Source organism: Lemur catta, chromosome 7 (genome assembly GCF_020740605.2).
Source record: "Lemur catta isolate mLemCat1 chromosome 7, mLemCat1.pri, whole genome shotgun sequence".
Lineage (NCBI taxonomy): Eukaryota > Metazoa > Chordata > Mammalia > Primates > Lemuridae > Lemur > Lemur catta.
Window position 1 is genome coordinate 64,737,771 of NC_059134.1, and position 72,089 is coordinate 64,809,859.

At 41.3% G+C, this 72,089-nt stretch overlaps 2 protein-coding genes across 3 annotated transcripts; both read right to left on the minus strand.

Moving 5' to 3' along the window:
- Positions 1-8,101: 8,101 nt before the first annotated feature.
- TMEM9B (TMEM9 domain family member B) lies at positions 8,102-25,596 on the minus strand. Of its 2 annotated transcripts, none has more exons than XM_045557479.1 (5): positions 25,497-25,596; positions 22,698-22,789; positions 15,894-16,002; positions 13,949-14,083; positions 8,102-9,266 (listed from the first exon to the last, which is right to left on the minus strand). In XM_045557479.1, exons 3-5 carry the CDS (start codon positions 15,975-15,977, stop codon positions 9,111-9,113), a joined length of 375 nt encoding a protein of 124 aa, XP_045413435.1. In that variant the 5' UTR covers positions 15,978-16,002; positions 22,698-22,789; positions 25,497-25,596; the 3' UTR covers positions 8,102-9,110. The 2 variants fall into 2 exon arrangements, with proteins under 2 accessions (XP_045413435.1, XP_045413434.1); XM_045557478.1 differs by lacking the exon at positions 25,497-25,596 and adding an exon at positions 24,822-25,437.
- A 10,336-nt stretch (positions 25,597-35,932) lies between these two features.
- Positions 35,933-58,790, minus strand: NRIP3 (nuclear receptor interacting protein 3). Its single transcript, XM_045557480.1, has 7 exons — positions 58,587-58,790; positions 43,288-43,449; positions 42,718-42,800; positions 40,471-40,610; positions 39,430-39,482; positions 39,222-39,316; positions 35,933-38,920 (listed from the first exon to the last, which is right to left on the minus strand). The coding sequence occupies exons 1-7, from the start codon at positions 58,758-58,760 to the stop codon at positions 38,905-38,907; spliced, it is 723 nt and encodes a 240-aa protein (XP_045413436.1). The 5' UTR covers positions 58,761-58,790; the 3' UTR covers positions 35,933-38,904.
- Between the last annotated feature and the right edge of the window lie 13,299 nt (positions 58,791-72,089).

Genomic DNA, 72,089 nt, shown 5'->3' on the forward strand with positions numbered 1-72,089 from the left:
ATGACTTTTCTGCTATGATGACTAGTTTCTGAGTTCACATGGAAAAAACTAGATGGTGTTCTAATATTCTGGGTGAAGTAAGAGAGAGGACTTTTTGATGGTACACAGAAATAGCACTACATAACATTTTTTTTTTTTTGAGACAGAGTCTCATTCTGTTGCCCGGGCTAGAGTGCCGTGGCATCAGCCTAGCTCACAGCAACCTCAAACTCCTGGGCTCAAGCAATCTTCCTGCCTCAGCCTCCTGAGTAGCTGGGACTACAGGCATGTGCCACCATGCCCGGCTAATTTCTCTCTCCCTCTCTCTCTCTCTCTATATATATATATTTAGCTGTCCATATAATTTCTTTCTATTTTTAGTAGAGACGGGGTCTTGCTCTTGCTCAGGCTGGTCTCAAACTCCTGAGCTCAAACAATCCACCCGCCTCACCCTCCCAGAGTGCTAGGATTATAGGCCTGAGCCACTGCGCCCAGCCAGCACTACATAACATTGAATCACCTTGTGGGAAAGTCATGTCATTCCCCTTCAATCTCTTTCAATCCTTGTGATTACAAAGATACAGGCTTAGTCTGGTGAGAATGTATCTTCCATACCACTAGAATGCTGTCTAATCCCCCCCAGAATGAAGCCTTCAATGAGCAATAGTATCTAGCTAGAATTTTTTAAAAAAATTTTTACTAACTTCTATTTATTGTGAACTATACTGATTTTGCATTTGCAGTAGTGATATAAAGTTCTTCTTAAAAATAAATCTACTTGTGTAAAAAATGTGAATTAAAGAAAAATAGTTAAGTAAATAATAGTACAGGTGGAATGCTGACCTAATGACGAACATGAAGGTGTATGCAAATAACTGAAGTTTGGGAAACACTGAAATTCAACAATATTCAAATACATGTTGGAGAAATCACAAACTAGTTAATGAACATGCAAACTCACAGGCACAGCCTTCTTAAATAATACTTGTTATGCTAGAGGCAAAACCAAAAATAAAAATAAGAAAGGAATCATTTTTCTTAAATATTCACTGTGAGATTCCTTCAAGTGAGAAATTTCCTTAACACATTTAAAAAGTCAGTTTACAAAATTTTACTTATATAGAACTGTAAATAAATTGAGTAAAGTACATCTATATTTAGATATTTAGTTTTTTTTTTTTTTTTTGAGACAGAGTCTCACTCTATTGCCCAGGCTAGAGTGCCATGGCGTCAGCCTAGCTCACAGCAACCTCCAACTCCTGGGCTCAAGCAATCCTCCTGCCTCAGCCTTCTGAGTAGCTGGGACTACAGGCATGCACCACTATGCCCGGCTAATTTTTTCTATATATTTTTAGTTGTCCAGCTAATTTCTATTTAGTAAAGATGGGGTCTCGCTCTTGCTCAGGCTGATCTTGAACTCTGAGCTCAAACGACTGGCCCACCTCAGCCTCCCAGAGTGCTAGGATTAGAGGCGTGAGCCACAATGCCTGGCTTATATTTAGTTTTTGTTGTTTTTTGTTTTTTTTTTACATAGAACACAAGGACAAAGTATTATAACCTAGGAGGTTCCACACCAACACCTATTCCTTCTTTGTGAATAGGTCTACATCCATCTCATTTTTAAAATCATCATTACTTTTTTCCTTTGACTGTAATAATAGATTTTACAGGGGCATTGCAGTTTAATCCATTAACTGGGAGGCAGGGAGGTGCTATAGTATGTCCTTAGGCAAGTTATTTTTTTTTTTTTTTTTTTGAGATGGGGTCTTGCTCTCTTGCCCAAGCTAGAGTACAGTAGTGTCATCATAGCTCACTGCAACCTCAAACTCCTAGGTTCAAGGGATCCTCCTGCCTTAGCCTCCCGAGTAGCTGGGACCACTACAACCACAATGCCTGGTTAATTTTTCTATTTTTAGTAGAGACAGGTCTCACTCTTGCTCAGGCTGGTCTTGAACTCCTGAGCTCAAGGGATCCTTCCACCTCAACATCCCATAATGCTAAGATTACAGGCGTGAGCCACCGTGCCCAGCCTATATGTCCTTAAGGCAAGTTTCTTAACCTCTCTGAGCTTTAGGTTTTTCCTATGTTCAGTTGAGATATTAGCTACTCTGCAGGGTGGTTTTGAGGATTCAGTGAAAAAAAAAAAACACATAATCAACCCTCCACATCTGTGAATTCTGCATCTGTGGATTCAACCAACCATAGATTGAAAATGTTTAAAAAAATAAAATATGGTTGCATCTATACTGAACATGTATAGACTTTTTTCTTGTCATTATTCCCTCAACAATATAGTATAACAACTATTTACACAGAGTTTACATTGTATTAGGGTATTATATATAATCTAGAGATGATTTAAAGTACATAGGAGGAGGTACATGGGTTATATGCAAATATTACATCATTTTATGTAAGGGACTTAAGCATCTGTGGATTTTGGTATCCAAGGAGGGTTCTAGAACCAATTCCCCACAGATACTGAGGGACAACTGTACCTATAATGCACCAGGCACAAACTCTTTCCTTTTTTCAAAGATGAGTACTTGTGTAGCATCCCTTTCTAAACTGTACCTTATAGAAAACCTAGTTTATATTTTCCTTAACACTGGAGAATCAAAACATTGATCTATCCAAAGCACATGTGTTGGGAGATGAAGAACATACCTAAAATGAAAAAGGAAAAGCAACTTCAAATCTAATTGTGAGCCTCCATAAAAGAAGAAAATATGGCTTTCTGTTAATTTCTCAGGGGGTTGATTTTTCAACATCTTTAGGAATAAGGGGTTGTTCTCTCTGCTTGGCGTATTTAAAGAAAAAGAGGCAAAACAAACATACACACGCACACAAAACCCGCCAAACAGTCTTAATGTTTATGGGCAAGATTAGATATAATATGGGCACGTTTCTCTACCTGAGTACAGCAAAAACTCGGCAGGGTGCAGCCTCTAAGACCAAAATTCCAGTGTGTTCCAAATCTTGTGAAAAATCTATCTAGAATGGCTTCTGACAAGGCAAGGGACTATGGAAGCGGGAAGGGCAGCAGGGGAAGGGCGCTGGGGGAGGGATGGGAAGGGTTATACCGAGTCTTGGTGAAACCGGCTGAAAAAGGAGCCAATGCCAGGAAAAGTGCTTCTTAGAAGTGGGGGTGGTGGTGAGATAAGTGGGACAGGTCCAATTAAAAATCAAAACAGAGGAACAGGAAATGAAAGATTCCAAATTACTGACCAAATGACCTAAAATAACTAACATAAAACAAAAATCTCTGGAAGATTAAAAACTAGCCAAGATTCTGTCAAAAAGAAAAAGTTGCTGAGAGAAACGAGTTAGGAAATTCCCAAGCCAGGAATTCTAGAGGGTAAGTGATAAAGAACATGTACGGCAGAAGCTGCAAAATGATGGCAAATGGGTTATGGAGCCTGTATTACTACATTTTTGACAACAGCAGAGCCTTATTTTTGCCTATAGCTAACAAGCCAGAATTGATTATTAAGAACTCTAATAGATTACCAAAAAATAAAGCAGATGTCATCAAAGCCAATTGCATAATACTTTTGCATATGGTTTTACCTTGAAAGCTAATTCAAATACTATTTTAAATCTTGACCCAGATGAAATCCGAATGATTTTTACATACCACAGTTAATTAATTAAAACTTTCTAGGTTTTCACAATATTTTGTGTAATTCTTGGAAAAAGAGATAGTGTCTCCGGAGACGCATTGATGAGTAGCTTTTGCTGTTGAGCATTTCCAATAAGTTCGCCAATCAATGTAGTAGCATTTAAATATGATCACCTTTTTTTTCAAAGAAGAATATGTAACCATAAAACAATGGAGTAAGAGAGTGAAAAAATGTGGCAATGAAAAGAATCAAGGGAGGAAACGTAGTGGAGTCTGGATGTGTTTGTAGGAATTGAGTACAAGTTTTTAAAAGAAAGCAACACAGATCATTAGTGCTGGGGCTCCAGAGTTCCAGATAGAGGCACAGCTAACACACACACACTATCTGGGGAAAATCTCAGGTTTCTGTCTTAGAGCTCTTCTGGGAAATAAATGATGAGGTCTTAATGATAAAATCCTAAGAGATTCTGGATGCTCTGCTGAGCATAAAAGCTTCAAGTTTTAGAGATACAAAAAAAAAAAAAAAAAGAAATCTAGCATATAGAAAACAAACAGCTACAAGTGCACATATAACTGAATTATGGAACGTTAGAGCAGGGAGGAAGCTTAGAGATCCTCTTCTCCAATCCCTCATAGGTTGTGGTAGGTTGCTAAGGTTGCAAAGCTAGTAGCAGAACAGGGGCCAGAACCTAGGTGTCCTGACTTCTAAACCAGGACTCTTTCCACTCCTCTAGATGATTTAATCACCAGCAAAATCTGGATCTTTCATTATATGGGCAGTAACTGACAGTTTAAGATAATGGAATAATCAGCTGCCAAAATTCATCATTTATCAACCATGCCCAGGGATTTTCTTAAAAGCCAAGTTTTTATTCTCCCCTACAGGCCACTCTTGAGAATAGTCTCTTACCTGAGTTTTGTCGTTAAGATTCTGTATTTTGTTTGGGCTGAGTCAGACTGAACCTGATTTATAGATGATTGTTTAGTTACAGTATGCAAAGTAGCTTACAGTTAAACAGAACTGCTTAGTTCTGGTTTGGCTGTTTTTTCTACCTAATATGTAGATATGACAACACGTAATCCTAAATAGAAAGGTTTGCTTACAAAACTAGGTACTTGTAACAAATTCTTTTCTTTAAAGAATGCTTCCCACGATTCATCTGGGTTATATGCTATTATATCAAAATTATTTATGGGAAATATCTGTACATAATCATTTCATAATGTGCAAATATTGGTCAATATTCTTTTATTAATAGAGATTAAGGCCAGAACTAGGATGGTCCATATGAACTTATATCTTTTTTTTTAATACCTATTCTATTTTTTTCCTCTTAAATAGACTTTATTTTTTAAAGTTTTTGATTCACAACAAAATGGAACAGAAAGTACAGAGTTCCTGTATACTCCCTGTCCCCAGACATATACAGTATTAACACCCCACAACCATAGTGGCACCTATGTTAGAACTGATGAACCCACATTGACATCATTATCACCCAAAGTCCATTGTTTCCATTAGGGTTCACTCTTGGTATTATACATTTACATTTTGTGGGTTTTAACAAATATATGACATGTATCCACCATTGTAGTATCACACAGAATAGTTTCACTGCCCTAAACATCCTCTGTGGTCTGGCTATTCAACCCTCTCTCCTCCCTAACCCCTAGCAACCACTGTTCCTTTTACTGTCTCCATGGTTTTGGCTTTTCTAGAATGTCACATAGTTGGAATTATACCATATGTAGCCTTTTCATATTGGCTTCTTTCACTTAGTAATATGCATTTGAGGTTCTTCCATGTCTTTTCATGGCTTGAAAGCTCTTTTTTTTTTTTTTTTTAGTGCCGAATGACATTCCATTGTCTAAATATACCAAAATTTATTTATCCCTTCATCTACTGAAGGACATCTTGCTTGTTTCCAAGTTCTGGCAATTATGAATAAAGCTGCTATAAACATCCATGTGCAGGTTTTTGTGTGGACATAAGATTTGTTTAGGTAATTATTAATACTAAAGAGTGTGATTGCTGGATCATATATTTAGTTTTGCAAGAAACTGCCAAACTCTCTTCCAAAGTTGCTGTATCATTTTGCATTCCCATCAGCAATAAATGAAAGTTCCTGTTGCTTCATATCCTCCAGAGCATTTGTTATTATGTTCTGATTTTGGCCATGCTAATAGGGTAGTAGTATCTCCTTGTTTTAATTTGCATTTCCCTGACTACATGATGTGGAGCATCTTTTCATATGCTTATTTGACATCTGTGTGTCTTCTTTAGAGAGGTGTCTGTTAAGGACTTCTGCCCATTTTTTAAATCAAATTTTTTGTTTTTTTATTGAGTTTTAAGTGTTCTTTGTGTATTCTGGATAATAGTCTTTTATCAGATATGTGTTTTGCAAATATTTTCTCCTGATCTGTGGCTTGTCTCTTCATGCTCTTGACAGCATCTTTCATAGAAGTTTTAAATTTGAATAAAGTCTATCTTATCAATTATTTCTTTCAAGGACTGTTGACTTTGGTGTTCTAGCTAGAAAGTCATCACCATCTAGATTTCCTTTTCTAGAAGTTTTATAGTTTTGCATTTTACATGTAGTCTTATGATCCATTTTCAGTTAATTTTTGAGAAGAGTGTAAGGTCTGTGTCTAGATTCATTTTTTTTGCATGTGGATGTCCAGTTGGTCTAGCACCATTTGTTGAAAAGACTATCTTTTCTCCATTGTATTGCTTTTGCTCCTTTGTCAAAGATCAGATGACTATATTTATGTAGGTCTATATCTGGGCTCTATTGTGTTCTGTTGATCTATTTGTCTATTTTGTTGTTGGTGGTGGTCTTGGTTACTATAGCTTCATAGGAAGTCTCAAAGTTGGGTAGTGTCGGTTTTTTGACTTTGTTGTTCTCCTTTAATATTGTGTTAGCTGGGTCTGGGTCTTTTGCCTTTCTGTATAAACTTTAGAATTAAGTTTGTTAATATCTACAAAATAACCTTCTGGGATTTTGATTGGGATTGCACTGAGTCTGCAGATGAATTTGGAAAGAACTAACACCTTGATAATATTGAGCCTTCCTATCCACAAACATGGAATACCTCTTATTTAGTTCTTTGATTTTTTTAAACCAGAGTTTTGAAGTTTTTCTTTATATAAATCTTATACATATTTTGTTAGATTTATACCTAAGTATTTCATTTTGGGGTGCTAATGTAAATGGTATTGTTTTTAATTTCTAATTCCAGTGCTGGTATATAGGAAACTGACTGATTTTTGTGTATTCAACTTGTATCCTGCAACCTTGCTATAATCACTTATTATTATAGTTCCAGTGTTGTTGATTTTTTGGGGTTTTCTACAGACAACCATGTCATCTGTAAACAAAGACAGTTTTATTTCTTCCTTCCCAATCTGTATACCTTTTATTTCCTTTTCTTGTCTGAGTGCATTAGCTAGGACTTCCAGTACACTGTTGAAATCTAGTGGTGAGAGAAGATATCCTTGCCTTGTTCCTGATCTTAGTGGGTAAGCTTCTAGTTTCTCATCATTAAGTATGATGTTAGCCGTAGATTTTTTGTAGATGTTCTTTATCAAGTTGAGGAAGTTCCATTCTACTCCTAGTTTGCTGAGGTTTTTTTTTTTTTTTATCATGAATAGGGTTGAATTTTGTCAAATGCTTTTTCTGTATCTATTGTTATGTGATTTTTCTTCTTTACATGTGATGGATTTCATATATATATATATATTTTTATATATATATTAAAATATATATATATATTTTTGAGACAGTCATGCTCTTTCACCCTGGCTAGAGTACAGTGGCGTCGTTGTAGCTCACTGTAGCCTCAAACTCCTGGGCTCAAGTGATCCTCCTGCCTCAACCTCTCAAGTAGCTGGGACACAGGTACACACCATGATGCCTGGCTAATTTTTCTATTTTTAGTAGAGGTGGGGTCTTGCTCTTGCTCGGGCTGGTCTGGAACTCCTGAGCTCAAGTGATCCTCCCGCTTCAGCTTCCTGGAGTGCCAGGATTACAGGTGTGAGCCACCTTCCCCAGCCAATGGATTATATTATTTTTGAATGTTAAACCAGCCTTGTTGGGATAGATCCTACTTGGTCATGGTTGAACCTAAATCTTTTAATATTAACAATAAAATCAATAATTTTAGATTAGATTTGTGAGTGCTAACCAAACCCCCTACTCCCCAAAAACCCAACAACAACTCCTAAAACTTCGCTCTTATGAATTTAATATAATTTAATTCTAATATAATTTTTGCCAAGAATTTCTTCGAACAAGCACTCCTTCAGGAATTTTAAATCTCTCAATTTAACAAAATATTTGTCTCTCTGCACATGCAAACACAGATAATTTAGTACCAATGTTTTATGATTAGATTGGTATAAAAGAGTAGTTTCACAAGAGGGTACAAAATGTATCTTCAAGCTCATCATACAGCAAAAGTGAGAGGAGAAAAAGGCTAGGAAACATAGATACACTGATAGATGTTTCAAAAATTATTTTTATTATTACATTCCAAAGAAGACATAGGAAGAAAAAAGCCAGTTATCCAATAACTGTTATACCTTTCAGAGAGAGGCACCCGGAACCCTAGTCCCAGTTCAAAGCTGCACACACAAGAGTTCAAACAGCTGCCTCTCAACATGACCGACCGGAAATGCTGACAAATATGTGTACAATATCAATCTAGGGAGGCTTGGGTTTAAAAGAAAATTTCCTTATTGCCAGTGTCCAAGTCCATAGGATTTGTCCTTGAAGATACTAGAAGAAGATGAGAAAGACCACACACACCAAGACTATGTTTAGTCATTAGAGTAAACTAGCAAATGGCCAGTTTGTTCTAGGATGCATTGCATCAGACATCACAGTACATGAAGAAAATCTGCATTTTGTTAGGAGCCATCAGGCATTTCAGATCCAGTTTACCATGAAGTGCAGCCACGGGCCAACCGGATACCTAGATAATACAGTCAGTGCAAAAGTCAAATGGGTAGTCAGCACTTTGATGAGGCTGGCTATATTGCAGAAGATAAACAAAACTTGAAAATAGAGTAAGGTCTATTCACAAATGTTTGTTTAGTAAAGTGACTTGAAAAAAGTTGTTAAGCACTTCCCAGGAATCCCTCCCCTCTCCCACCAAAAAACAAAACACCTGAAAATTATCTTGAAAATCAAGTTAAAACTGTGGTGAAAAAGAGAGCGCTTGTTCCAGGTAAAGGACTTCAAGATAATTTACAGGCAGATTTATTTTTATTAGTAAAAGTCACAAATAGGAAAAGGTTTACTGGTTGACTTTGAGATGTGTGGTTTTAAAAATGTCTCTTATTAATATGTTAACAAGAAAAAAAACACCAAGCATGTTTTTGCTTCCAGTTTTGAATCTTCCAGTTTGAAATCAACAGGGTATTAAAATAAAACCCAGGAAAACTCAAGTCAGTTTTTTCCAGTTGTCTGCCTTGTTTCTTTCTAGTCACCTTGAATTTGATTCCCAATTAGCTGAGGACAACATGTCGGTCAAAGACAGATTTTCGCTGCTCTTGAACTTGAAGCTTCCAGCGCTGTTGGGCATATTCTACCTTGTTTAGTACATTGGCTCGACTGCGGGAGCGGGCCAGCACATCATGGGCATTTGCAAAAGGCTGGTGATCCTAAAAGTCCAGGAATGGAGAACATCATAGATGGCATGGTTAGCATAAAACACACACACAAAATAGCATTTAGTCTACGACAGAGACAGGAGCAGGTGGACTTTTCAAACAGAGCATCTATTTGGCTAAGCACTCCCGGGCACTGAACTAGAAGTAGGATGAACTCAACGATCAGAAGTAGGATGAACTCAACGATCAGAAGTAGGTGGTTCAGGAAATAGCAATGAAGGGGTATTTCCATGGGTCACCATTTCCAAAGACCATTTCCCTTAAGAAGCAGAGACCAAGCCAAAGACAGTGGTTATTTGTGTTAAACAGAAGTCTTCCCTGACTAGTAGGGAAAAGAAAATCTATTTTCATGTTATTATCTCCAGGTTTTAGATATGGAAAGCAGGGCCTTTCCTTCCATTATTCAACACTATATAGCTAATCTGTGGCAGAGGAAAGATCTGTCTTTTAATTTCCTGACTCCATTATATTAGAATTATTTATTTGCCAGCTTGGAGCCACATTCACTCTGGAAGATGAGTTGACAAGGTCTTATCTTGGTTTGTTTTCATCTTTCCCTATACCCTCAACATATACACAAAATGGGCTAGTTTCCAAAAGCTTTCTCATTTCTCCCCTTTCCCAGTCTGTAAAGAGACACAGCTAAAGTGCTATAATTACCCTCTATTACCAAGGACAGTAAGGAATTATTTACTTCAGCATTTCTAGTGGACAAAGACTTGAATCTTTCATTTCTGAATACCCAGAGGCCTCCATGCAAGTTGCTGCATTAGGAAAGAGGCTATTGAAGGGTTACCCAGGTATCTGTGTAGGAAACCAGCCTACCCTGGTTAAAGTAAACCAATGCAACTGGATGTTTGTAGTCATTACACAGGAAACCACCACGCTAATCTATCTATGAATGAGATATAAACACAGCTGCCTAAATGACAAAAAGCATTCAGTAGTAATTTATTGCTTTTGTTTGCCTTTTCCTTGATCTCTTTTTCCTGAAACCCAGGTTAGCAAAATTTCCAAATGTTCCAACATAAGATCCAAGTCACAAGTCTTACCTTTTAAACTAAGCTTTGCCTCTAGGAAAGAAAATTGTTTTGCTGTGCATGTTTGAAAAAGCTCTACTATATAATCCAGGGCAAGAATCTGCATGTACACGGAAATCTACATATAACCACATAACTCTATACACAACTATAACAATATAGTGTTATAAAACCTGCTCTTTTTCTATAGCAAAACATTTGCACAATGTTTACATTTGAAAGATATCAAAGAGTTTTCTATAAAGAATCTTTCCTTGCCTTCTTTACCAAGATTCCTTCAACTTTTCACTTAATTTAGGTAATGGCTTATAATTTATTATTATTTTTTTTAAGGGACAGGGTCTTGCTATGTTGCTCAGACTGGAGTGCAGTGGCTATCCACAGGCACGATCACTGTGCACTATAGCCCTGAATTCCTGGGCTCAAGCATTTCTCCTGCCTCAGCCTCCCAAGTAGCTAGGACTACCAGGCTACTTTAAAATTTTTAACCTTACAAATGAAAATGATAAAGACAATTCCATGAAGTTCAAAATGTTTCAAAGATGTAAGGAAGAAGGTAAGCAAAGAGGAAGGCTAAAGTTGTAGGACTGATTTCCCACAAGGAAATAAACTGACCCAAGGTCATTTAACAAATTAGCACCCACACAAAAACTTAGCTCAACTAACCGTGACTTAGTGTTGTATCTTCTCAAAACACAGATTTTGGTCAGGAAGATTAAAATGACACTACAGGAATATGGTGCTTCAATGAAATTGTATATAAAATATCTCCTGAGTCAAGGATCAGAGGGGAAAAAATATCACCATTGGTTTGTTTTGACATAAACAATAATGGGAAGTAGGGCGTACTTTATCAGCAGAGCACCTCTCAGTTTCATGGTCCTGTTATCTACTCTCCAAGGTGGGAGAGAAAAATCTTCTTAAGGGACGAATTCAAAAGACTAAACAAACCAGTTAATCCTTTGGGTCTGTTCTCCACCTATCAGAACAAGATTGAACTAGCTGCACATGGTCATGGATGCTGAGAGAATGCAAATAGAGATTTATCCTTTTTATATGTTTGTTCTTTTTACACCTGATAAAATTACAATAAATACAAAACATGTTTTAATGTAATGCTTTGATAATAATGATAATGTGTCATGGATATACGATACAGTAAATATTATGACTTCTTGCAGTGAGCTTCTTAACTATTTGTATTAACTTATTTGCTTTAAAAGGCTCTACATGGAGCAAAAAACGGAAAAAATGAAAACTGAGAATTTAACAAAAGCATTTTTTAAAGTACATAAATAGTAAATAACCCACATCTTGGATAAGCAACAACTGCAGGAATTTAAATTTAACTTCTTTGTCTACAGAGTTGTTACCATAAATTTACAGCTGTGGTCAGAAAAAACACTCTCTACCCATAATCTGTTTAACAGATATCCAAGAGTCAGAAGAGTCAGCCAGGCCTCTCAGAGACAATATTCTCAAATGGTCAACATATAGGCAGAAACAATCACTGGTTGGCAAAAAGGTTAATGAACATGTGACCTCATCAATCAAATGCCTGCCCTACATGTTTTTGTCTACACATTTGTGCATCCATTTCTTTCATGTTCTGTGTGTATTATATTGTCTATTTCTAAAATCAGGAACAGATATTAATGCTGTAAAGCAGTGGTCCCCAACCTTTTGGGCACCAGGGACTGGTTTCATGGAAGATAATTTTTCCACAGACCACGGGTGGGCTGGGGTGGGGTGTGGTGATGGGGAGCTCAGGTGGTGATGCATGGACCATTTCCTAACAGGCCACACACTGGTACTGGGCCATGGCCTGGGAGTTGAGGACCACAGCTGTGAAGGATGTAGTTTAAGTCAAACTTTCAACCTATGTGACTATAATGAAAATGGTTTACGTGGCCTTTGATACATAACATTCTCATATGTCAGTATTTCTCAAGTGGGGGTGATTTTGCTCCCCCAGGGACATTTGGCAATGTTTACGGACATTTCTGATTGCCATAATTGGGATGGAGGGGTGCTACTGGCATCCAGTGGACAGAAGTCAGGGATGCTATGAAATATCTTAAAATGAATAGTACAGCCACCACCCCCCCATAACAAAGCATAATTTGACCCAAAATGTCTATCGTGTCAAGATTGAGAAACTCTGAATATGTGAATGAAAACGAACATGAAAACAGTATTTGAGACTCTAATGCTCCTGGTATACAACTTCCTGTCCTTCCAGCTCTCTCACCCATGAGCCCTACTATGTCTGCTTTTTGACTGCACCAGAACTCTAGTCTTAACTTTCTCCCACCCTATCAATCCCCTCCTGGAATTCTTTAAAATATGTGTTTCTAAAAATAAATAAATAAAATAAAATATGTGTTTCTTACATGATTAAAAATGGGGTAAACATTAGTCATTTCTTTTACATATCTGTTTGTGTTTTATTTATCTCTTTATTCTTAGTACCCAGCATAGTACCTGGTATAGAAAAGCTAACTCATTATATGTTGTTTGAGTTAATAAAAGCGGCAAGGGAAAAAGAGGCAGAGGTGTTCTTATGAAAGTTCTTCACTAAAAAAATTCAGTCTTGACCAAATGAGTGTTTGTCATTGATATTCATGAGACAACAGTGTGTTGACCAAAAAGCAGCCTGTTTGTTATACCTCAAGCCATCTAGTCAGAATGATCCCTTTTCCCATCTTTTACTAACAGGTCCACAAGCTATTCCAGAGTAAAAGGACTTCTGAGTGTGACTGGCAAGGGCTCACTCCAGGTTTAGCTTTTGGAATTGATTCTTGAAACTATGTGCATTTCATCCACTTTAAGGAACATAGTCTAATAAAATAATCCAAAAGAAAAATTTCTAAAAAAATAATTATATATAATAATGAAAAAGTAGAAAATTTAGAAACAGTCCCAAATAGGATAACGGTTAAACAATATAATTCTCTAAGCTATACTGAATAACAAGTTTGTGGACTATGTCAATTTCTGGACATTTTTTAATGAAGTAGTGTTAAAAACAAAAAGGAGACCATGAAATAATTTATACACTAATTACACCCATTGTATATACAAATATAAATGTATTTTAAAGATAGGAAGAGAATCTAGAGTGATAGTTTCATTTTCTTCTAGAGTTAAAGATGACAGATTTTTTTTTTTAAGCAGTAGAAAAAAGGAAATAGAAAACATTAGCAAGTTATCAAGTTGTATTTCATTAAGAAAAGAATATCATGGTCTTCATGCTTCCCTTCACTGAAACCACTCTGCCTTCTAAAATATTTGGTGACACTGACAGGAACAGTGTTTTAGGCAGGAGCTTGAGCAGAAACTATCTCAGTTTAAACATGGAAAGTCAATGAAAACTGTGCCCTTGGTACTGAGGGCAAGGCCTTGCATAGCACACTTACCAAAGATCATCAGTTTAAAACACCACATTTATGGTCTTATAATATAGAGCGATTTCCTCATAAAGAAATATACTAAAATTAGAACTGTCTTTAGCTTCGCTAGTTGAGGATCTGCTCCAGCAAGCGAACATATATATGCAACTATTTTTCACCTGCACTTTACATCAGATGATGACAAAGACTGGCCATGCACAGGTAGGGCAGGCGAACTTACCCCAACATCGTCATCACTCTGTATCAACTGTGAGTGTCCAAAGAGGCGCCTCTTCAGTATGGGCTCAACCAGAGTAAGATACACCATGTATAGAAGTAGAAGGCCCAAAATAGAGAGATAAATTATAATGGTAACCTAAAGGAAATTGAAAATAAGTTACATCTCTCAGTATCAATCTGTGGTGTTTTGGGGAAAAAAAAAGAAAAGAAAAGAAGTTACATCTCAAGAAATAAGAATTTTGTATGTTGACAGTAAAGCAGACTGATTATTTGCTAAGCCCATAGGATTTCTATACAAACCAGATACTAATATAAGAAACTCTTCACCAAAGTATTAAAGAAAAAGAGAAAAGGAAGCATTTTGTCTTTAGGATCCATTTTGAGAGTCTTCAAAACTCCATCTTCACCTACTGCTAATCACTTGTCACTAATGCTAGCACAGATTTCTTTTTTCAGCAGAACATAGTGTCCTAGATTCAGCAGCACTGCTGCCAAAACAACTTAAAGGAACCCAACAGAAAATGTAATTCAGGTGAATTTCAACAGAATACTCTTTTAGATCAATTTAGATATACAAAAATACTTTCTAAGCCAGTGATTTTCTTGGGATCTTAATTTGTGAGCTGACAAAAAGTACAGTATGACATATCTACTAGAATGGCCATAAAATAAGTAGACAATACCAAGTGTTGGCAAAGGTATGGAGAGACTGAGCCCTTATATACACTGCTGATGGGAATGTAAAATGTTATAACCACTCTGGAAAACAATCTGACAGTCTCTTAAAAAGTTAAACATAAACTTACCACTCTAAGAAATTTACCCAAGAGAAAGGAAAACATAACCACACAAAGACATGTACACAGATATTCATGATAGTATTATTCATAATAGTAAAAATTTGGAAATAATCCAAGTGTCTATCAATTGATGAATGGATATTCACAGAATGGGATGCTTCTCAGCAATAAAAAGGAATGCATTACTGATACATGCTACAACTTGGATAAATATTATACTAAGTGAAAGAAGCCAGTCACTGAAGACCACATTGTCATACCACATATATAATCCTATTTATATGAAACCTCTAGACATGTAGAGACAGAAAGCAGAATAATGATTGTCAGGGGCTAAGGGTGGGAATGGGGATAGCTGTAAATGGGCATGAGGGATCTTTTTGGGGTGATGGGAATGTTCTAAAACTGGATTTTAAAAAGTTTTAAATTTGCTAAAATTTATAAAATTATACACTTATAATGAGTGACTTTTAGGGAATATAAATTATACATCAAAAAATCTGTTAGAAAAATAGTACAGTGAGGATTTCTCTACAGTATAGCACCCTGCTGGAGCAGGAGCTCTCCCACAGGGTCAATTACAACAGAAATCTTTGTGATTATTATAACTGACCACCATAGATTCCCCACTAGGCCTTTTTGGGGGGAAGAAATGGAAAGTGCCACATGAAAAAAATTTGGGAGAACCATTATCCAAGAACCAATAGTTCAATAATAAAGAACTGAACTCATTAGAGATCTAAATGATGATAAGAGTTACCAGCACTCCACTACCTACAGGAAATAAAGATGGGAAATCTTAAAATCCAGAAGTGATGTTTCTAGAATAGTTACTATACATATTTTTTCAAGGTGCTGGGAGGGCAGGGAGAAGAGGGCTTCATCATGCTGGTCTCTCACTAGCCTTTGGCATGCATGGCCCACTGGGAAGCTGGGACATCTTTCTGGAATATGCCAATTACACATAGGGCATTGTCATGCCATTTCACATATCTAATGTATCCTAATTAATCCACAAAACATTTTAGTGGGGCATGCAGAGAGCAGGCCCATTTTTCCTTTTGGGGTGGGGATCTAAATTTTTGTTTTGTCTAGAGACCATGCAAAAGCAGAAAAGAGATAGACACACACATATATATTTTTTACCTTGATTGTGACAGAGCTTCTTTCCTCATATTTGCATTCACAGCGTAGACAATATGCTTCTACGTCAGGCCCCCGCACAGGCATGGGATCCACAACATGAAGGCAATCGCTAAAAATACAAAGATAAAAATACTGCTTAAGCCTGGCTGGGTGTTCTACTTGCAAGAATCAAAACTTGAATATTCCGTCTTGACTTTGTAAACTGTGGCTACTTGAAATGATGTTTTATCTGGGGTTGATGGATGAATGGCAGATTTTTGCAATGTCTCAAGGCAATAGGATGTGTATTATTAAACTGTAGATATTCTTAGTATAGTAAATTTATGTTGATAATTTTATTTTGTATAATTTTTACTTTTTTGTTAATATTTTTTCCTTCCACTTTATTGGTTTGCCTTCTGAGCTACCCCTCTTTACCATCCCTTCTCCCCCAGTGTTTCAGTAAATTTAATTTAGGGTGCCTAGAAATTGCAAGTATGTATCCTTTTTAGATTTGTATCTTATTATAATTTACACAAACAACTGGGTTTGTGAACTGCATTACTCCTGGTATCTTTAAACTATTGTGGGTGTTTTAATAAATTTTATATTTATTTTTTGCACTCAAAAAAAAAAAAACTTTCCTGAAATCCAGATTAATCACTGAACTTACCCAATTAAAGAATATAAGGAACAAATAATCAATAAGGCAAAGTGAAATAATTCCCTCTCTCAGTATTAACATTTCAGTAAGTTTTTTTTTTTTTTTTCCAGAAACAGAGTCTCGCTTTGTTGCCCGGGTTAGAGTGCCATGGTGTCAGCCTAGCTCACAGCAACCTCAAACTCCTGGGCTTAAGCAATCCTTCCGCCTCAGCCTCCCAAGTAGCTGGGACTACAGGCATGTGCCACCATGCCCGGATAATTTTTTTCTATATATTTTTAGTTGTCCAGCTAATTTCTTTCTATTTTTTTTAGTAGAGATGGGGTCTCGCTCTTGCTCAGGCTGGTCTTGAACTCCTGACCTTGAGCGATCCTCCCATCTCAGCCTCCCAGCGTTCTAGGATTACAGGCATGAGCCACCACGCTCAGCCCATTTCAATAAGATTTAACCATCTAAGAAGCCATAAAGATATGTACAGAGTAGTTGTCTATTTTCAAAGTTGAAATACTGTTAACAGTTATAAAAATACACCCGAAAAATCCCAAAGGGGATAGAAAACTGCTTAACAAATCAAGTCATACTTACTGTTCGGTTACCAAGCAAAACTACTTTAAATGGTTTAAAGTGAGATGGGGCATTGTTCACATATAAGATTGTCCCAGGCTGGGTGCAGTGGCTCACACCTGTAATCCCAGCACTTCAAGAGATCAAGGCAGGAGAATTGGTTGAGGCCAGGAGTTTGAGACCCCTACGGGCAACATAGCAAGACCTATCTCTACCAAAAAAAAAAAAAAATTAGCCATGTGATGGCACCCACCCATAGTCCTATCTACTTATGAGGCTGAGGCAGGAAGATTGTTTGAGCCCAGGAGTTCAAGGTTACAGTGAGCTATGGTTGGGCGACTACACTCCAGCCTGGGCAAATAGAGCAAGACTCTGTCTCTTGAAAAAAAAAAAAGCTATAAAAAATATTTTTTTCCTAGAAATCTATCAATTCTAAGAAATAACTAAATTATTGCTCTCCTCAGCTGTTAAGAGTCTACTACTCTGATTGCCTTCAGCAAAAGTAGGCAAAAGCTTCCCTGCCCTCCTGCCAGCTGCGTGGCAATTCTCTTCCCTGTAGGCATGTCTTCCTTAGGCATTTCTGGCTGCCTCAAGCATTCTACTATAGCATCCTATCTTATTTCACTCATTCTTCTTGGGGCCACCCAATACTCTAGAGTGATTCCTTCTCTTTACCTATCAAAATGTACTTTTTCGTGTTCTGTTGCCTCTGAACTGTGACATTAGAAAGAAAACTCAAAATGGTATTAATATAAATTATAAAAGTTCAGTTAGTCATCCTTAACAGGTAATTTCATTTTAACAAAGGTAGTAATGAAAAATTAAATCTCCACTGACAGAATTTCAAAGGAGGGTAAGGTCCTGCAACTTATACCACAAAAGTGTGAGACCTGCTCTAAACAAATAAATAGAAGGCCAAGCATGTATCTAACTGGATTCAGGCATAAAATGGGCAAAGGAAACTAAATCCCAAAACAGGGGCTATCTACCTCAGAATCAAAGAGGTCATCCACCCCAACACTTACAGAAGTCACCTGCACAAGGTCACAGAGTAAATTAGTAGCTGAAAAAGGACCAGAATCCAGGACTCCTGCCTCCTAGGTCACCCCGCCGTCTCTCTCTGAACCTCAGGAAAATGAGACTTATCTCCTTTTCAGCTTCCTATTTCAGCTTCGGAAGCCTCAGCAACAATACCTAAGAATTACTTGGGAATCTAAATGCTGAGTAAGTATTGAGTGTTTCTTTTGAAGGACAAACAAAAAGGAACAGAGTGCTGTGCAAAAGTCATGTAGGGCTAAGAGGAAGCAGGAAGTTTGGTTCTGGCTGACTAGTTATCAACGAAGCTAGACCTATACAGAGCTCAACCACTTTAGGAACTAGACAACACTTCCCCCTACTGGCAAAAGGAAGACATTATTAACTTTAAACTACATCCCCAACACAAATCAGAGTACTCTAACTTTTCTTAAGTTTTACGTCAGCTAGCATAAGTCAATGAAGAATGAAAGGTAACAACTGGACAAAATGAAAGGCCTAGAAAACAGAAGGTAAAAATATATCTAGGGCCTCCCAGATATTGGAAGCCTCATAAAGCTGTAATAACTTGGTTGATCATAATTTGCTTGCCCTTCTAAAGCCAGTTAAAATTTTTCAGTGCCAACTGGGAACTTACCCCCAGTAAAAAGCTAAGCTGCAGGAAGGAAGCAAGGGAGAATGGGAGAAAAGGAAGAAAAATCCTAAACAAGCCTTGTTTGAAACTGCTTATTTTGTTTCAGCATATTATGGGGTATAAAAGTTTAGGTTATGTATATTGCCCTTGCCCCGCCCAAATCAGAGCTTCAAGTGTGTACATCCCCTAGATGGTGCACATCGCACTCATTATATATGTATACACCCATCCCCTCCTCACCCCCACATCTGCCTGACACCCGATTGATGTTATTCCTAAATGTGCTCCTAGGTGATGATCAGTGAAACCAATTTGATGGTGAGTACATGTGGTGCTTATTTTTCCATTCTTGGGATACTTCACTTAGTAGACTGGATTCCAGCTCTATCCAGGAAAGTACAAGAGGTGCTATATCACTATTGTTTCTTATAGCTGAATAGTACTCCACGGTATACATATACCACATTTTATTAATCCACTCATGTATTGATGGGCACTTGGGTTGTTTCCACATCTTTGCAATTGTGAATTGTGCTGCTATAAACATTCGAGTGCAGATGTCTTTTTTTATAGAATGTCTTTTGTTCTTTTGGGTAGATGCCCAATAATGGGATTGGTCAACCAAATGGTAGGTCTACTTGTATCTGTTTAAGGAATCCCCATATTGCTTTCCACAGAGGTTGCACTAGTTTGCAGTCCCACCAGCAGCGTAGGAGTGTTCCTGTCTCTCTGCATCCATGCCAACATTTATTGTTTTGGGACTTTTTCATAAAGGCCATTCTCACTGGAGATAAGTGATATCTCATTGTGGTTTTGATTTACATTTCCCTGAGGATTAGAGATGTTGAGCATTTTTTCCTATGTTTGTTGGCCATACTTCTGTCTTCTTTTGAAAAATTTCTATTCATGTCCTTTGCCCACTTTTTGATAGGGTTGTTTGATTTTTTCTTGCTGATTTTCTTTCGTTCTAAATTAGGATTCTATTTATCAGCCCTTTATCGGATGTGTAGTATGTAAAAATTTTTTCCCATTCTGTAGGTTGTTTGTTTGCTCTCATGACAGTTTCTTTGGCTGTGCAGAAGCTTTTTAATTTAATGAGGTCCCATTTATTTATTTTTGTTGTTGCTGTGATTGCCTTTGGGGTCTTCTTCATAAATTCTTTGCCTAGGCCAATGTCTATAAGAGTTTTTCCCATATTTTCTTCTAGAATTCTAATAATTTCACACCTTAGGTTTAAGTCTCTTATCCACTGTGATTTGATTTTTGTGAGAGGTGAAAGGTGCGGGTCTTGTTTCAGTCTTCTACATGTGGCTATCCAGTTTTCCCAGCACCATTTACTGAATAAGGAATCTTTTCCCCAGTGTATGTTTTTGTCTGCTTTGTCAAAGATTAAATGGCTATATGAGGATGGTTTTGTATCTGGATTCTCAGTTCTGTTTTACTGGTCTGTGTCTTTGTTCTTGTGCCAATACCAAGCAGATTTAATAACCACAGCCTTGTAATATAGTTTGAAGTCTGGTAAATTAGTACCTCCCATTTTGTTCTTATTGCCTAAAATTGCTTTTGCTAAATGGGGTCTTCTCTGGTTCCATACAAAGCGTAAAATTATTTTTACTATAACTGTGAAAAATGATGTTGGTAATTTAATAGGGATTGCATTGGATCTGTAGATCACTTTGGGTAGTATAGACATTTTAACAATGTTGATTCTTCTGACCCAAGAACATGGTATGGTTTTCCACCTGTTTATGTGCTCTGCTATCTCTTTCCTCAGTGTTTCATAGTTCTCCCTGTAGAGGTCTTTTACCTCCTTAAATATATTCTTAGGTACTTTATTTTCTTTGTTGCTATTGTGTAGGGTACTGAGTCTTTGATTCGGTTCTCAGTTTGACTGTTATTGGCATATATGAATGTCTCTGATTTGTGTGTATTGATTTTGTATCCTGAGACTTTACTGAATTCATTTATCAATTCCAGGAGTCTCTTGGCTGAATCCTTGGGGTTTTCTAGATACAATATCATATCATCAGCAAAGAGTGAGAGTTTGATCTCTTCTGTCCCCATTTGGACACCCTTGATTCTGCTCTTTGCCTGATTGCTCTCACAAGGACTTCCAGCACTATGTTGAATAGCAGTGGGGACAGTGGGCAACCTTGTCTGGTTCCAGTTCTAAGTGGGAATTCAACTGGTTATTTTCAAAGCTTCCTATTTTGACCAATAACCAGGGATGAACAACATAGGGTTCTAAGCCTTGAAATAACAAAAAGTTAGTGAAAACATTAGCACTAAACACTTGAATAGTGAGTTCAATTGCCACTCAAATGATATGCATTTCATTCTACTACTACTAATAATAAATTGATTGTAAGTGTTCAATATATTTGGAAAATATATAGAAGTAACTTAAAATGGCTGGGCACAGTGGTATATGTCTGTAATCCCAGTTACTAGGGAGGCTGAGGCAGGAGGATTGCTTGAGCCCAGACTAGCCTGGACAACATAGTGAGATCCCACCTCAACAACAAAAAGATTCATTTGCACTTTCTTGCATCATATAAAGTAACTTCCTGATATAAAACCTATAAGAATATAGCCAAATCACTTAGTAATAAGAAACTATTTAAAGTAGAACATGGAATTTTACAAGAAGTTCTCAAGAACACACTTACCAAATATTAGGCTGAACCTAAATGCATATCACAGGAAGAACAGACAATGGCATCAGAGAAACTGAACACACTCAAAGGTTGCCTTTTCTTTTTCAAGTCAGGTTGGAATATCTTTAACTAAACGAATTTAATCTTGCTTTCAAACCCTTTGCTGGCTATTTAGCTATGAAATCAGGTACATGTGAAAGTTCCTAGCTATTTTTTCTTGGATTCCTATCCCATCAGTCTTCCACTGTGATTACAAACCATAAAACATCATAATTCCATGAGAAGGAGCACATTAGTCCCACTATAACACAACTGCTTCTCACCTATTTCATGACACACGTAGAAAAAGCTATCATTTCCAAGGTCTGCTGGGATAAACAGAGAAAGCTGCAGGTGGCTAGTCAGTCAGGATCCCATTCATCACAAGGCCTGCTTGACTGCCCCAGGGCTGAAGGGATCACCAACTTGGCATGCTTATAACTTATTCATGCACATCAAATGAGACTTTTAAACATAGCCTCCCATACTTGGCAATGTTATCACCAAAATTTGCAAGTTGTAAAAATTATAACCCAGATAAAGGCAGCTTGCTTACCTTCCACTGAAAAGCCGAAGGGAAAAAGATCCCTCACCAAAACTTAAGGGGGCACAGGAAAGTAGCCATGGGTAGGTTAGGTGCCACACACCTGTCCCATCCCCCCATGAAACCTTGTCCCCCTGGGCTGAGTGTTTTGGCTATATTCCTTTAGGCTTATATCATGCACTCAAGGACTTACTCTTACTTTTTCAAATGGAAATACAATTTGACACTTTTGCTTAAAAAGAAGTACATAAAAAGAAAATTAGGCCGGGCGCGGTGGCTCACGCCTGTAATCCTAGCTCTGGGAGGCCGAGGCGGGTGGATCGCTCGAGGTCAGGAGTTCGAGACCAGCCTGAGCAAGAGTGAGACCCCGTCTCTACTAAAAATAGAAAGAAATTATCTGGCCAACTAAAAATATATATATACAAAAAAATTAGCCGGGCATGGTGGCTCATGCCTGTAGTCCCAGCTACTAGGGAGGCTGAGGCAGTAGGATCGCTTAAGCCCAGGAGTCTGAGGTTGCTGTGAGCTAGGCTGATGCCACGGCACTCACTCTAGCCCGGGCAACAAAGTGACACTCTGTCTCAAAAAAAAAAAAAGAAAAGAAAATTATACATTGGATGAACATTCTGGACTAAGAGTGACAACCACAGAAAGAACTATGATAGGAAATTCAATAATCCAGAATACTTACCAATCTTTCTGGGATATGTTCTTATTATAAATATGCCCAGAATTTTCCTTATAGGGAGGACAGATACATTTACATCGGACATCCTCGAAATTCTGTAACCAAAAGGGAAACTTAGTATGGCTTGTTGACAGTTTATCATCAATATTTTTAAAAACTGCATCATACACATTTTGCTAAGCATCCCCTGCCAATTATCCTAAAACCATTCATTTAAAACTTTAACTTTGAGAGATACAAGTTTTTAAAAGCGATAAGTTCTTTATGGTAATGCTAATGAATCAGCATATATTATACAAAATTATTTTAAAATAATGCCTAATCCATGATCTGCGACTTATTAACCATATTTATGGGTTACCTGACAATCAAATTATGCTAATATTATCACTATATACCTGTCAATAGGAAGACACATAGTAAACAGATAGTTGTGCCTATAAATAAGAATGCTGATTATGATTAAAGAAGGATGGGGAAGAATCAAACTAAAAAATATTCACAAAAAAAGTCACGATTGTTCTACCTACCATCCTTTCACCCTTTGGTAGAATTTATTGACATGGATAAAAGGGGTTGGGCCACAGTCCTGCAGAAGGGATGAAGTTTTAGAGGCACCCAGCTACAACTAGAAAGTAAGTACATACGAAAGTGCCTTGATTCTAACAGATCAGTTTGGTCTATCCTTCCCAGGAAACTTTGCTTCTAATTTCCTGATTGACAGAAAGGACAGCTACCAGCAAAACAAGTTTCAAGAGGCGGAGGAAGAGGTGATTAAGTATCTGTTTGGATAGAGAAAACAGGAGATGCTTCCTCAGCAAAGGGGAATCTATTTGAGAAGGCAGTGGTTCATTAGTCTCCAGAGGACCATGCCCACTGCTCCTATGTACAGTGATACATCTGGCAGAGCTGTTAACAATTCATAAACTATTCAGCAACCACTTAGTGAGCATTTGCTCTGTGCCAGACCTCGTGCTCAATTAGGTGAATTCAGATAAGACATGGTTCCTGTCTATAATCAGGACACACCCTAGTAAGGAGACTGACACATAAATACATGATCAAAATACACTACATAAAGTGACAGCAATGTTTTGAAAGTCAGGAGATATGCTACTGTCCCTGTTTCTGGTGGGAACTGGGGAAGGTTTCAAAAAGAATCCCTGATCAAAAACATTTGCTTGCCTGTAAACCGTCTTCCTCAGACTCTATATTTAAAAATATTATAAAGTTCTTATTTTTTAAACTGCAATGTCATTCTGTTTTCCCATCATACCAATGTAAGTTCCTTCTATTTTCCCTCAAAATGAGCTAGCTCATCAAAGAGGAAGCACAAGTATGCATGGGGCCAGGACAAGTCTGGAGAGTAGGGGCACCAAAGAGCAGCAAGAGGGGACTAGAGGGTCAAGAAGCCAAATCAAGGAGAAGGCCACAACTTCCCCTCTCTTGCAGTTTGGTTGCTCCCTTATGCACTAAATTATCAAGAAGAGAGAAGGCAAAAAAGGGACCAAGAGGCCGTGGAGGGAGTTAGATGAGAACAAGAAGCTGGTGAGAGATACTTTGTAGGCCTTATTGGGAGGGAAGCCTGCCAGGAGGGGCAGATTCCCACATTGGGAAGGGAATATGTTCAGGGATGAGTTGAGGTGAGTTAGTCCCTAATAGGGAAGGCTTCTCTCAGATGGGGGCTTCCTATCATATTGGCTTGAGGAATGGGGGAGCCTGTGAGGTGGATGGGGTGGGTAGGCTGTCAGAAAAGGGAAAGTTGGAGTTAAAAGCTCTCAGAATTGAAAAGGTTGTATAGTTTGAGGTGGGTGCTGTCGGGGCTGGGAAGGGAAATAAATGTCAAGGAGTTGAGGAGTTGCTGTCCGGGTTGTGGGTACTGTCAGGGATGGGGGTGGTGTGGGGGCGGTGACTTCCAGGCTGCCAAGGGCTGAGGGCGAGAGTGCTAGCAGGCAGTCGAGAGGCTTAGGGGTGGGAGCTGGGGTTTGCCGGGGCTGTGAAGCTAGGGGTCCAGAGGTCAGGGCTGGGAGGGGAACTGGGTGGACAGCAGGTTGGCAGACCCAGTTTCCGCAAGGCCAGAGGCAGGGGAGGAGCTCCTGTCAGGAGCGAAGGCTGGGCGGGACTCACCTTGGCGGCGTCTGACAGCTGCACCAGCAGCAGCACGGAGAGCGCCAGGCACGACAGGCTGAGCAGGGAGCCAAGCCGAAGGAGGCCTCCCCACAGAGTCGCCATTGCTGCCAGGCCCGGCCGTCCCCACAGCCCGGAGCCCCCGAGACCTGCTCCGGGGTCGGGCTCAGGCTCGGGATCCGTTTCGGGATCCTCCACCCGCACTTCCGTCTGGGCCTTCGCGTCACCAGTGCGCCGGGTCAGATGCAAAAAACATCCGCCCCGGAAACGGTTCCCGGTGCGGAAGGGCCCGGAGACTGCGCGGTCCCAGGGCCCGACCGGGCCTACGCTCGGCTCCGGAACGGAAGGGGGCCTCTCTGGGGTGGCAGCGTGGGCCCAGCAGAGCTTTGAGGCGCTTGTATGTCTTCCCCGGGCGCGGAGGCCCCGAGGGCTTGTGGAGCCGCCAGAGCGATGTAAAGTCCTTCCACCCAGAGAGACCCCAGCGAGCGCCGGACGTCGGGCGGGGGACTCCAGCGGCCCTTGGAGGGCCGGAGCCGCTTGATGCCAGACCCATCCCGGCCGGCGCTGGCAGGGCGGGTGCTAACCGTGGAGACGGGACTAGCCGAGCCGGACCTTTCCGGAGAGCCCACCCCCAGTCAGAGGGTCGGGGGTCGTCTCTGCGCGTTAGGTACTAACCTGCCGCCCACGCGCCTCCTGGACACAACTCCCCGCTGGGTTTCTAACAGTCTCTGTGAGCTGCCCTCGTGGGTGTGGCCTCCCCTTGGTCCAGCCTGCAGCTAGGAAGTGGGTCACAGCGGCGGGGCTAGGCTGGCCCGGCCCAGGCCAGGCTCCGGAAGATGTGGAGTTGGGAAAGAACCGCCCCAATAGTATCCTCCGCCCAGAACTCCAGGAGATGGGGAATCGGGGCGCTACGCTCTGGCGAGGCAGTGTCTCTTCAGGGCGGCTGACCCCTAAATCAGAGTTAGGGGAGCACTTCACCAGTCTTCCCAGGGCTGTCATTCTCTGTAGGTACTATGGAAGTACCCTGGAGATGGCATGTTTGCCATTAAAATATTTTTCAGTTAGTGGAGGTAGTGGAAAGGATTCAGTGCTCATCACAGCCACTAGGGATTTGCTGAATGACCTTGGGCAAATCACTTCCTTTTCTGGGCTTCAGGGTCTTGGCTTAGTAAGGGGATTGAACTCTGTGGATTTCAAATTCTGTTCCGTTGTAATACCCTTGTTTCTTTCTCTGAAAAAACTTTTTAAAGATAATCTTTTCCTAGTTTGTGGAAATGTTTCAGTTAACAGAATTTTCTCAGTATTTTTCTTCCATGTGATTCTTATTGATGCTGGAATCTAACACAAGAAGGTGTCTGATGTTGCACCAAGTATATTTTAGCCCCTTTCAGTTCCAAATGGCAAGTGGTGCCCAGCCCCAACCAGAACCAGAGCGGCCAGGGCTAGATGCTCGCTCACCAGGCTGCACTGTGAAGATGTTGTCACTTTGGTCAATTTTCAAGTCTTTGTAGTAGTAGGTGTCCTGCTGGCCAGAGGACAATCTGGAGACACTCTGGGTCAAATGTGTCATTGAGGCACTGTGGAGCTGACTGTTAAAAGCTGATGCAGCAGCAAGCTAGGGATCAGTTTAGGGCTGTCTAGGTCTAGTGTCTAGAGGAAATGCTCACTCTTTGGCTGAAACTTCATAGACCTTCTCTTCCTTCTTCAGAATTGTTTTCAAGGCCTTGAATGGGGGTACAAAGGCTTAGAGGAAATATATAGTAATGCCTCAGTCTCATGGGCCTCATCTTTTAATGGAAAAACACGAAGTACACTCAGTCTGGGCAGAATTTTAGAGCTGCAGTATCCAGTACAGTAACCACTAACTACATGTGGCAATTGAGCATTTGCAATGTGGCTAGTCTGAACTGAGATGCTGTAATATACAGTTTTTCAAAGACTTAGTGTATAAAAAATCAAAGTCTCAATTTTAAAACATTAAGGTTTAAATAGTTTTGATAACATTGGGTTAAATAAAATATATTATCAAACCACTTGCTTTTACTTCTTAAATGTGGCTACTAGAATATGTTATATTGATATTAGGCAGTGCCTTTCTAGAATACAGAATCTGGCTGCCATGAGTGTAGTGTGACTATAAGATGGTTGCCTGACTGAAGACTGAATGAAGGTTCAGGCGAAGGTAGGGAGAGGGGTGACAGGGAAGCACTGGTATAACTAGAGTCAAGGGTTTAGTGAGGTATATGTTTGCCTAAAAATGAATGTAATTTCAGGTGACTCAGTAGAAGTGGAGGGGTCGGTTCCTCTTATTCTGCCCTGCTCACCCCTACATAACTTACTTTTTTAGGCCAGGAGTCTTCTAAGCCACAAAGCCCTAACTTAAATGCACTCCTTTCTGTGTTTGTGCATATCTCCTTCCTAACCTTACCCCATTATGCTAAAATTATGTTTTCCTATCTGCCTTTAAACTCCCAACCTCCACCAAAATATTGTGAGCTCTTTGAGGGCAGGGACTTTGTCTTACTATCTTTATACCTGGAGACTGAGATCAAAACAATAATATGTTTGTGGGGACCAGGAAAAGGGAAATGGGAGAGGCTCAAAGAAAAGTATCAGACACCTACTTGAATCCTTATTTGATTCCTTTTTTTTTTTTTTTTTGAGACAGGGTCTCGTTGTGTGCCTAGGCTAGAGTGCAGTGGTATCATCATAACTCACTGCAAGCTCAAACTTCTGGGCTCAAGTGATCCTCCTGTCTCAGCCTCCCAGGTAGTGGGCCTACAGGTGCCATGTCCGGCTAAGTTTTCTATTTTTTGTAGAGACAGGGTCTCACTCTTGATCAGGCTGGTCTTGAACTCCTAGCCTCAAGCGATCCTCTCACCTTGCCCTCCCAAAGTGCTAGGATTACAGGCATGAGCCACCATGCCTGGCCCTTTCTGACCATGACAGGTGATGCTGAGATGCCCAAAGAAGTGCAAATGGTGGGATCTGGGTCACCATAGTAGGCAGGGGATAAAAGATTTCTGATCTAGGGTCTTCTTAGACCTTCAAGTCACATCAGAGTTGTTCTACTCATAGACAGGAGTGGCCTTACTCAGTACCCACTCTTCTCCTGTCCCTTTTCCTTGCTTCCCTGTAACTAGGTTTCCCTACTCCATTCCTCTAAAGGAGTGACACAGGTCCAGGTGTACCCTCCCATGTGGCCTGGGTCCTCTTTGTTAGGCGTGAAAAATTCCCTGGTGGGGGATGGTTAGAAAAGCAAGAGAAACGTTCTCTAAATTTAAGCATGGAAGTCAGAAGGTTAGGAAGCAAGTGATAATTTATGTATCTGGGACAAATACATATGGGACCAAGGCTTTGTCAGCTCTGTCTGCAGGCCCCCATCTCTCCCTTCCAGTGATCAAATTTCTCTCTGGATGCCCCTTTCTTTCTTACTCCTCACCCCATACTTTCTGATCTATCCAGCACTTGGCAAGGCCACACCAGTCCAGGAGAACAAATTGGAGTCATGCACAGCATTGATCAGGATGATTTTTTTGGATTGTGCTTCTGGTGGTTATGGCCAGGGACACACACACACACACACACAATTCCTCCCAGTTATTTCTGAGCATATCCTGGAAATGTCTTATATGAGCCCTCTCCTTTATTGTGTGCTAGGATGCTCCCTTCTACTCAGCCCCCTTTAGTTAGGCTTTCTGCTGCCTGTAAAGCCACCTAAGTGCACCGTGCCATCACTTGCTGGTGCTCACCATGATAACAACAATGTATGGGACCAAAATATTATCTGTTTCTAAAACTGCTGGTGCCACTACTGCTGACAAGTTACTGGGGTCTCTAAAATAACAACACATAGTTGGTACAGTTTAGTTAGTGCCAAAGTAGGGAGAATTTTTAGTCCCTTTTAGAGGTGTGATAAATTGGTACTGTTGGTTTCCCAGTATCTTACAATACTTAATGAAAAGTTCCTCTCCTATGACTACTTCAAATAAATGAAATATTACATCAATCATATTCATTTTTATTTCTATCAATATATTACATTTAAAAAATCAAACTGTGTCACTAGGGTTATTAATGAAAAACAGCAGACCCTGCCCCAGCCCTCTACACTTTCAATTTCTACTTCTCAGACACAATCTTTTTTTTTTAATCTCTTAGCTATCTCTTTTGGGATTTATCTCCATATTTCTAAATATCTTGTTCATACTAATTCTTAATTTTTCAGCTTGGGCTATTATTTACTTCCTGCTATTGGAAATAACACATATTTATACCCTAATGCCTCTTCATAAACACATGTATTATTTCTCCATCCTCCATCGCTCAATATATCTGTATCATACTATTTAGATAAATGATTATTCATTATATTATAAAGGTATACATATTATTCATAGTTTATCCAATTAGCATAATATGATTGTATTTCCTTTCTTTTGATTGAAGCTAACAATTGCCTCTTTCTCCATGCAAACTTTCTCAAGTACCTAGCATTTAAATATCTATAATTAATTTATCCCAAATTCTCCCAAAACATTCAAACACATCAGGTAGTCTATTTTATACACTGGAGTCACCCTCCAGGGGTCCATCGTCTTTCTTAACTCTGTTCTCTTAAGCCAGCTGCACTGCTTTTGCCTTGGGATAATTTTATTTTTTCTTTTCCATTTTCTACTTCTTTTTGTTTTTCTAAAATATTTCCATCTTCCAGCTATTCTTTTGAATTTTAAAATGTTATTGTGTTTTAAATTTACTAGAGTACCTTCTTATCCACTATCCCTTTTAATTTTTAAAAAATTATTTTTATTAAAAATTTTATTGTAAATTGGCAAGTTATAATTGTATATATTTATGGGGTACAATGTGATGTTATGATACGTAGATACAATGTGGAAAGATTAAATAAAGCTAATTAACCTGTCCATCACCTCAAATATTTTGTGGTGAGAACATCTGAAATTTACTCTTAGCAATTTTGAAATATACACTATTATTAACCATGCTGTGGAATGTATCCCAAAAAACTTACTCCTCCTGCTTAACTGAAACTTTGTTCTCTTCAACCAACATCTTCCCATTTCCCCTAACAACCTTGCCCCTCTGGTAACCACCATTCTACTCTCTGATTCTTTTGAGTTCGATTGTTTTAGACTCCATATTTAAATGGCATCTGTGGTATTTGTTTTTCTGTGCTTGACTTATTTCACTTAGCATAATGTCCTCCAGGGCAGCACTTTCTTATCAATCTCCCACCTCCTTTTTAAATAGCATTGTTCTGTTTGGGGGATGCAATATCTTGTTTCTCTGACAACATTTCTAATGTTTTGTTTTGCTTCTTGAATTGTTTGTGTTAAGTTTTTCAGTCTTCGTTTCTGTCTTTTGTGTTGAAAGTTTTTCTTAAGTGTCTGGAGGTCCATGGCTATCCATTCATATGTCAGAGTGAGGCATTAGAACGCTGAAAGCTCTGTGCACACAGTCAGGGCTTATTGCATTGGTGGTATAGTGGGGAGCATAGCTGCCTTCCGTAGACAGTGTTTGTCATTAGTAGGACATACTGCAGTATTTTTTCAAACCTCTGGTTGCAAATCCATTAAGTGGTTTGTGAAATCAACCTAATCAGTTGAAACCCACATTTTCCCCCAAATGACAAAACAAAATAGAAAATACTGCATCAGAATACATCACACATAGCCAGGCAATTCTTTTGTGAAACTTGTTATACACACACACACCCCATATATACATACTATGCACTGGGTTGACCCCACAAAATGGGAATTTCTTATTGTGTTTTTTCAAAGAAATTTGAAAAAGTACCACTTAGGATGACCAAAGGAGATCTATCACTGTCAGGACAGGTAGGTCTTTTCTCTTAGAAAGAGAAGTAAGTTTTTCCTAGAGAAAGATTCTCTAAACTTCTGCCTGCTTGTCTCATAGAACTCATTCATTCAGATATTTGTTGAGTACTTTCTATGTGCTAAATACTGTTCTAGGTAGTGGGTATATGTCAGTGAACAAAACAGACAAAACTCTCTGTCCTCCTGGAACTAGCAATCTAGGGAGGGAGACAGACAGTAAGTAATACAGTATTTAGGCATTGTGCTATGGTAACACAGGAACAGAGGGAAAGCTGAATATATGCACACAGATGCTGCTAAGAGGGTAGATGTAGTGGTGGGTGTGCTGGTTACTTCATGAATGAAGTAGAAAGCAAGGTCATCATCTGAGAGTAAGAATGTGTTGGAGGCTTGAAGAGAAAAGGTGTGAAATAATTTAGGACACAGCACAGCAAACCATAGCAGCCAAAACCTGTTTTTGTACAGTCCACAAGCTAAGGATAGTTTTTATATTTTTCAATGGTTGAGAAAAAAATCAAAGATACTATAACATGACATGTAAACATTTTATGAAATTCAAATTTTATTAATTTACATATTGCCTATGGCTACTTTCATGCTATATATAGAGTTGAATAGTTACAAAAGAGACTATGACCTGCAAAGCCAAAAATATTTATCTAGCCCTTTACAGAAAAAGTTGGCTGACCCCTGATTTAGGAGAATGGGAAGGTGAATGGACTAGGAAAACATGATTGTCAGGCAGGATTAAGGCTCTGAGGGTTATGGACATGAATTTAAAGTGAGACTAGTCAGCATGGTTGCTGCAGAGGTATAGGTACAGAGTAGGCAAAGAGCTGGCTCTAACTAAAGTTGTGGTTTTAAGACGTAAATATGACCAAAAAGGGGGGGAATTGAATTATAAGTATATGCAAGTGAATGATTATAATGATTGGCCTTGGGATGTAAGTTGATTATGAGGGGAGGAGAGGAACTCAGAGGTTAGGGACAATGAAAAGGTGATAGTCAGAGGAGTGTTAGAGTTAAGTTACTAGATGTCTGAAAGATAGCTGGTGGTGGTCAGAGTGAGAGACATGAACCTGAAGTTATGGAGCAGTTGCTGTTTTTCGTACTAAATAACAAGATCTAAGGTATGACCATGAGAGTGAATGAATGAGAAAGGTAGAGGGTAAGATCAGTGGAAAACTGGTATTCAAGGAACCTATATGTCAGAGTGTTGAAAGGATTATCTTCACGGATGTAATCAAATTGCCAAGAATTAAATCTGTAGTGCTGGGGGAAGTGAAATGAGCCAAAGGCTAAACTTAACTGGGAAATGAGAGGGAATGACCCAGGGGTTGTAGATTTTGTAGATGGTAGCAGCAATGAAGGGAAGTAAGTGATATAATTTGATGGCATGAGACTCAAAGCTGGGGAGTTTTAGGGGAAGATAGAAGGAGACATGTCTGGAAGCAGTAATGAGGAATATGGAGAGCATCTACCCCATTCCTAGGACCAGTAATAGGAGGACTGTGGAAGAAAAAAAACACGAGAGGGCTGCAGTGAAAGCAGTGACCTAAGATAACAGCCAAGTTTCAGAGTTCTGGTATCCAAGCCAGGGAACGAGGTTTCTGACTTTAGAATGCTGAACTTCAAATCCTCATTTTCAGTAGGATGCCTCCCGCCTTCCCTCAGCTCCCAGTTGTTCTTGGTGGCTCTAACTAGTTATATACTCCAGGAGGTGAATGAATGAATGAGTGAACAAATTAATTAATAAGGGGTGAGGATCTCAGATCTAACTTGTTATAGTCTTTCAAGTAATCATCTAGTTTTAGCCCTCTACCCACTACCTCTTGCTTTGCAGATGACTGATGCATCCAATTCTTAAGCCTTTTCTGGGGTTCTGTGTGTGGCACAAATGTGCTTGCTTATTGCTAGTGACATCCACTACCCCCACTCCAGGTTTCTGCTTTCTCAGGTCTATTCAGCCAGTTATTGCTTGTTTTTTGCTTTCCAGATTCAAAGATTTTATTGACATTGCCTGAATGCTGTTATCTGTTCTCCCATTTTCTTTGTCCTCATTGGTTTATATCATTTAACATTCCTTTGCTGTCATTTTAGTGGGGTTTCAGGAGGGAGTTATGTTTCCAGCCCACCATTTTTAACAAGAAGTTGTCCATAAGAATTTTGTTAAGGGGTCAGGCACGTTTGACTGGCTCACTCTTCCCAGGATGCTTCTCAATCCCTCAAACACAGACTCCTGATTGGCCCACCCTGCAGGCTTCTGGTATACACAAGACAGATTTGAATCCCAGTGGTGGAAACAACTTAGGCTGATTCTGGGATTTTTCTTCCCTCTAATCCTGTCCTTCCCCTTGCCCTTTACCTGCTGATACTGAACCTTACCATTTCTAAAATTCTACTCTCCATGGGGCATACATAGCTGGAGCTTCCTCTCTGGCTGCCATTCTTCAGACCTTCGAATACGTCCCCTTCATACACTCCTATGCTCCAACTAATCTTTAGGAAACCTATTCACTTTAATATACTTTTTTTTTAAACGCAGAATATGTGCTTTAATTAATATGCTTTTTATTCCCCAGTTGTTCCTATATACCACAGAGAAAATATTAAGAGCTCAGATACATGGAGGACAGTTTCTGCAGGACTTTAAAAACAGGATAATTGCCTCCCCATATGGTCAGCCCTAGCATCAATCAAATTCTCATATCCTTACCCATTTCCAGATTGCAAAAGAATAATCACTTATAACTCTAGCCCCCACTGTCCCCACCCCAGTACAAGGTCATCCAGTGTATCCAAGGAGTGTACATAACAGAATCCCCAGATTAGTCTGCTTACTGATGAAAACAGAGTTAAATTCCTGTTATCCAGGCTCATAGTACAGAAGATTACATGTCCCCACTCCGTCTGCCCTCCAAGTTTCTTCCCTGGCAAACATGAGTACCTCTACTAGATCAATCATACTCTCTCTTCTCAACCCACTTCTCTTGTTCAAGGCAACTGGGAGGGTTTGAGTGTCAACATTGGAGTATCTGGGTTCCCTGGAAAGTTAGGTTTTATCTATTAATTAAAAATTGGGAGGCTACTCTGGCTCCAGTAAAAGCAATGCCAGATTGAAATCCCGTCTAATTATTATGGTGGCTAAAATTTGCTCCAAGAGGCATAGGTCCAGGAAAGAATGTAAAAAAGGTGCTGGAAAGAATGAGCGAGGCCTGCAGCCATCAGGCTGCTAAAACCTTTGGAAAAGTCACTATCTAAAAGCAGGTAAAGATCCCCCCTTAGTCTTTCAGAACATACCACAACTCTTAAATAAAAAGCTCTCTGAGAAAATAGTTGTCACAATATCCATGTGCTTGACACCATGGGAGAAAAAGGCTCAAGTAGGTCATCTGCCAGACAGGTGAGTATAAAATAAGATAGCAGCATATTATAGCCCAGGATTCACTGATAAAGGAAGCAGTAGCTGACAGAGGAGTCAGCTATAACACACAGACTAGTTTGTCTCTGCTTTCTTATTTCTTGAGAATAGTAGCCTGTAAAAACGGTGATGTTATGAGTCAATAAGAAGGTACATTTGATTCACAATGCCATTTTTTAAAATTTATTTTTTCAGAGACAGGGTCTCACTCTGTTGCCCCCAGACTAGAGTGGAGTGGTGTGATCATAGCTCACTGCAGCCTCGAACTCCTGGGTTCAAGCAATCCTCCTACCTCAGTCTCCTGCACAGCTAGGACTACAGGTGCATGCCACCACACCCAGCTAATTTTTCTCAAACTCCTGGCCTCAAGTGATCATCCTGCCTTGGCCTCTCAAAGCTCTAGGATTATAGGCTCACAATGCCATGCAATAAAGATATCCCAGAATAAACATTTTGGCATTAGAAATTACCTTGGAGGTCTCCTTATCCAACTTGCCACCCAATGCAGAAATCTCTTTCATAACATTGCTAGGAAATGATCATCCCACCTTTCGCTTCCAGTGAAAGAGAATTTAGAAACAATTCACTTAATTATGTTCAATAGTTGTATCTTGATACTATTCTGAGCCTAAGCTTTCTCTTCTGCAAAACTATGAACAAAACTATCTTCTTTGCAGGGGTTAGCATAGTCCTTAGTTTATAGAGGATGCCTTCCTCCAATTGAGTCCTATCTCTACCTATTGAAAATGCTTTCCTTCTGGCACCAGAAAGAACACTATCTGCATGACAGCTCTGAAGACAATAACCATGTTACCACCGCCCTTTCCTAAATGCTCCGCCAATTATATACATGTCACTGTCTTACAAATGACATCTCTCTGTCCACAAAGTCCTTAATATTTCTACATATAATGTATGATCAACTAAAACATCAGTATCATCTTCACATGGATTTCTGTTAATCCAAGTTTTCCCCCACTATGCAAGTGTAGTAAATTTTTTAAAAAATGAAAGTCATAATATATATATTTTAACTCTGTTAAAACAATTTTGTTGGTTTTATTCTTTTGAGATGATTATTGAGTTTGTTGCTCATTGCTTAAGGGCCAGGTTAGGTAAACCTTTGGACATTTTTTATTCTTAGAATAAATGGACCAAAATAAGACAAAATCTTTTGAGGTGGAGTGGCAGTGTCTTCTGCATAGTAGAAACATAATTCTAGCTAGATGGCAATAACCATTGTCATAGCTAAAACATGTTGCTTGTTGACTACTTAAACACACTGCAAAAATATTAACACTTAAAAGGTAAGTTTCCATCATCTGTAAAGTTCATTTATTTGGAATGCCATTTAGACAATGAATTTAACTATATATTAAGGTTCATTCAACCCTTTTACTTCCCAAACCTCTCCTATTTATTTGAACTAAATATTTCCCTTTCTAGAAGTAAATGTTCTCTCACATACTGCTGACTCACCCGCCATAAAAGATTATTCTCATATGTAAAGCTTTGAGTGACTACCATATGCTAACCACTTTATACGGGTTACCTCATTTGACACTGTGAGATAAGTACTATTCTTATTTCTGTCTTATGTTTTACAAAAATTACAAAACCAAGCTCATTGAGGTTAATTAATTTGCCCAAGGACATAATACAGCCAGTAAGACAGAGCTGAAGGGTTAGTAGCAATGGAGAAAGTAAGAACCACAAAGGTTTGTGTTTAGAAGACCCTAAGAGAGAAACATTGATGCAATTAGACTGTGCCTGGGCTCCCTATCTTCCAGGTTGGGACCCTGACACACATACTTTGTCAGACAAGCACACAGAGGGGAAGATTTCACTTTATTGTTACATCAGTCTCACAAATAAACCCAACATAGCCAGAAACACTGAATAGATAAAGTGCCAATGCAGAGAGGCCTGGCAACAGAAGGAGCAAGGAATCCAGTTCCTCTTCTCCATGTTCCCAGCCTGGAAAGTTATTTCTATTACACAAGAGTGAGGGCAGCTGACATACCAGGCAATCCTTTCTATAGACATTTTGAGCTAAGAAATAGAAAATTGTACCAGGTAGGGTCTGTGTATGCAGGATAAGGAAATAGAAAATTCAGAAAACATTCATTTCTCAAATGATTCAGGCATAGAAATACCAAATGACAAAATATTTTTCAAACTCCCTGTATTTGAGATGGACATCTAATAAGGAAGATTTAGTATTAGTACTTCTTGCTACTACCTAAGAACTATGACCTGGGTAGATACCCTTTCTCCCACACCCTTAATCTGAGGTACCAGAATTTTCTAGGATCTAGGAAAAACTGACCTCACCTTCTTACCTTGCTAGCCCCCGAAAAGTAGACCCAATGGTCCCTCTTGAACATCAAGGAGATATAGTCCATCAGAGTAATTAACTTGGTAGCACTTAAAGGAGGTTAATGAAACTCAAGACTTCTCATAATTGTCTTTAGACATTTTTAGGAGCCTCCATTAAGCCTGGGGTTTAAAACACAATTATTTGTTTAGAGAATTCAAATGATTTGACTGCATGGAGATTATGATATCCTAAACTCAGTTCACCCCAACTATTTCTATTCCAAAACTGGAAAATCACTGACTGATTTTCAGAGGCCAGAAGGATCACTAAAGGCTATCCAATTATCCTCTGGGTCATATAATCCTGAACTCAAAGGGCAGTTGTGTCTTTCTAGAATCTGAGAGTTCCTGGCCTCACGTGGTCCACAGGGAATCCAAAAAAGGATAAACCAGAAGGAACCTTCAACATGCCTCACTGTGGCCAAAAGTCAAGGCTCAGAGTGGAACTTTTAAGTAGGGAAGTAATGGGTGAAGTATTTCAATTCAGTCCTAGGATAAGAAGCAGGCCAAAGTATTGCCATGATAGCTCGGGGAAGAGCATGGCGAGGCCTCAATGGAAAGGTACCAGTCCCTCCTAGGTAAGAGAATGGGGTGATGCTGGAGTGAGTGCTGAAGGTTGGTAACCCTGGGATCACCCATGCTGAGCTTCATATGTAGCTTCTCAACCATGGCTGTGCTTAGTTTTCCATCGACCTTCCTTTGTAGAGACTGATAAGAAAGGGACCTAGGGAATGACCCAGTGACAACTAACTGCAGTAACGCTACCTAGTTGGTCAAATGGGGGTCACCAAGTTCCTAATATTCAGGGAGCTTCTGTGAGGCCAAAATCATTCAGAGTTCCAAAGAGTTATTTGGTAGCAGTTTGAACATCAGACAAGATAGCTGGTGCCACTTGGCAAGGTTCAAAGTAGGATCCATTCAACATTCTGAAAACTACTGCTATGAACCAAGGGTAGACTTGGGAATATCTTAAAGGGATGTCCACAGCTAGGTATTTTTATGACTTCTTCAAGCACTTCTATGACTGAACTGAAGGGGAAATTCCGTTACAGATACTTGTGTGTCTAAGCCGACACCCCAACAAACACCTGACCTTTTAAGAGGAGTCAGTTATAAAAGGTTGTCCTTAACACTATCAGCTCCTTCCCTGCCTCTTTCCTGTGTACAGGACAGAGCAAAAGAGTTTCCCAACCCTCAATTCCCTGCCTGGAAGTTTCATTCCCTGCTTCTATCCCAGAAAGTTTCCCCAGGTAGGCCTCCCCACCAATTGATTCAACCCAGTCTACTCCCTTCTATTCTGGCCATGCTCTGGGGTTTTTCATCTCCTTTGCATACCCTTGTTTGCAGCTACTTGAGTCCTTTGCAAACATATAGCAGACAAGACAGAAATACTGACTGAATCTTGGGGATAATCAATGTCTGACAACAATACCCAGATTATTTATTGAAGCCTTCAATTCCATCTCAGAAAGGGATTAATATTCCTCTTTCTGTGGTTCCTTTCCCTTCCTCTTCTCCAAGAAGTTCACAGTGAGAGACCATTTCATTCATCTTTGTACCCTCAGTTTTTAGGCACCAAGATGAGGGCCTAAATGTGACAGTTTGGGGCCAGGGAACTTTTAGTGGGCTTGGCACACAGGAGGGAAGGCTACTCAGATCATCCTAGCATCCATCTCCAAAGCATATTCTCATATTCTTCCCCTACTCTGCTTTTTTTTTTTTTTTTTAACACATTCTCTCCTCTTTGCCTTCCTGTTAGGGCTTGAAGACAAATGAGGCAGCATGGGAGCCTTGGCTTAGAATTCAGGTCAGAGTTCTAGGTCCCTTCTGCTACTGACTCAATATATGAGCTTAGACAATTTGCTTGCCTCTCTGGACCTTTAAATGAAAGAGTTGGACTAGATGATTTCTCTGGGATTAGGATCTTTCAGATCAATTCATACTTGATTGAGAAATCAATGAATAAATTAGAAGAAATTCTGATTCCAAGACATAGGTACCCTGCACCTCTTTGAAACAGCTGAAAGGAGATAAAGGTCAGGTTCCTATTTATTATACATTTACCTATAGGAAAAGAAGCAAGTGTATGGACAAAAAGAACCTGGAAGCTCCTCTACTTGACTAATAAAAGCAAATTCCTGGAAGAAGCAGAGAAATAGGTCACAAGTGAGACCTGGCAGTGTCAAAAAGGGTCTATAAATTAAGAAATTAAAGGAGTAGAAAACAATGCCTATAACCAGACAAGATCTCTAAGCACAGACTATAGTCTAGAAAGGTCTGAGTGGGAAGGAGCCCCTGGAGCTTCTATCAGAGGGAAGGACTTGGTCCACAGCAAGTTGCTACTGCATTTGGTTCAACCCCAGTTTTCTCACTCTGTCAACCTGGTATATGTGCACACATGCAGACACGCTGCAGGCTGTAGTTATGCTTCTGAAGTGCTGAAATGAGAAAGAAATATCAGAAGAAATGATACCAAATTCAGAGAAGTTAAGCTGAAAGCAAATAAAATTTTGGTTTAAAAGCTACTCAGTTTTCCCCACCACTCTGTGTGGTATCATTGCTACTCATTCTGAAGTGTGGGCTAGAGTTTTGTGGGATGGTGAACTCTGGGGGTGAGGAGGCATGGACTTGTGGTATGATCGAAAGCCAAAGGCAGGATTACAACTCTATATCCTGTCTGAGAACCCCCCAGCTCTTGACAAATAAATGGGACTTGACCTGACCCATTTGGACACTCACTTGTCTTCATTCAAAGAAAACGTCTCCACAAAAGGGATTTCTTCCTTGCCTGTCTTCCCCATGATCAGCTGGTGCTTATCCAAGTTTATGATGCACTGAAAATAGGAGAATCACTGGTTACTGTCAATGATCCCACTATGGGGTCTCCATGTAAGAGGATCTCTGCCTGAAAGAGGAATTATCAAGGGCAAAGTGGGGTCAATCCTACCTTCAAGGATCGGAGAGTCTGGAGACCAAGAGACAAGTTTTTCTCATTGTCCTCTAATAGAAACAAAGAACAAAATTAAGATTCAGCCATTTCCATCCTTGCTCTAGAAGTCAGCCTGATCACCATTAAGTTCCATTGATCCATTGATCCATCCATTCATCCATCTTATAAGCATCTGTTGATCTGTTGAGCATCTGGTATATTAAATAATTTTCCTAGATCATTAAAGTTACAAGATTATAAAGCCAAGATTCAAACTTCAAACCCAGATCTTTTTTTTTTTTTTTTTGAGACAGTCTCTTGCTCTGTTGCTCTGGCTAGAGTGCAGTGGCATCATCATAGCTTACTGCAGCCTCAAACTCCTGGGCTCAAGCGATCCTCCTGTCTCAGCCTCCCAAGTAGCTATGACTACAGGCAAGTAACAGCACGCCCTCCTAATTTTTCTGTTTTCAGTAGAGATGGGGTCTTGCTCTTGCTCAGGCTGGTCTTGAACTCCTAAGCTGAAGCAATCCTCCCGTCCTGGCCTCCCAGAGTGCTAGGATTGTAGGCATGAGCCACCGTGCCCAGCCCAACCCCAGGTCTTTAATTCTAAAGGACAAAGGCCTTTAGACAAAAACCAGTAACTTTGTATAGTCTAGAATAGAAATGTATGAGGAGAAATGTGAGAGGTGATGAAAAATTATCAAGGGATTCATGGCAAAGGAGTAAGAGGATCTTTCCTTCTGCCACCAACTAGTTCATGGAAAGCTCTCAGGGGACATTTTCACCTTCACACAAAAATGTTTGTTTTCTTGCTCCTTGAATTTTTTATCTGAGCTCCATACTTCTTTTTATGATTGATTCTCAGCATGTCTTGCATGTAGCTCAGGGTCCATCTGGTACTTTGGAGGGCAAAAATTGGAACAAGGTCTATAGTACAGGAAAATGGGAACCATTTTGAAAAATTTAATATTTACAGATGTGAGATCTTATGAGGGTTTGGTGGAGGTAGGGAGAGGGTTTACATTAGGGTTCACAGGTCCAGTCCCCAATTCTACTCACCAATCACAGCTGCTGGGCAGTCCAGGTGGAGGGAACCCAGTGTGATCACTAGGTGCTCAATCTGGCCCACTACTTTGAGATGCCGGGGTAGAGAAAGCTTTTCTCCTTCATGCTTACGAGATCTGACATGCTCCTTGAGTCTGCACCAGAAAGAAAAGTACTAAAACTGGCAACGGTTTCTGGTAGAATCTGGCAATGCCTACCTTCTGACCCACGATTGGAATTCTCCAGGGACTTCCTAGGATTAATTTACCCAAAAAGTACTAGCCAGCCTCTACTTGTTGTTTCAACACTTTGTCCTAAACATGCCAGGGGGATATAAAAACAATAAAGACTCATCTCCTGTTCTCAGAAAGCTTATGTCACTATCTGCATTGGTGAAAGGGGGAGTTGACACATTGAGAGAATCCTATTCTGTATCCTAACATCCCCATCTCTGTGTGAGGCAGTTTAATTAATATGTCCTTTTACCCATCTCTGGGTAACAGATAACAGAGAGGGCAGGTTAATCTTAATTTTAGAAGATTCATGTCTAATTTTCTCTTTGTCCTTTCTATCCGAGTGTATCCTTATCAGTTTGTCTTAGGCTATAACATTAGTGGGGGCAAGGACTTATTTGGTAAATCCATTGATATTGGTATCAGCGAGGAATATAATGGAAAAATTACTCATTAATTTAACTTGTCTGTGCAGGAGAGGAAGGAAAGAAACAGTACCAAGGTTTGACACAGTTATGTAAGCTGAGTGGAATAGCTAGTACCCAAGCTATTATGGGTTGGTGGATAAATACTTAATTATGGACTTTCTGTGCCAATACTTCTGCTTTCCTCCAATTCCTCTCTTTTGGTGTTATAGCTTATCCAAAAGAAAAATAATTGCAGTTTTACAGATGGTTATTAATTCCTCTGGAATCATAGAAGTCTGCTGCCTAATTATGCACCGGGACATTATTAGTCTTTCTGGAACCATCATGTTACACTGTACCTCATCTCTTCACCACATAAAAACACTCAGGATTCTTCCCATAAGAGTGCTTAAGCCCTGGACTTCCCCCACCATCCTAAATAGTAATGAACAAAACCCATAGAGCCAACTTCAAAGTGTCACAGTGGTGGTGAGGGGTGAGGTCAGGGGAATAGATCATGTGGCAGGGGTCACTGATTATACAAATGAAGCCCTATGTAAGCCCTTCCTAAGAATATGGATGTCTTGAATGTAGCTCAAATTGGACCACTATATCTATCTTAGTGGTTGTTTCATTACAGAGATTTGGGATGGGGAATGATTTATTGTATTTAGGGCTAGAGATATAGAAAATAATATTGGGTTGATCTTACTGATTCTGAGCTAGACTTCAGGCCTATCTGGTCCTTTATAGGAAAGAGTAGGAATAAGGAAAGAAAGAAAAGTAGAGGTTGATTAAAAAAGAGGTAGGATATAAAATGGCTTTCCTTGACTAAAGAGGGAGAACCCAATTCTAGCTGCTAGAGAACTGAAGATATTCACTATACTAGGTGTCTGTCTCACACCCAATCCCTAGCAAGGGATTGGTAGGATCCAATTTTACAAGTTCTGTTTTTTTTTTAATTTCAAAATATTAAAGGAGTACAAATGTTTTTGGTTACATGGATGGTTTTTGTAATGCTTGAGTCATGGCTATAAGTGTGCCCATGATGCAGATAGTGTTCATTGTACCCAGTTTTACAAGTTCTTTACAGAGAGGAACAGCACTAAGAAACTACTGACTAATCACCCTTATGATGCTCCATGCCCAGCAACAATTGTAACCCTATTCTCAGTTATGACTGATGTTTCTTAAGGACAGGCAGTGTGCCCTCCAGAAGACCCCAAGTAAGCTAAGGCCAACTACATCCCTGCTTTTACTCTTCTGGGGTACATCAACAGGACAGCTCCTTTTAATTTGCTGTCTGGTGGATCAGGGCAGGACATATCATAAGCCACAGGTCTCATACTCTGTCATTCCAGAGCCCAGAGGTCTTTGCTCAAAAGTTAAAAGGTGAGAATTAACAGAAAGTTGAAGGCTTCCCTGGCTCACTGATTGTTCCCAGCTGCCTGACAACCCACTATGCTTCCTCTCTACTAAGGACTCTGGTTTCAGCTGAGATCTGAGCTTTGTACACTTCTCTCTGAGCCTCTGTGAAGACCCTCACCATCTCTAACTTCAAAATAGATGAAACAAAGAGTGCATTCACATCTGACTTCCACCCAGCACAAGCAGCTACTTACCCCAATCTGTCCACACAAGCTGAAGAGATGAGATTATATTGACAGCCTGTGTCAACCAAGGCTTTCACATCCTTTCCAGCACACTGTGGGGAGGAAATATACCATTCAACAGGAGCCAGAGAAGGAAAAGCGAAGAGAGATGCAGAAAGTAAAGAGCAGATGCCATATGAAAGGCAGGGTTGCATCCTCCCAATTATGGGTTGGTCGTGTCCCATCTTTACCCACTGCTAAGTGTGCCTTTGATTGATTGGCTCTTTTTCCTGATGAATCCAGGGCTGACAGAAAATCCCAAAGGACGTTGGGTGTTTCATTCCATACACCAAGTAGCTCTTAATCTTTTTTTAAAAAATCACATACCCATCTAATGAAAACTGTGGTCCTTCTTCCATAAGGATGCACATGCATACAAAATATTGCATCCACTTTCCCCCTTTAAAACTCATTTATGAATTCCATAATAAGACCCACACTCTATAAAGTTTGGAAGAGAGGGCCCCACTATTGGGATCATATAAAGCCTGAAATCCCACTTTCCAGAAAACCCTGGATAAGCTATTCTAAGGACATTACCTGGCAAGAAACCAAAATCATGTCATCATCCTCAGACTTCTTTAGCCCCTCAGACTTAGCTTGATTAAGTTTGTTGGTCTTCGAGGCCCAAGGGACACGACTGCTTCGGAGTTTAGACAGGTTGGTTTCCATGAGGCGCCTCTGCAGAATGTTATGAGGTTGCTTGAGGAATAGAAAACAAAGGCTTCTTAGTGAAAGGCCTGTCCCATCGTCCCCCAGGTGCCACAGAAATAATGAAGGAGCCTCACATAACTGAGTTCTATCTTTGTTTCTTATTTTTTCTTCCTTCAAGCGGGGACTTCACTGGTATTGTCAGAGCAGGTACTATAAACCAATTTGCAGTAGGCCACACTGAATGAATGAAAGAGCAAGGTAGGACACTGGGAAATGTGAATAGGGTGAATGAATATTCTACCACTCAAGAGAACTGAGGGACCCTCATGATTTGGACTTCCCTGGGCTTGCTGCCTTGCCCTCCCCTTACAAGGGCATTTGAAGGTCTCAATCTAGAATAAGTGATCTTCTCTGTATCTTCCCAGGTGACTGAAAATTAGTGTCTTAAAGAAAAGGCAGCTAATTCTCATAGGCTGAAGAAATTTAGCTAGCACTAGTAGTCAAAAGCTCTGGTAGTCAGAAGCTCTGGTAATCAGAAGCTCTGCCTACTTCTGTATCAAGTCTCACTCCTTTATGGTCTTATCTCCTAGACCCAGTCTATAGATGCCTTGGTGGCCTGGTGTTCCCATGGGCTGAGTCACTCATGGGGTGGATAGAGTGGGAAAACAGGAATTCACACCTGCTAAGCAAGCCTCTCAGCAAACATACTTTGGAATCTAGCAGAACCCACAGGAATCATCATCACTGACAACTTATGGGCCTCAAACCACCGGCTCCTCCTGCTCTATCTTGTCATCCATCCCCCTTCTCTGCAATGGCCCCCAAAGTGGGGATATAAAAGAGGCAAACACCAACCAAGAAGCAGGAGACTTAATTAGACCTTATATGTGGGCCAGGAAATCTAATGTTAGGAAGCAGAATGAGGAGTGTGAGTTCAAGTCTGTTCTTTCAGCTTAAAAGGGAGTTCCTAGGACAGATACATTCATGCTCTAATGTTGCTACTCAAAGTGGCCTCCAGAAAGTTTAAGATATATCTTGAAGAGAAGTCATTTGACTTGAGAACTTCCTATACACAAACATCTTATGCCCAGTTTACAATAACATTTAAAATCCCTCAAAGGATAGAGTTTAACCCCAAGTGTCTATCTAACATTTACCAGATGGCAATCTGATTCTAGGGGGAAGCGAGTCACTCTTAGAGGCCCAGAGCCTAGAATCTTTTTGGGGAAGGGGTTAATACTGGAGGTCTTCATTATCTGCCACCTTACAGATTTCTAAGGAAGAATGGAGTCACTGCCATGACTCACTGTAACCCTGGTGAGATGAAGAAATGTATTCCCAAAATACACTGATTCTTGGCAAAGCAGGTTCTAAATTAGTATCCTTGGGAAAAGGGGAGGGAGAAGCACTTATAAAGAAAATGAGAGCTTCTTAGCTTGATAAGGGGCTAGAGGAAGTGCTAACTTTGTCAGATTTTGTGATGCAACACTGGGAGAATGCTTTACTCCTAAAAAGAAACAGAAATTATTCTTTCTAATCTCTCTCACCGATTAACCTGGATTCCTAGTTCAAGCCATACTAAAGCAGGATGTTTGTTTCTGTTAAGTCCATCCTTGTCAGGACCAACTAAGGTAAATTAGATTTATAGAACTTAAGATTGGAAGGGGTTCAAAGACCCTCTAATCAAGGCCCTTTTACCTAAAGGTTGGGGCTCTTCTTCTACATTGGTTTTGCCGAACCACTTTATCTGGTTATTCTTAATCTGCAGAAGAGCCTAATCATCAATGGACAGATGAGACAAATGAGAAAAATTCTGTAATAATTCTCCTTGAAGTCATCCCTCTTGTGTATTTGCTTCCCTTTCTACTAGATCCTTCCTCCATATGCTATAAAACATATTCAAAGTTCCTAGGTATTGGGGAGAAAACTCCTCCACAAAACTCAGATCCTGCCTCCTCAACTTGACATCCTCCTCTAGTCATATCCTTGTTTGGAATGGTCTGGGTGTTTTTGTTTTGTTTTTTTTAAGCCTAAACCTCTACGTCCATTTCCTGAAATCCCACATTTTCCTTACGGAGATTATTTCTGATCCCACAACACCAGTAATGATCTCCTAATTTCCAAATCCAGTAGACATTTTTCAGCCTTGATTTTATTTGACTTCGCTACTGCACTTGATCCTGCTGACTATTCCTTTATTTGTTCTTTTCTTTAGTAACCAAAAAAACGTTTAAACACATGCTCAAAATATTCAAATATCACTGACATATATAAAAATAAAAAAGCAAAAGCCTCCCCAACCTCTCACCCCTTTCTTAGTATTACTACCTATAGATAATGGCCATTAAATTTAGAAGTATATCCTTCCAAAAATATTAATACATTTATAAACATATATAAAAGTAGGATCGTACTATAAAACTTATGAAATTTTCTATTTTCATTGAATATATGGGAGGCATTTTTCTATGTCAGTACATATAATTCTCTTCACTCACTTTTATAACTAAAACGTAGTCATAGGATAGTTCAGGAATAGAAAATTTACAGCCAACAAACCCATATAAACCTCAGAAATGATTTTCTTTGGTCACTTTATTATGCCTCCATGTTTTAAGTGACAATATAGCTGCACATTGACCTCTGCTCCCAAAATTTCACTAAAATGACAGTAAAGGAATAAGAAAGGCCTAAATCCACCAGAAGGGAAAGAACAGTAAAGAAACTAGAAAAAAAAAGATAGATGTTGACAAAATTCTAGAATCCAAACTGCAGACAGAAAAGCAGTAATGACCTAGACTAGAGAAAGTTAAGTGCTTCACACCATTTCATTTCACAGAATGCTGGAGTTGTGGAGACTAAAGATTAAAATCCTTGTTCTCTTCTTCTTCCTGGGCAGAAATCTAGACTACATTTTCTAGACGTCCTTGCAGTTAGGCATGGCCATATGACTGAGTTCCAGAGAATGAAATGTGAAAAGTGACACACACTACTTCTAGGCTTGGCCCATAAAAATCTCCTGAGCACACTTCTCCATATTCTTTTCCCCTTCTGACTGGCTGAAGTGATGACCCACTTAAAGGCCGCATGTTGAAGACAGAAGAGCCACTGTCACCCTTGAACTCTAAATGACTATATGGAAGAAGGCTGTCTTGCTGACTTTTCCGTAAGTACTGTTACTTAAGAAAAAAAACTATTATGTTTGAGCTATTATTAATACATATGTTAGTGTCTAGCTATCAAAGCAGTTTTTCTACTCAAACTAAAACTCTGGAAAGGCTAAGGAGTTAGAGGTATCAGAACCTCTACAATGGGAGAGTGTTATTAGGTTTGGAAATAGATTAGTTCAAAGCCTACACAAGACTCCCAACTTGACCCAGACAATTTGGAAGAATGCCAAAAGTTTACTCATTTTGTAAGAGTAAATCAAAAGATTCTGATTAGTTGATACTTTGGCCAAGCTTTCAGATTTCTAGAAAAGCTAAAGGTGAATATGGGGTGCCATAAGAAGCCAGAAATGAAGGACATAAGTTTAAAGATTGAAAGGGCCCAGATAGGGCCTAGCACAATGAAGGAAAAAAGATCCACATCAAGATTTCACATCACTGTGAAATTTTGGAATAGCATGGATAACAAAGATTCGAAAAGCTTCCAAAGAGAAAAAAATGATCCAAATGCAAAAGGTTAGGAACCAGAATGGTATAGGACTACTCAATAGTAACCAACAGAAGCTAAAAAACAATAGAATAATGCTGACAGTATTATTCTGACAGTATGTAATTTCTAAACCTAGCCGAACTATCAATCAAGACACAAGAAAGTTGTCGGTGTACATTTTCAAGAAGCTAAGACACAAGAAAGTTGTCCCCCGTGCATCCTCAAGAAGCTACTGAAATATGTGCTCCACCAAAGTGAAGGAGACAATAAAGAGAAAAGCATGGGATCCAAGAAATAAAGGATCCAATAGAGAAGCAAGGCAAAGGCAATTCTGAGAAAGTATTGAAGGTGAATATGGGGGTTCAGGATATAGGTTGTCTATCAGGCCTTAAGAACAACTAGTCCAAAATGAAATGAGAGGATAGGGGACTCTAGGAAGGATTTCCCCAAGAAAAAAAATGGACTGCTAGACCATGTTGCTTTAAGTAATTTGAAGGAGACTTAAATTTTACATAGAAAATTAAGTAAAGAGCCTGGGCGCGGTGGCTCACGCCTGTAATCCTAGCACTCCGGGAGGCCGAGACGGGAGAATCGCTTGAGGTCAGGAGTTCGAGACCAGCATGAGCAACAGTGAGACCCCGTCTCTACTAAAAAAAAATAGAACAAAAATTAGCCAGCCGTGGTGGCTTGTGCCTGTAGTCAGTCCCAGCTACTCGGGAGGCTGAAGCAGGAGGATCACCTGAGCCCAGGAGTTTGAGGTTGCTGTGAGCTAGGCTGATGCCATGGAACTCACTCTAGCCAGGGCAACAAAGTGAGACTCTGTCTCCAAAAAAAAAAAAAAAAGAGTTAAATAAAAAATACATCCCCATACAGCAGGAAAGAGTTCAGGCACAATAAAAGCCAACTTACAGTGACTTAAAAGGTTTGTTTTTCTCACATAGCAAGAAGTCTGGAGATAGGCAGCTGCTAACATTAGCTCAGTAGCACAACAACTTCAGGGCTATTGTCTCTGTAATTCTCAGGGACATTCCCTTATACTCATAAATTGGGTACTCCAGTTACATCCATATTGAAGAAATGAGGAAGGAAGAAGGGGCTATGCTAATGCCATCCAGTCCCTTTATCTTCTAGGAAAAACTTTTCCAGAGTTCTCTCAGCAGTTTCTTGCCTGTAACTTCTTGGTCAGAACTCACATGGCTACTCTTAGCTGCAAGGGACAACGGGAGAGAATATAGCTTTTCTAATCTCTATAGAGGAGTCAGGCAGATAGAAAAGGGCAGAAAATGGGTGATGATTTAGCCAACTAACAGTGTCTGCTAGATTATGCAAAAACTACATCATGTGTCCACAACACATACATACAAACAGTATAATTTAGGCAGGTTACCTTACAACCAGCTTAGCACTTATTAAAATAGCACATCCAGGCCAGGCGCGGTGGCTCACGCCTGGAATCCTAGCCCTCTGGGGAGGCCAAGGCGGGTGGATCGCTCAAGGTCAGGAGTTCGAGACCAGCCTGAGTGAGACCCCGTCTCTACTAAAAATAGAAATAAATTATTTAGCCAACTAAAAAAATATATATAGAAAAAAAATTAGCCGGGCATAGTGGCGCATGCCTGTAGTCCCAGCTACTTGGGAGGCTGAGGCAGTAGGATCGCTTGAGCCCAGGAGTTTGAGGTTGCTGTGAGCTAGGCTGACGCCACGGCACTCACTCTAGTCTGGGCAACAAAGTGAGACTCTGTCTCAAAAAAAAAAAAAAAATAGCACATCCTCTACATTTGAGTTTGTATTATAAACATACCTTGATTTGACTAGTTAACTATTACACTAACAGACATTTGGAGTGTTTCCACACGTTTGCCATTAGAAACAATGCTGCAATAAACTCAGTATTCCATTTTTCTTGAAACTCCTCCACTGGCTTCTAAAACCACCTTTCTGTTTATTCTGTATCTGTCTCTTTCACTAGTTCCTTTGCCTCTGTTCATTTCTTAAATGTTAGGTTCCTCACTGCTCTATCTTTGCTTCTTTTCTCTCTCTACATATCCTCCCAGGACAATTTTATCTGCTTTCATTGCGTAAATTACTGCCTTATGATAACACTCTATCTCAGACCCAGATCTCACTCTTGAGTTTTAGACCTATAGATCTAACTGCCTTTTTGGAATTGTTTACTTAGACATTGCACAGGTACTTCAAACTTAACTTATGCCACTGATTTTTCCCATAAAACTTGCACCTTCTCCTTTATCCCCTAAATCGGTGAGTGAAATTCTGCCTCCTTAAGACCTCTCATTTTCCTCTTCATTTCTAACATTAGTGCTAAGTCCAACAAATCTCCTAAAACATTACTTTCATAGTTCCCTTATCCTACCAACAGTGGTTATCTTGCCAGCTGTATCCAACAAAAATCCTCAATGTAGCATTCAAGGTCTTCCACTAACTACTACTCATCCTCCTTCCCAATCTCATCATTTGAATTATTTATTATTCCTCAAAGGCTTTCTATTAATGCTTTTGACAAATTACCACTTGTCACATTATTACCTTGTGTAAATCACTAATCTCTGAGCATAACTTTTCTGTAAACCTCACTTTCTTCATCAGTAATGAAAGAGGTCTGAGCTCCAAAGTCTTGTTCAGTTTTGTTTTTTTTTTTTTTTTTTTTGAGACAAACTCTCACTCTGTTGCCCAAACTAGAGTGCCGTGGCATCAGCATAGCTCAAACTCCAGCAACCTCAAACTCCTGGGCTCAAGCAATCCTTCTGCCTCAGCCTCCCGAGTAGCTGGGACTACAGGCATGTGCCACCATGCCCGGCTAATTTTTTCTATATATTTTTAGTTGTCCGACTGATTTCTTTGTATTTTTAGTAGAGATGGGGTCTCGCTCTTGCTTAGGCTGGTCTCGAACTCCTGAGCTCAAAGGATCCTCCTGCCTCGGCCTCCCAGAGTGCTAGGATTACAGGAGTGAGCCACCACGCCCGGCGTATTTTTATTTTTTGAGATGGGGGTTCTTGCTGTATCGCCAAGGCTGGTCTCAAACTCCTGAGCCCAAACAATCCTCCTGCATTAGCCACTCAAGTAGCTGGGATTATAGGCACGAGTCACCACGCCCATCACAAGTACTACTGTTGCTTCCTCCAAAACATATCTGGACCACCATGATTTCTTATCTTAAAGTAGGTACCCCACCTCTTTAGTTACTAACAGCCTCCTAACTTGTCTTCTGCCTCTTCTTTTGCCCTTCTCCAATCTATTCTCTGCATAGCAACCAGAATAAGCTTTCAAAAATATAAGCCAGATAATACATTCTTTTACTCAAACCCTATGGCTTCCCATTGTTTTTCAGAAAAATTCGAACATTTTACCATAGTCTATAGGGTTCTGCAGCATCTGGCCCCTGCCCATCCCTCCAACTTCCATGTGCATACCACTCTCCCCTTTATTCATTCAGATTCAGCTCCATCTATACTCACTTCCTTGCTAAAAACCTTTTCCCATTCCAATGCCTTTCCACCTGCTGTTCCCTCTGCTTGAAATGTTCTTCCCCTAATATTTGAAATAGTTAGCTCACTCCCTCAGAGTTCAACTCAGAGGTCATTTACTCAGAGACACCTTTCCTGACCATACTACTTAAAGTAGGTTCCCTGCCTCCTTAGTTACTAACATATCCCACTATTTCTTTCACAGTAATTATAAATGCAGAATTATTTTGCTTATTTACTTGTTTATTACTTCATTCTCCCCTACTAGGATGTTAATTGCATAAGGGCAGGGACCTTGACTGTCTTGATCACAGCTATATCCCAGCTCCTGACACAGTACTGAAAAAACAAATCTCTAGCGCTTCTTTCTTCAAAAAGCCTTTCTTGATTAAAATCATCTAATTCTTTTAGATTCCCTTCATTCTAAACATATCAAATAGTCTGTACTACTTGTATCCCCATTCCTTGACTATTGTTTTGTAAATATGCCTAAGTGTTTTTCATCTGTGTTTACTGAACTACTGGCTTTCTAAGGGCTATCTCAATGTCCTTCAAGATACACAACACTAATTAGCAAGATGGATGCTGCAGATACCCTGGCGGCCGTTTGGACATAATTTTCAAGTCATCTTCCTGACATGAATTCTGCTTTATGCTAAACCTCAACAAGGCAGCTACTAACCTAAGCAGTTCCTGAAATGTGGCTGCTAGCGGCATCTACACCCTAACAGGCAAGTTGAAATTTGCTGCCTCCATCACCATCAAGAGCTTCTGAAGAAAATGGACCCTGCGGGCAGTGCTGTATTCTAGGTTGAAATAGCTGAGGTTCCTCAATCTGGCACCCATGCTGCTTAAACATCTTTTCTAACCAGGCTGTAGAGTATGAAGAAAAGTGAGGTGAGAGGAATCAGACTACAGTGTAGGATGCCACGGAATTATGATTTGAGCCCAAGCTTCTAAAGCCACTTTCTCAATCCCTTTACCCATACCACACTGAACCCACACAGAAAGAATCTAATGAAGTTATGTGCTCCACAGAATAAACCAGATTGGCAAACAGGGGAATTGACAGAGGTCTGCCTCTTTGTAGCATTTACTACCAGGGGAGAAATCCAAGATTTCTAGCTACCAATAGAACCACAACTAGAGCTACATAGAACAAGGGTCAGCAAATACGTCCCACATGCCAAATCCAACCAGCTGTCTGTTTTATAAATAAAGTTTTGTTGGAACACAACCAACCCCAGTCATTTTTTATCCATGTCTGCTTTTTACTACAAGAGCAAAGTGTAATAGCTGAGACAGAGACTATTTGGCCTGCAAAGCCAAAAATATCTACTATTTAGTCCTTTATAGAAAAAGTTTGCCAACCCCTGACTTAGAGTAGTGTTTAAAAGTATATGCTTTGAAATCAGAGCTGAGTTCAAGTTAGTAACTACCCCATAATGCTTTTTTGAGGATTAAATGAGAGAATCCATATAAAACATTTAACATCATGTCACATATAGAGTAAGCACTCAAACATTATAATAATAAGTATATATATGTGTATACAGTTGACCCTTAACACGGATTTGAATTACAATTATACCCAGATTTTTTCAATAAAAGTTACACTGAGTATGCCTGCCTCTCCTGCCTCCCCTTCCGTCTCCTCTACCTCTTCTGCTTTTGCCACCCTGAGACAGCAAGACCAAACCCTCCTCTTCTTCTTCCTCTTCCTCTTCAGTCTACTCAACGTGAAGATAAAGATGAAGAACTCTAAGATGATCCACTCCCACTTAATGAATAGTAAATATATTTTCTTTTCCTTATAATTTTTTAATAATATTTCTTTTCTTTAGCTTACCTTATCATAGGACTACAGTATACAATACATATAACATATAGGATATGTGTTAATCAACTGTTTATGTTACTGGTGAGGCTTCCAGTCAATAGTAGGCTATTGGTAATTAAGTTTTGGGGGAGTTAAAAGTAATATGTGGATTTTTGACTGCATGGGGAATCAATGCCCCAACCACCACATTGTTCAAGGGTCAACTGTATATGTATTTTAAATTCTCACATATAGCCTAAAAGTAAAGCTGGAGACTATTTTTCCCCCAACCCCTGCAAAAGGCCTGAAATCATCCTATTCCATTTTAGTCCTCATACACAGTCTATAGATAAATATGGACTCCTGTCAAACCCAGTATACATGTCTCCATCTCTGACCTTGGAAATCTAAAAGGGCACTAATATCTGTTCCTTTTCTTCTCTGCTTATTAACTGAATATACAACACGCGATTCATTCTACCCCAAGGGAACACAGACAGATTGTCCTTGGGTTTGCAGTTGCTCAAAAACATATGGGAATCTATCTAAGGCAGGCTGTCACATTCCCCCAGGCCTTCTGTGTTTTGCTTCTTTGCCTTTGACCCAACAGACACATTATTTCAGACAAAACAGGTATTTCTGATTGTTATCTGCTTTGTGGATTGGTCTGAGATGGTGGCTTCTCAGCTGCCCATGGAGGCTGCATTTTTGTTAGAAAGGATTCACAATGGGCAAGGGAATTAGACTAGATAACCTGTAAAATTTTTCTTACTCTGAGGTTCTACAAAGCATACTTTGGAGGCAGCCTTCTCTCATACCATCTCACAGTCAGCTGGCTCACACAGAATGGTGAAGTTGTAATTGAGTGTTGGTTTCCATCCTTACCATCACAGCAGGCCAGAATAATCACTTCTTCCGCTGAACTCTTCTAGCACTTCCTGATTATAACATCTTGGCAACTAGCATAGGCTGCCTGGTGGTGGTGTTTATCTTCTTGTAGAACTGTCAATTCAACACCTTCATTTAAATAACTAATAGAGATCCCAAACTTGTTCAAAAATCAGACTCTTGATTCTTTTTTTTTTTTTTTTTTTTTTTGAGACAGAGTCTCACTCAGTTGCCTGGGCTAGAGTGCCGTGGCGTCAAGCTCACAGCAACCTCAAACTCCTGGGCTTAAGCAATCCTTCTGCCTCAGCCTCCCGAGTAGCTGGGACTACAGGCATGCGCCACCATGCCCGGCTGATTTTTCTATATATATTTTTAGTTGTCTATATAATTTCTTTCTATTTTTTTAGTAGAGATGGGGTCTCGCTCTTGCTCAGGCTGGTCTCAAACTCCTGAGCTCAAACAATCCGCCCGCCTCGGCCTCCCAGAGTGCTAGGATTACAGGTGTGAGCCACCGCGCCTGGCCCAGACTCTTGATTCTTATTCTCTGTTCCCCAACCTGCTCTCCCTGTAGTCTTATCCATTTCAGTAAGTGATAACTCTGGTCTTCCAATTGCTAGGTCAAAAACTTTGAGGCCATCCTTGACTACTTTTTCTTTCAGACTCTTAATCCAATCAATCAACTAAATCTGTCAGCTCTGCCTTCAAAATCTATCCAGAACATGATCTTGTCTTGTCTCCTTCACAGCTATCACACTGTTCTAAGGCACCATCATCTGTCACCCGGATTACTGCATAACAGCCTCCTAATCAGTCTTTCTGCTTCAACTCTTGCCCTCTGTAGTCTAAGCCTGTGGTCCCCAACCCCCAGGCCACAGACTGGTACTGGTCCATGGCCTGTTGGGAACCAGGCCACACAGCAGGAGGTGGCGAGCAAACAAAGCTTCATCTGTACTTACAGTTGCTCCCCATCACTCACATCATTGCATAAGTTCCACCTCCTGTCAGATCATCAGTGGCATTAGATTCTCATAGGAACTCGAACCCTACTGTAAACTGCACATGCAAGGGATCCAGGTTGTGTGCTTCTTATGAGAATCTAATGCCTGATGTACTGACGTGGAGCTGAGGCAGTGATGCTAGTGTTGGGGAGCAGCTGCAAATACAGATTATCATTAGCAGAAAGGTTTGACTGTACCATAAATGTAATGCACTTAAATCATCCCAAAACCATGCCCCCCATCCCCAGGTCTGTGGAAAAATTGTCTTCCATGAAACTGGTCCCTGGGGCCAAAAATGTTGGGGACCACTGGTCTAAACCACATAGTAGACTAAGTAATCTTTTCATAAAATAAGTCATGTCTTGTCACCCCTCTGCTCAAAATCTTCCACTGGTTTCCCATCTCAGATTAAAAGCCAAATGACTGCACAATGGCCTCCCACTATATCTCTGATATTATCTCCTATCACCCTCCCCAGGCCCACCCCGTGCTCATTTTGCTCTAGTCACACTGGCCCTCTTACAGTTCTTCAATCATATCAAGCACATTGACGCCTCAGGCCTTTGTACTTGCTGTTCCTCTTGCCTAGAACACTCGTCTCCAAGATACTTTGCTCCCTCATTTCTGATAGTATTTTGTCAAATGTAATCTTATCAGAGAGGCCTTCCCAGGCCACCCTGTATAAGACAGCAAGGCTCCACCCCACCCCATCCTGGCTACTGCCCTCCCTATTCCTCTTACCCTTATTTATCTTCCCCACAGCACTGATTGTTACCTAATATATTATATATTTACTTGATTTTATTTTCTGGCCCCTCCCCTTATAAGAATACAAGTTCTATGAATGCAGAAACTCTGTTTTGGTTCACTATTATTATCTCCAATGCCTAAATTACTGCCTGATATGTAGTAGGTGCTAAATAAATACCTGTACAATATATTAACTAATCTGTCCTATCCTTTCCCCAACCTATAAACTCCTTATAAAGAGAATCTTTTTTATCTTCATCTTTGTGGTCCTACCCCAAGACTGTGTCCTGAACACAAGCAAGTGTTCAAAAAATGTTTGCTATAACTAGGATCCAATTACGGATCTGCAAATCTTCAGTTTGTGCCAGATCCTGGTGTTATGCTGGTATTTCATGGTCTTCTTCTAAGGCTCCAAAGTTGTCTAGCCCAAGACTGTGGCATTATGGATATCTTGTGCCATTATGAATGGCTAATCTATAGGGTACCACCTAGGACTGCTCTAATTGACAGAGATTCTAATCAGGTATTTTTTGGTAAATTTGCTTCATTGTGTTCTATCATCCTTCCCCTGGCCTTCATTCCTAATTCTAGTCAGTTCTGCAAAAGCATCTGGCTAAAAGTAGAATCAATCATAGGTAGAAAAGAAAAACTCTCTCTACTGCCAGACAAGTTAAGAATATGGCTTAATGCATATAGGTCAGTAATAGTATCATACAGAAAAGACAGCTTATAATTACATAACATGACTATTTTTAAAAATTAAAAAATCCTTACCACAATGAGAAGAATTTTTATGAATCTGGTAGCTAAAACAAGAGAAATTATGATAGGCAAAACTCCAAGAATGGAGAGAGATTTTTCTCTAGCTTTATCAAGTTTTTAAAAAATAAATCATATATAATATTACCCACATCTCTGGTTTTAATTCTTAATCTAATACAGAATAAATAACACAAGATGAAAGGATGAACAAGAGAAACAGACATAAGAAATACGATTAATTTCCACAGCAGACTTTGTAGCAGCCAACTCCACACACACAGGCATAGGGCAAAGGCACTTTCCTGTGTCCAAGAGAACATGACCACCTTTGATTGCCTATGGGTGCCCTCTGACAATCCAAAAAAGGCTGGCAGGGTGGTATCAAACAGTGAACATTACAGAAACAGCATGGTAAAAGGTAGATAATTCAGATATCCCAGCAATATAATTCAAATATAGGTTACCAGTGTGAAGAAAAATCGCCCACAATCTTCACACTGGCTTAAGCCCTAGAGTCAATTACAATGAATTTGTCCTCTTCCCCCATCTCTCTCTGGTGCCACCGCCTCCCCTTTCTTGTCTCACTTCTTTTGAGATTATATTATAAACTACTTCAAGTAAGAAAAATTCAGTTAATTTTAGCATCCTCCAAATTTCACTTGTAGTGAGAGAAAATGGAGTCAACACTAGTCTATCCTACCAGATATATTTATAAAGTAAAGTGATAAGAACATATTTCTTTTCTAAGAGATCATTTCTAAGATTGCACTGAGGCTGCAACATAAGTTCCAAGAGAGCTTAAGCATGCTGCCTCACCCCAGCTCTGTAGCTCTCCTAGCCCTACCTCAGTCTGCCTTGGTTTCTATGACCTATTCTTGGTCTTCTGTGAAATCACTTGCACAAGTATGAGAACAGTGAAAGAGGTAATCAACTCCATGACAATGGGGTACAGAAAGTGCAAACCACAGTTCAGAGCTTCACAGTCAACTGCTGTGTGTCACAACCATGGCAATACACTGCTTCTTAAGGGTCCTTTCTCTTTGCAGCCTATGCTTTGTTGTCAGCTCTTCCTGGCTCAACTGAGACAAACTGAAGTCAGAAAAGCAGATGGAATTCGTACATAGCATGAAGTAGGATAAGGAATCCTTGGAAGAAGGATGCAGTAGTAGTTCTTCAGGACTAGGAAGCTCCCTGACAACCAAGGACAACCAAATGTCAATACATTAAATCCAGCATGAAAAAAATTCACATTTTAACTCTTCTCCTAATGCTTCTTTATTGATTCCTGAGGCTTCTGGGAACTAGGATTATTTTGGCCTAAAGGACAGAAGACTTGGACTTGATTTACTAAATGAATCTAGACTGCTTTAAAGTGAAAGAAATGAAGAGAGAGTTATCTCTTTTGTAGGAATATATTTACTGAAATGTATTCACCCTCATTCTGGGTTAGCATGAAACAGATCGACTATCCTGTGGCTTGTGCAGAAAGAAAATCTTTTTAAAAACAGAACAAGATAAGTGGAATAGACATCCCTTGCACATAAGTAACTAACGGCAGGAGGGGAAATCTGATATTAGTATCTATGTATTATTAGAGCTGTTTAAAAAAAAAAAAAAGGAAGTGAATGCAGAAGCTCTGCCCTCTGCCCTCCATTGCCATCCTGGGGCCAGAAATGGCAATTTCAGTGAATCAGGGCCAATAACTGCATCCAAAATTAAACATTCCAAAAGCTCAAAATAAAAAATACTAGAAAAATTATGCAGAGCACCTATTTCATTTGCAGAATACAGGTAATTCATATTTCATAAATTATTACCCAAACAAATAAAGTGATTGTGAAATTTAAGAAAACTACAAGAAAACTCCAGAAAAAAACCTACAACGCTGAACATAAATTTGGCCCCACACCACTACAGAGACTGACAGATGACAGTCAGACATAGTTTTTCACACTGGTGACCCTTAGCCATCCATTCCCATTCCATAGACAGGGCAGTATGGTCTTTGAACTCAGACCCCCAGTCCTGGGCTTCTCTTACTTAATGCCAAGAACAATTGTGTTAGAAAAAAGACCGTGCCAACCCCAGCTCCAACTACACACATTAGCTGGTCGGTAAGCTGGTGCAGCCTGGCTTCCTCCCTTTATCCCTTGGGGGTGGGGCTGGAAGACGAGAAGAGATGACAACGATGAAGAGATGTTTGAGGTTCAGGTAACCTTCAGGTTCGACCCCTTCTCTTCTCTCCTCACTCAGGATGAAAGGTCAAAAGTAGGTAAGACCAAAACCAAACGGAGAAGTAGATCTTGCATAGTGCAACAATGGATTCAACAAAAGTCATCTGGATAGGGCGACTGTCAAGAAACCTCTTTTCACTTCTTTCTTTCCTTCTCACACACCCATTAGGAGTCACCTCTGTCTGGGTCACAGGACCGGCTACGCAGCCCGTGAGGCCATGGGAGCTGCCCTCGCTGCGAGCTCAAGCTCCATCAAACAAATTTGGTATTAAGAATAAAGTGACAGAAAGGAGACCTGAGGGCAAGACGGGGAAGGCAGGACAGGAGAAAAACACGCAGGGAGACGGCGGAGACGAAGGGAGCGCGAGCTAGAAAAGCTAGGACGAATCCCTAGAGAAACCCGAGCAGGGGGATGCCGGATGGAGAGGAATCCCTGACAGACAACAGCGAGACAGCGGACAGTGACTCAGTGAAAGCGGCAAGAGTCGGGCCCCGGGAGACCTCACGGCGCGAAGGTGACGGGTCCCCGAGGGCCGGCCGGGGCAGGCGCGGCGGCGGGGATCCCGGGGTGGGCGCGGCCGCAAGGGCTCACCGTGTCCTTGGACGAGCCCAGCTTCTTGAGGCCGTCCAGGGGCAGCAGGTCGGCGGAGTCCTTGTGGATGAACTGCACCGCCTGCTTCATCCGGCGCTGCTGTCGCAGCGACGCTGCCTCCCGCATGTCGGTCTCCTTGCGGCCGCCCTCGGTGAGGAGCCCTGAGTAAAACATCGCTGAGGCGCCCGCGACCCAGAGGCCCGGGCGCTCACCAAACCCCAGCTCCCTCTGCCTCGAGCAGCCCCAGCAAGAACCGCGCACCGCGCCTTTTATAGCCGAGCGTGACGTCACGGGGAGCAGCCAGTGCGCGCGCGGGGGGCGGGGCCGGCACAGCGCCCCCAGCCGGCGCGCGACTGCTCGGCGTCCCGCGTCCATTGCCCATCTTGGAGAAAACGCTAGGGAGGAGCGGATGGCGCAGGCAGTACTGACCCGGAGGGCCAAGGGGCCACCATGGTCGCTTAACCCAACCGCCCCTCTCCCGTGTGGGTGTCCCGCATCCCCTGGACGGGGATGGGCTGTGGAGCCCAATGCCCGAGCAGCCTCTCACACCCCAGCAGTCGGCACCCCCCAAGACCCCCGATTCCGGCTCACCTGTCCAAGCCGTGGCCGACCCGGGGATCACTGACAGCTGGGCCATGCCGCGAGTCCCGCCGCCGGCGCCGCTGCTCGGCTTCCCAGATTCGCACCTCCGCGGCCCCTCCCGCAGCCCGCGCCCACAGCCCGGGCACGGGAGGACGGGCAGCACACTTCGAAGTTGCGAGAGCTCAGGATTTCTCCAACTTCAGGTTGGTCCCCATCCACTAGGCCACGTGATTGGGGAGAAAACAGCCGGTGCAGGAGGGCTGGAGGCGGCCTTCCGGGGACCCTCCTCCTCCAAGCACCCTCTGCCCGGGCTCCCGGAGCCCGGCACCTGCGCTTCTGAACAAGTGAAGCAGATCTGGCGGAAGCCCGCAGGTCGGCCCGGGGTTGGGGAGTGGCAAGGGTCCCCCCCTCTGGGGGAAGGCACACGACTGCGAACCCTACATCTACTCTTCGGAACACCGACAGAAAAACACCCGGTTTTCTCAGCAAATGCTAGGGCTTTCGCCCGTCTCTCCAGCATCCTTGTTGAAGTATTTGGAACCCGTTTTTCTTCATGAATCATTCATACTTTCAAGCCATTCTGATAGGGACTTCAGGCACCCTGGGTTCTGGTTCCAATGTTGTAACTTGGTACAAACCACGTTTCTACCCTGGAAACCACCAAAACTACCTTCTCTACCCCATCTCACAAGAACAGGCATGAATCTGAAAGATCTGCACCCCGAAGAGAACCAACAATAAAAGTAGCAATAACGACACTTACTGAGCCTTTACTATGGGCCAGGTACTGGAATAAACACTTAAAATGCAGTATATCATTGAATCCTGGCAACAACTTATGAGGTGATGTTATCATTATCCCTATTTTACAGGCAAATATCTGATACTTTCTAACCAGCCTCCTGAATGCTCCCCTGGTTTCCCTTCCAACCCATTGTTCTCTGCTGCCAGAGTAAGCCTCTCAAACTACAAGTGTGATCATCTCACTTCCCTGCTGAGAGCACCTCAAAAGGCTTCCTATTGCTCTTAAGGAAAGACACACTATTCTTGCATGGTCAGCCCACCCTCTCTCTTTATTCTATACTTCAGCCTCATGAGCCTTCCTCCTGTTCCTTGGAGCTGTTCTTACCACATGGCCTGCCTTTGAATCTCCCAATCCCTCTGTATGCAGTGCCCCTCCTACCCTCTTCAGGAAACCATATTCTTTCAGACCTCAGCTCTATTACCATTTCCTTGGGAAAGCCTTCTCTGATCTTCCAGAGAGGGTGAATTTTCCCTAATTGTATACTACGTATCTCTCCTGGACATTTCACTTGTGTGTGTGTGTGTGTGTGTGTGTGTGTGTGTGTGTGTGTGTGTGTGAGGATACTGGTCGTTTGATTACTATTGGTCTGCCCCACTGATTGTAAACTCCAAGAAGGTGACTGAGTTCATTTTTTGCCTACCGTCGAATCCCTGATACATAGAGGGCTCTCAATAAATAATACTAGCATAAGTATGGCAAAAAGTTAAGGTCATGCCCAAGGAAAGCAAGTGGTAGAGCTGGGATCTGCCCCCAGAACCTGTCCTGGACCTCTCAGATGTGGATGGGCTGGGTTTGACCTCATGAACCTGCTTCTTTCCCTCTGTTCTGCCTTCAACACTTGCCCCAGTTTCAGACAGCACAGACTGCTTGTGGAAAACAAATCCAGAAGGCTGCTTACCTGGCTTCAAGGAAGCTCCAGGGCTGGATTCTTCCCTGATTGCCTGCCCCGTTTCCCCCCTACACACACACACACACACACACACACACACACACACACACACACAGAGGGGAGGGTATCTAGGGGGCAGGTGGGATTGCTGCTCACCTTCCAGCCTCTTGGCACACTTTCAGCAGTGAACAACATTAGCTGCCCTGGCCCCTTCTGTCCCATCACCTGGATCCCTACCTGGTCACTCCTCCAGGCACGAGTCGCCCAGGAAACGATGAAAGACAGCTTTGCCTTGTCTCTCTAGGACAGGTGCCTCTGAGTTTGGCAAAGCCTCAGGACAGGTCCAATAGTGAGGGCCTCTGGGGCTTGGGCTGGGACAGCTACTTTCCTTAGGGAAGAAGCCAGGTAAGTAGAAGCTCTGGGGGAGGAGTTGGAATCCCCACTCCCCAGGCAACTAGATTCAGTCCTGCAGCCTTTTTTGCTGAGGATCTCTCAATAGAAGAGAGGGGCTCCTTTCACAGCTAGATCCCCCTTGGGAACTCCAGGAAGCTGACTCTCTCAGTTTGAACTGGAATTTGGCCATATCAAATGTTGCTGAAAAAGAAATGGGGCCTGGCTAGAACTGGGAATCTTTTTGTGAATTCAGAGCTCTCTTTGCTGTAGTAGGATTTGTATTCTGCAATTGGATCTGTGGCCACAATACCTGTTGGTCCCCTCACCTGTCAGAGACCTTCCTTGGCCAGACTGATACCATCACTGCCCTTAAGCATGGGTCAGTGTGGTGAGGCCAGCTCCTCCCCACCCTGCACACACACTGTGAGTATCTGCAGACTACAGACTGGGTTACCTCTGGGTGGTTTATCAAGTTTTCCCAAATGACTTTTTAAATTTTCTTTTTCTTTTTGAAGCCCAATGAATTCACGAGCCCAAATGACTTTGAACAAGTCACTTCCTACCTCTGAGCCTCAGTTTTCATATCTGTAAAATGGATGTAGTGAGATTACATACACAATTGTGCTTTGTAAACTCTTGAGAATTACACCAACAGAAAAGATTATTATTAATTCTCCATATAGCCAACCTCCCTGCTCCAGTGACCCATCTTGGAGGAAGTATAATACAGTAGAAGTTGTTAAAAGTACAGGTTTTGGAATCCAGTAGCCTAGGGTTGAATCCCTGCTCTGCTGCTTACTAGCTATGTGACTAGTAAGTTACTTCACCACTGTGAGCTTTCAGGTCCTCATCTAGAAAATAGTGCCAGGATCTCTATCCGCTCAGGGCTGCTATGAGAATTAAATGAAATAATACATAGTACATTGTCTGGCTTGTAGCACAGGCTCAGCACAAGGTAGCTACTATCATTACCTGGGACAGCCTCAGGAAAACCTGGAAGTTGCAGCACCCTCAGGTTTGGGCCTGGCCTAGGCTTCCTCCAGGCCTCCCTACAGAGCTTCAGGCATGGAAGTCAGACCTGAGCATCTTACCCACTTCCTGGAGTGGAGGTCTCCTGAGGCAGGGGCTGGCCAGCTCTTCTCCTTTCTTCAGTGTCTTCAGATTCTGGACTTTCCATGTCATGTGGTTCCACTCTAGAGTTCTCTGCATCCTACCTTGGCTGTTGTAGAGGATCTGTATTCAAAAGTCATACTAGAAAAGCCAGTGCTGTTGCAGTTAGGATTTTATTCATGTTATTCTTCTTATCAAGTGGCAGAAACCCAATTGAAAATTTCTTACGTAAAAATGCAAATGTTTTCTTTTTTTGAGACAGAGTTTTGCTCTGTTTTGCCTGGGCTAGAGTGCAGTGGCATCATGATAGCTCATTGCAACCTCAAACTCCTAGGCTCAGGTAATCCTTGTGCCTCAGCCTCCCATGTAACTGGGATTACAAGTACACATCACCACACCCAGATAATTTTTTAAAAAAAATTTTTTTAGAGACGGGGTCCCACCATTGCTCAGGATGGTCTCGAATTGCTGGCCTCAAGTGATGCTCCTGGCTTGGCCTCCAAAAGTACTGAGATTATGGGCATACCACACCTGGCAAAAATGCAAGTTTTTGATGCCCTTAATTTAAAGAAAGGGCTTCAGATATGGCTGGATCCAAGGGCTGAAATGACATTATCATTGTGTTTCAGCTCTGCTTTCCTTTGAGCTGACTGCCCCTATATGCAGACTCTTCCTGTTTGATGGTTGTACACTTACCACCTGTTCTCCCAGCAACTCTTCTTTGGGTCTTCAGCTAACAGGGAGGCCTTTGAGAATGGGATACAGGATGAGTGCCGAGGCTGGGAGGCTAGAAAAGCAGAGGAGAAGAGCAGAAGATAAAGGGGAGACTGCCCAGAAATTTTCATCCTCTTTCCCTTCCCACCCATGCATATTGCCCTTGGAAGTTAGAATGGCCACCCCGACCCCTCTTCACTCACCACCTCCATCCTTACAGCCACAGAACCCCCTTCCTCCTCCAGCATCCTCACCACTACCTCAACTCACTTCAGCAGGAAGTTTCTTCACACAGTTGTGCAGGTGCCAGAATGTCTGGCTCTACAGTGCCCACAACCTGGCATCTAGCCCTAAAGACTGTGTCTACATTGGCAGGTGAAAGCAAAGATAAGAGATATTTCCATCCTGTTCCTTCAGAGTGATTCCCAACATCACCATGGCCTCAAAACACGGCTGATGGCAGCCCCGCGGGTGTTTTCCAACATTAGCTGGCTCTTTTGGATCCATTCCTGTCAGTAATGATTTGGTTTCATTTCCTGGGATGAGGACAGGCTTTGACCTCAAATCAGACAGCAAAAGAGGAGAAAGCAAATGGCAGAAAGCAAATCTCAGTATCTGAAGCCTGAGTGTCTGGTGGAAGTCAGGGAGGGAGGAGTCTAGGCTTAGCTTTGAATCTGGTTCTGCCCCTTGCTGGCTGTGGCACCTTGGCCACCTTACTGACGCTCTCTGAACCTTAGTTTACCCACCTTTCAGGGCTCCATGTGGTTTAAATAACATATAAAGCACAGGGCCTGGCACAAAGTGGGCCCTCAGTAAATATGAATGCTATTCCTCTTTCCTTCTCCTCTCCAACACAGGTAGAGAACCCGGAGAAAGAGTGGCCCTCCTGAGGCCAGTGGAGAACTCTTCAGTATGGAAATGAGAGCTGTGAAGACAGCAAGCCTCTCAGAACACACCAAAGCCTGGGCCTGGCCCACCACTCCCTATCTCTTTACGTCAGCACCAGCCAGAGGAGAGAAAGCTTGCCCCGTGGCTCACACTGGTAACCACTGTCTACCTCAGGAGCACCAAGGGCTCCACCTCCCTCCCCCAGAGTAACTGATCATGCTGCTCAGGTATGACAATGAGAGGTCAGTGGCCCTTGCTGGGCAAGCCACAGGGCCTGGGGGCAAATGGCAGCAGAGAAGTGAAGCGTTCTGTGGAAATGTGTAGACTCCCAGGCATGCAAACATGTCCACACACTCACATTCACACTTCCAGCATTCACTGTGACCTATTTTCACAAAGCTCTACACTGCCCAGAGACTCATGATTATTTTAAAACTTTTTACTTGGAAAAAATTTCAAATTTACAAAAAGTTGCAAACATAAAAATAGTACAAAGAACACCTGTATATCCTTTACCCAGATTACGTGTTATTAACATTTTACTCCATTTGCTGTATCATCTGCTTTCCTGCAATACACATACACACCCACAGAGACACACATTTTTTTCTTCTGAACCATCTGAGGATAAGTTACATATATTATGACCCTTTACCACTAATTATTACTTGTGTGTATTTCCTAAAAATAGGGATTTTCTCTTATATAACCACAGTACACATATAAACTTGATAAATTTACATTAATAACAATACTTTTATCTCAACTACGATTCACATTCCAATTATGTCAGTTGACTCGATAATGTCCTTTATAACTGCGGTCCCCAACCCCCAGGCTATGGACTGGTACTGGTCCCTGGCCTGTTAGGAACCAGGCTGTACAGCAGAAGGTGAGCAGCGGGTGAGCCAGTGAAGCTTCATCTGTATTTACAGCCACTCCCCATAACTCACCATCTCCCCTCTGCCCCTGGACCATGGAAAAAATTGTCTTCCATAAAACTGGTTCCTGGTGCCAAAAAGATTGGGGACCGCTGCTTTACAACATGTTCCTCCTGTACAGGATCCAGGCTAGCATCAGGTATTGTATTTGGTTGTCAGGTCTCTTGAGCCTCCTTTAGTCTGTAACATTTTCCCAGCTTTCTTTGTCCTTTATGACACTAACATTTTTGAAGAATACAATCTCCCCTTCCCACTTTAATAAGTCTTTTATTGTGATATAATTCATATACCATACAATTCACCCACTTAGAATGTACAAGTCAATGATTTTTAATATATTCACAGAGCTTTGCAACCATCACCACAATCAGTTTTAGAACATTTTCATCATCTCCAAAGAAACTCCATATCCATTAGCAGTCACTCCCCATTTCCTTCCAAATTCTCTAGCCTTAGACAACCTGTAATCTGCTTCGCATCCCTATGGATTTGCCTATTCTGGACATTTCATATAACTGGAATCATACAATGTATGGTCTTTTATGACTGGTTACTTTCACTTAGCATAATATTTTCAAAGGTCATCCATATTGTAGCATGCATAAATACTTCATTATGACCAAATAATATTCCATTATCTGGATATACCACATTTTGTTTAGCCATTCATCAGTTCAAAAACATATGAGTTGTTTCCACCTTTTAGCTATTATGACCAACATTGCTATGAAATTTTATGTACAAGTCTTTTTGTGCACATGTTTTAATTTCTCTTGGAGTAAAATTGCTGGGCCACATGGTAGCTCTATATTTAACCCTTTGAGGAATTAACAGACTGCTCTCCAAAGCAGCTGCACCATTCTACATCTCTACCAGGAGTTTATGAGGGTTCCAATTTCTCCGCATCCTCACCAACACTTGTTGTTATCTGTCTTTTTGATTATAGCCATCCTAGTGTGGGTAAAAGTGTATCTCACTGTGGTTTTGATTTGCATTTCTCTGATGGCTAATGATGTTGACCATCTTTTCGGGGTGCTTGTTGGCCATCTGTTTATCTTCTTTGGAAAAATATCCATTCAAATCCTTTGCCCATTTTTAAATTGAGTTATTTGTCTTTTTATTATTGAATTGTAAGAGTTCTTTATATATTTTAGCTACAAGTCCTTTGTCAGATAGATGATTTGCAAAAATTTTCCCCCATTCTGTGGGTTGCCTTTTCACTTTCTTAATGGTATCCTTTGAAGCACAAAAGCTTTAAATTTCATTGATATGCAAAATACTTGTTTTTCAACTCCCCTCATCCTTTTTAAATAGGGCATTCCACGGTTTATGATTGTTTGACTTTTCATTGTATTAAGATTGAGCTTATGGATTTTTGGCCTGAGTACCCTATGGGTGATGTTATGTTCTCCTCAGGGTATCACTTCTGGAGGCATGTGATATCCATCTGTCCTTTATTGGAGATGCTAATTTTGATCATTTGGTCAAGGTATTGCCTGATTTCTCCACTGTATTATTACTGGCTTTTTTTCTCTCCCATGCATGAGTTTTTAAAAGATGAAATTCTCTCTTTTCAGGCTGTCTATACTCTATCAGCACATTTCACTGTGAGTTCTGTTTCTCCCAGGTACATGCTTCACAGTGGTCAGACCCACTTTGGCAAAGCCTATGTCCTCATGTCTCAAAAAGGGGCTTTGTCCTATTAACCACAGGGGGTCATGCAAATTACTCACATCCTGCTCCAGTGAGTGTCTACATCGACTTTACTTGCCTACAGCCCTAAGCACTGTCTTCCTGGAGTCAAGTTGGACTTTGCCATGCCAGAAGCATCAAACTTGAAATAGGCAGTTCTGGAGAATGTGTGATTCTGGGCTCCGCAAGGCGATGTATCACTATCCTCACGTACCAGGGGCTAAGGAAAGATGAAGGGTTGACAGGCCAATGTGTGTGTGCCCTTCCTGACCTGAGAGAGCTGTCTTAGGAGACTGGAAGAGTTCATTTCACTTTCCTGGCTCAGGAGGATAGGAGTTTTCAGAAGGTCTTATGTGAGAAACCAAATCAGGCATGTGGCCTTTCATTCCTGCTTCAAGCTCTAACTCTTCTGCCACCAGAACACATCCCACTAGAAAACCTGTAACTAAAGAACTTTCTGTTTCAGTGAAATGGGAGAAACCAGAAGAGTATGAACCCCTTTAAAGAATGTATCTTGGGGATAAGCGGGGTGGCTTACACCTGTAATCCTAGCATTGTGGGAGGCCAAGGCAGGAGGATTGCTTGACCTCAGGAGTTCGAGACCAGCCTGAGCAAGAATGAGACCCCCGTTTCTACTAAAAATAGAAAAATTAGCCAGGCGTGGTGGTGTGTGCCTGTAGTCCCAGCTACTCAGGAGGCTGAGGCAGGAGGATTGCTTGAGCCCAGGAATTTGAGGTTGCAGTGAGCTATGATGATGCCACTGCACTCCAGCCAGGGTAACAGAGCAAGACTCTGTCGCAAAAATAAAATAAAATAAAATAAATAATGTATGTTGGGTTTAGCTCTCAAGTGTCAAGAAGTGAAAGGTGATAATGACAATAATAATAATTAACATTTCTTGAGCCCTTACTACAGGCCAGACAGTGTTTTAAGAGTGTTCCATGTATAAACTCATTTAATTCTCATGGCAGCTCTATCTGGTAGATACTATAATTATCTATATTTACTATATGAGGAAACTGAGGCACAGAGCAGTTAAGTAACTTCTACAAGATCACATAGCTAATAAGTGGCAGAACTGGGATACAAATCCAGGTACTGCAGAGGACATAATGGGGGTCTTGGAGAATACGAGCATTATGAAACATAAATCTTAGAGCAGGTGCCTGTCACTGTAATAAATGGAGAGAATGCATTCTCAGAAAAATGCATTAGTAAAACTGGGGGTGGGAGGAGTGCTTGAGTCACCCCAGTTCCTCATGGGGAGCCCTGAGTGAAGGTTTACCAAGCCTCTTAACACTTGTACCTCCATTACTCAAAATTCCAGTTGAGGCACCTGATGTGGCTGCTAAAAGCAGCTGCCTTCCTCAAGCCAAGTCTCCTGGAACTAATGTCAAGGTTCCAATGTGCTCCACTGTCCACAGTTTTATACCATGACCAAGCATCATATACATGCAGCTGCAATGGCACTGTGTACTGATGACCAATTTGTGGTCACACATGGTGGGATGCCCACAAGGCTGCAGAGAGCTTAGTGCAGCCGCCTGGCCAGGGGTCACCACAAGCTCATGCTCTTTACCTCCAAGGTCTTCAGCTGTGCATGGTGTGCCACACATTACTGGGCTCTGTCCTCCCTGGGGCATCAGTTCTGGTTTCTGCTCAGCAGCTATTGATTTTTTTCAACCTCAACACATATAATAAGGGAAAACTAGTACCAAAACTCAAATTTGAGGTAGATTTGTATCTCCACGTTTTACATTTTATAGGAAAGGACAGAAAGAAGACTCCAAACTATGGATCAAAGCTATCCTTCAGTCCTAGGATAGAATGTAGGATCAGAAAACAATCGAAGTCAGGGGGTGTGGTAGCTCCTGAAACTACAAGGGGTGAAATATTATACAAGATTACAATTTGGCGGGGATTTTTTACCTCACTCTTTCAACTCCTTTTTCCTCCTAACTTGGCAATATATATCCAGTCTACCCTGGTGCCTGGACCATGAAAATGAATAAGTGAATGAATATGCTGTGTGTGTGTGTGTGTGTGTGTGTGTGTGTGTGTGTGTGTGTGTGATTCAAAGCAATACTGATAGTTTGAAATGACCTAAATTAATGGCTTCCCACTTGGTCATTAGTTTTTCTCTACCAGGGAGAGAAAGGATAAAGATACACTCCAAGGGCTGTATCAAACAGCATGCAATTAGTCAGTTGTTAAACCAATGCCCCTTGGGTAACATTTTGTCTTGAATTATGGGCATTTAAGTGACAAGGCAGTGGCAGTGGAATGGGAGAAACATAGGTCGACTCCATTTTACAACCACTAGGTGGCACCTGTTCTAGGAATTGCAAAATGGCTTGTTCACAGCTTGGCGCATTGGTCAGCCTGGCATGACATGAAATGCCAAGTTCTTGCTGGGTGGGTAAAGGAGCTTGCCAGGGCCAGGGCTGCCAGGTGTGGTTTGAGGAGCCAGTACCCTGGGAGGGGCCTGGAGTCATGACACCAGTGATGAGCCCATACTACCTAAGACAGCAGTCCCTCCCACCACGTCCTGGATCTCTGTCCTTTAGCCCTTTATTTTCTTTATAGCACTCATTACTACTTGACTTTACAGTACATGTTCATTTGTGTATAGTCTGTCTGCTCCCATTGGAATCTAAATTCCACAAGGGCAGGGACTTTATTTTGCTCACTGCAGTATCCCTCGCTCCTACAATGTCTAGCACTTAGTAGGCCCTCAATAAATATATGTTGCATAAATGAATGAGCAAATACATAATAAAGAATTATTAATAACTAAGGTCTGTGTAGTCACATTCCCTTTATGAGATGCTCTGAAAACCAAGCAATACCGAGTTACTGTCATTGTTTTCAGCAGGTGGGTTTAATTTGTATTCTTTTATTCAACTAAAGCATCCTGCCTGTGAATTAGAGTAGTTTCATCTTGTAAATGTATTTTGACCCTACTGTGTTCTCTGGAAAATGATCCCTGCTGAGTAGTTATGTCATTGTGGCTGTGTCACTGACCTGGATCACAGGAGCAGCCTTGCTGGGTTAATGGGCCCCTGAGGATGGTCCCCTGCAGGCTGATCAGTCATGCCCGAAGGGAGATGGAGGCAGGGCACCACAAATATTAGGACGTCCCTGAGCTGGGCTCATAAGCCCCTGGAGTAGAAGATGGTCACAGAAAGGAAGCTTCACCAAGGCCTCTAAATTCCTGTGGATGGACCTCTACTGGCCACTCCTAGAACCTGGAATCCGAGGCAGCTGATGGCTTGCCTAGCAGGAGGGCCATATGTAACACAGCTCCCGCAACTTGATGAGGAACCACTTTACTCCAGCCTTAGCTCGTCCATTTGCCTTCCAAATGCTGGCTAGAAGTAGTGTAGACTTGGGTAGGGCTCTCAGGACCCATCCTGCTGTGTGAGAAGCAGAGATGCTGACAGTCTTAATAAGAGGCATCTCTTCTGGGTTGAGAAGATTGCAGCTGGGCCTGGCATGGGACCCCTGGGTTTCCCAGCACAGAGGCCCACCAGCTGCAGCCGTCTGCAGCAGGCAACAGCCCTGGTGCATCTTCCTGAAAGATCTGTTCGAGGGCAAGCGAGTCCTTGCTTTGTGCTGTGCAGCCACTGCCTTTCCCAAGTTACACGTGACATTTTAAAATCACCTGCAGACTTAAATCCAGTGAGTGCCTACAGACAACACACTTAACAGCTCAGAGAATGATTCAGAGGAAGCAATTTTCCCAAGTGAAGATAATCATCTGTTAGTGTGAAAAGGCAAACACTCTTTCATTAGCATTGGAAACTCAAGGGAAATGTTGCTAAATCCACAGATGTAGCACTTTAGTAAATGGCTAAAAAACAGTATCTACAGCTAGAAGGAAGGACATGTACAGATTTCACTCCCACTCAGAGTTCACCCACAGAAGTAGCTCTCTGGGAGGGAAGGTGGAAGCTCTGCTCTGACCTTGTCCTCGTTACTTAGTGAGTAGCTCCTCAAAGTCCTGGTTCCTGTGCCCATACAGGAAATCCCAGAATTAAGAGATCCCTGGTCTTCTTTTATTTGCATACTTTTCCCAGGTGACCTTAACCTGGAATAAGTCTCATGTGTTTATTCTGTGGCATTAACGTTTATATTCCAGCCCTGACCTTTCCTGGGGCTTCATATAACCAATTGCCTATTTGAACTCTCTGCTTGGACATCTAATAGGCATCTTAAACCTAGAATGGCCAAGGCAGAACTCTCAATCTTCTTCCCTTTTCAGTGTCATACTGCTGCATAAGAAATCACTTCAAACCCTAGTAACTTAAAACAACAATAATCACCAATTTTGCTCACAAATCTGTAATTTTTGTATGGCCCAACGGGGACTGCTCCACGAAGCATCAGCTGGGGCAGCTGGAGAATCTGTTTCCAAGATGGCTCACTCATAGCTGGCAAGTTTTGCTGGCTGCTGCCTGGGAGCTCAGCCTGGCCTGTGGGCGGAGGGACTGCAGTTCCTCTCCATATGGCCTCCCCACAGGCTGCTGTGGCTTCCTCAAGGCATTGTGACTGGGCCAAGTGTGAGTATCCTAAGGAGAGGAAGTGGAAACTGCTGGTGTCTTAAGGCCCGGGCCCAGAAGCTGGGAAAGAATTACTGCTACCATATAATACCGCAAACAGTCACAGAGCCCAGATTCAAGGGGAGGGACAAAGACCCCAACTTTCCATGGAAGGAACATCAAAGAATTTTCAAACATGTTTTAAAATTGCCATAGGCTAGGCACGGTGGCTCACATCTAGCACTCTGAGAGGCTGAGGTGGGAGGATCACTTGAGGCCAGGAGTTTGAGACCAGCCTGAGCAAGAGCGAGACCCCATCTCTACAAAAAATAGAAAAATTAGCCAAGCGTGGTGGTGCACCCCTGTCGTCCCAGCTGTTTGGGAGGCTGAGGCAGGAGGATCGCTGGAGCTCAGGAGTTTGAGGTTGCAGTGAGCTATGATGACTCCACTGCACTCTAGCCTTGGAGACAGAGCAAGATCCTATCTCAAAACACAAATCAAAAAAACTGCCACATGTCCCAAACCTCCTCTAGTCTTCTCTATCTACTGGTTGCTCAGGCAACTAGAAGTCATCTTTGCTGTCTTTCCCTCACTCCTTTCATCCAAGCCCTATCAGCAAATTCTGTTGACTCTCCCCTGAAACATGTCCAGAATCCTTCTGTGTCTCTCATCTCCACTACCGCCACCCTAATCCAGACAACACCCTCATCTCCCACCTGGATGGCTGCTTTTGTTCTGTTGCAACAGCCTGTTAACTGCTCTGCCTCCATGTCTGCTTCCTAAAACCCATTCACACAGTAGTCAGAACTATCTTTTAAAAATATAAATCAGATCATCTCATTCCTCTGCTTAAATACATTCAAAAGTGTCACAGCATATTCAGAACTAAACCCAAACCCCTCATTCTGATTCCAAAGCCCAGTGTGATCTGGCCCCATCTGGTTCTCT

Bases quoted from the DNA above. Each gene is read 5' to 3' on its own strand.
- NRIP3 (XM_045557480.1), bottom strand. From the start codon at position 58,760: ATGTTTTACTCAGGGCTCCTCACCGAGGGCGGCCGCAAGGAGACCGAC. The intron at 42,801-43,287 runs GTAATGTCCTTA...TCCTCCCCACAG, and splicing joins TGATTTTGGTTTCTTGCCAG to TGTGCTGGAAAGGATGTGAA. The intron at 39,317-39,429 runs GTAGGATTGACC...TCCTATTTTCAG, and splicing joins AGACTCTCCGATCCTTGAAG to TGCATCATAAACTTGGATAA.
- TMEM9B (XM_045557478.1), bottom strand. From the start codon at position 24,926: ATGGCGACTCTGTGGGGAGGCCTCCTTCGGCTTGGCTCCCTGCTCAGC. The intron at 22,790-24,821 runs GTGAGTCCCGCC...TTTTGGTTACAG, and splicing joins AGCTGTCAGACGCCGCCAAG to AATTTCGAGGATGTCCGATG. The intron at 9,267-13,948 runs GTAAGTTCGCCT...CTGGACTTTTAG, and splicing joins AGAGTGATGACGATGTTGGG to GATCACCAGCCTTTTGCAAA.